The sequence below is a fragment of the Oncorhynchus nerka genome, linkage group LG9a (assembly GCF_034236695.1).
Source record: "Oncorhynchus nerka isolate Pitt River linkage group LG9a, Oner_Uvic_2.0, whole genome shotgun sequence".
NCBI lineage: Eukaryota > Metazoa > Chordata > Actinopteri > Salmoniformes > Salmonidae > Oncorhynchus > Oncorhynchus nerka.
This window is the reverse complement of record NC_088404.1, coordinates 8,005,780-8,077,868: the sequence shown is the minus strand read 5'-3', so window position 1 is coordinate 8,077,868 and position 72,089 is coordinate 8,005,780. Positions and strand designations below refer to the sequence as shown.

General features: G+C 43.6%; 3 protein-coding genes across 3 annotated transcripts in view; 2 read left to right on the top strand and 1 right to left on the bottom strand.

Moving 5' to 3' along the window:
* LOC115124344 (tyrosine-protein kinase CSK-like) overlaps window positions 1-9,239 on the top strand; it is a 34,258-nt gene extending 25,019 nt beyond the window's left edge. The window contains exons 7-11 of the mRNA XM_065022282.1: window positions 2,832-2,922; window positions 3,057-3,130; window positions 3,501-3,696; window positions 7,387-7,473; window positions 8,036-9,239. Of these exons, the coding sequence (XP_064878354.1) occupies window positions 2,832-2,922; window positions 3,057-3,130; window positions 3,501-3,696; window positions 7,387-7,473; window positions 8,036-8,218 (631 nt within the window). The 3' untranslated portion in view covers window positions 8,219-9,239. The remainder of the gene's footprint in view (window positions 1-2,831; window positions 2,923-3,056; window positions 3,131-3,500; window positions 3,697-7,386; window positions 7,474-8,035) is intronic.
* Window positions 9,240-12,732: 3,493 nt separating this feature from the next.
* Window positions 12,733-46,731, bottom strand: LOC115124347 (caprin-1-like). The gene is made up of 18 exons (XM_065022281.1): window positions 46,555-46,731; window positions 45,476-45,649; window positions 40,784-40,846; window positions 40,172-40,258; window positions 39,273-39,520; window positions 38,865-38,947; window positions 32,120-32,299; window positions 31,671-31,723; window positions 31,326-31,403; window positions 29,383-29,547; window positions 23,425-23,709; window positions 23,133-23,336; window positions 22,756-22,866; window positions 19,402-19,536; window positions 15,125-15,269; window positions 14,797-14,967; window positions 14,297-14,406; window positions 12,733-13,839 (listed from the first exon to the last, which is right to left on the bottom strand). Exons 2-18 carry the CDS (start codon window positions 45,647-45,649, stop codon window positions 13,726-13,728), a joined length of 2,406 nt encoding a protein of 801 aa, XP_064878353.1. The 5' UTR covers window positions 46,555-46,731; the 3' UTR covers window positions 12,733-13,725.
* An 11,152-nt stretch (window positions 46,732-57,883) lies between these two features.
* lmo2 (LIM domain only 2 (rhombotin-like 1)) lies at window positions 57,884-61,276 on the top strand. The gene is made up of 3 exons (XM_029653759.2): window positions 57,884-58,551; window positions 59,159-59,374; window positions 59,638-61,276. The coding sequence occupies exons 1-3, from the start codon at window positions 58,511-58,513 to the stop codon at window positions 59,858-59,860; spliced, it is 480 nt and encodes a 159-aa protein (XP_029509619.1). The 5' UTR covers window positions 57,884-58,510; the 3' UTR covers window positions 59,861-61,276.
* Window positions 61,277-72,089: the final 10,813 nt, after the last annotated feature.

Here is a 72,089-nt window from a genome sequence, read left to right as displayed (position 1 = left end):
CGGTCAGTTTCAGAGAGGACCACAACTCTGGTCAGTTTCAGAGCTTTGGGGGAGGACCACAACTCTGGTCAGTTTCAGAGCTTCAGAGAGTTTCAGAGAGGACCACAACTCTGGTCAGTTTCAGAGCTTTGGGGGAGGACCACAACTCTGGTCAGTTTCAGAGCTTCAGAGAGTTTCCCACAACTCTGGTCAGTTTCAGAGCTTTGGGGGAGGACCACAACTCTGGTCAGTTTCAGAGAGGACCACAACTCTGGTCAGTTTCAGAGAGGACCACAACTCTGGTCAGTTTCAGAGCTTTGGGGGAGGACCACAACTCTGGTCAGTTTCAGAGCTTCAGAGAGTTTCAGAGAGGACCACAACTCTGGTCAGTTTCAGAGCTTTGGGGGAGGACCACAACTCTGGTCAGTTTCAGAGAGGACCACAACTCTGGTCAGTTTCAGAGAGGACCAACACTCTGGTCAGTTTCAGAGAGGACCACAACTCTGGTCAGTTTCAGAGCTTTGGGGGAGGACCACAACTCTGGTCAGTTTCAGAGCTTCAGAGAGGACCACAACTCTGGTCAGTTTCAGAGAGGACCACAACTCTGGTCAGTTTCAGAGAGGACCACAACTCTGGTCAGTTTCAGAGCTTTGGGGGAGGACCACAACTCTGGTCAGTTTCAGAGCTTCAGAGAGGACCACAACTCTGGTCAGTTTCAGAGCTTTGAGAGAGGACCACAACTCTGGTCAGTTTCAGAGCTTTGAGAGAGGACCACAACTCTGGTCAGTTTCAGAGCTTTGAGAGAGGACCACAACTCTGGTCAGTTTCAGAGCTTTAAGAGAGGACCACAACCCTGGTCAGTTTCAGAGCCACAACTCTGGGGTTTCAGAGGACCACAACTCCGGTCAGTTTCAGAGAGGACCACAACTCTGGTCAGTTTCAGAGCTTTGGGGGAGGACCACAACTCTGGTCAGTTTCAGAGCTTCAGAGAGTTTCAGAGAGGACCACAACTCTGGTCAGTTTCAGAGCTTTGGGGGAGGACCACAACTCTGGTCAGTTTCAGAGCTTCAGAGAGTTTCAGAGAGGACCACAACTCTGGTCAGTTTCAGAGCTTTGGGGGAGGACCACAACTCTGGTCAGTTTCAGAGAGGACCACAACTCTGGTCAGTTTCAGAGAGGACCACAACTCTGGTCAGTTTCAGAGCTTTGGGGGAGGACCACAACTCTGGTCAGTTTCAGAGCTTCAGAGAGTTTCAGAGAGGACCACAACTCTGGTCAGTTTCAGAGCTTTGGGGGAGGACCACAACTCTGGTCAGTTTCAGAGAGGACCACAACTCTGGTCAGTTTCAGAGAGGACCAACACTCTGGTCAGTTTCAGAGAGGACCACAACTCTGGTCAGTTTCAGAGCTTTGGGGGAGGACCACAACTCTGGTCAGTTTCAGAGCTTCAGAGAGGACCACAACTCTGGTCAGTTTCAGAGAGGACCACAACTCTGGTCAGTTTCAGAGAGGACCACAACTCTGGTCAGTTTCAGAGCTTTGGGGGAGGACCACAACTCTGGTCAGTTTCAGAGCTTCAGAGAGGACCACAACTCTGGTCAGTTTCAGAGCTTTGAGAGAGGACCACAACTCTGGTCAGTTTCAGAGCTTTGAGAGAGGACCACAACTCTGGTCAGTTTCAGAGCTTTAAGAGAGGACCACAACCCTGGTCAGTTTCAGAGAGGACCACAACTCTGGTCAGTTTCAGAGCTTTGAGAGAGGACCACAACTCTGGTCAGTTTCAGAGCTTTGAGAGAGGACCACAACTCTGGTCAGTTTCAGAGCTTTGAGAGAGGACCACAACTCTGGTCAGTTTCAGAGCTTTGAGAGAGGACCACAACTCTGGTCAGTTTCAGAGAGGACCACAACTCTGGTCAGTTTCAGAGAGGACCACAACTCTGGTCAGTTTCAGAGCTTTGGGGGAGGACCACAACTCTGGTCAGTTTCAGAGCTTCAGAGAGTTTCAGAGAGGACCACAACTCTGGTCAGTTTCAGAGCTTTGGGGGAGGACCACAACTCTGGTCAGTTTCAGAGAGGACCACAACTCTGGTCAGTTTCAGAGAGGACCAACACTCTGGTCAGTTTCAGAGAGGACCACAACTCTGGTCAGTTTCAGAGCTTTGGGGGAGGACCACAACTCTGGTCAGTTTCAGAGCTTCAGAGAGGACCACAACTCTGGTCAGTTTCAGAGAGGACCACAACTCTGGTCAGTTTCAGAGATTTGGGGGACCACAACTCTGGTCAGTTTCAGAGCTTTGGGGGAGGACCACAACTCTGGTCAGTTTCAGAGCTTCAGAGCTTTGAGAGAGGACCACAACTCTGGTCAGTTTCAGAGCTTTGAGAGAGGACCACAACTCTGGTCAGTTTCAGAGCTTTAAGAGAGGACCACAACCCTGGTCAGTTTCAGAGAGGACCACAACTCTGGTCAGTTTCAGAGCTTTGAGAGAGGACCACAACTCTGGTCAGTTTCAGAGCTTTGAGAGAGGACCACAACTCTGGTCAGTTTCAGAGCTTTGAGAGAGGACCACAACTCTGGTCAGTTTCAGAGCTTTGAGAGAGGACCACAACTCTGGTCAGTTTCAGAGAGGACCACAACTCTGGTCAGTTTCAGAGAGGACCACAACTCTGGTCAGTTTCAGAGAGGACCACAACTCTGGTCAAGTGTCTAACATCCTTATTGTTTTCTTAGGTCAGTGTTTGTTTGATCTGTGAGGTTCTGGTTGAATAAAACGTGTTGGTTTACTGTGCAGCTATTTAAACAGCTTTTCTAAAATGTTGAACTCTTGCTAATGTGTGTTGGTCCTCTTCTGCAGGCAGCTGAGACACAATAACCTGGTTCAGTTGATAGGTGTCATCGTTGAGGAGACGGGGAGCCTGTTTATTGTCAGCGAGTACATGGCCAAGGTAGGAAGGCTCTTTATGATTCAGTTAAGTTAAAGGGAGTTCATAAATATATATATATATATATAAAAGAAAGAAAAGAAAGAAAGAAAGAAAGAAAGAAAGAAAGAAAGAACTGAAGACTTGTCTTTTTATAGGGCAGTCTAGTGGACTACCTGCGCTCCAGGGGCCGGACAGTGATCTTCGGGGATTGTCTACTCAAGTTCTCACTGTGAGTATGATAATGATTGATCTGTACATCTTCAATAATATTATCAGAAGTCTGTTGACAGTGGCTTAGAGCAGCCAGTTGGAATTGTAACATCGTCAATTTTGGTTAGCATTGTCAGACTCTTTACATGTCGACCCATCACCCCCTCCCCATTGTGACTTGCGTGTGAGGCGATGGAGTATCTCGATGCCAACAACTTGAACAGAGACCAGATGTAAACTGTACATGAAATAATTCAACTAAATGTTGCCTGTGTCCCTCCTCCTCCCCTCCTCCCCCTCCTTCCTCTTCCTCTTCCTCCTCCTCCTCCCCCCCTCCACCTCTTCCTCCTCTTCCTCCTCCTCCCCCTCCACCACCTCCTCCTCCGTAGTGACGTGTGTGAGGCCATGGAGTATCTGGAGGCCAATAACTTTGTCCACAGAGACCTGGCGGCGCGAAACGTTCTGGTGTCTGACGAAAACATCGCCAAGGTCAGCGACTTTGGCCTGACCAAAGAGGCCTCATCCAATCAGGACACGGCCAAACTGCCCATCAAGTGGACCTCACCAGAGGCTCTGAGGGAAAAGGTAGGCTAGAACGAGCTAGCTGGAAATGTTCTTAATGTCGCTGTCGAATGTGATCGTTTTCCATAGCTCAACTGGTTTGTATTTTGTCAAGGAGGGCGGTCACGTTTTAGAGGGGGCCCCGAGTTTGAGCCGTGGTATGGAAAGTTTACCCTGGGTTGTGTTCAGAAAGGGAGGAATCTGTAGATTGTGGCCTGGCAGTGCGCTCTGTTTCCCCAATAGATGGTGCTGTGGCCTGGCGGTGCTCTCTGTGTTTCCAATAGATGGTGCTGTAGCCTGGCGGTGCTCTCTGTGTTTCCAATAGATGGTGCTGTGGCCTGGCGGTGCTCTCTGTGTTTCCAATAGATGGTGCTGTGGCCTGGCGGTGCTCTCTGTGTTTCCAATAGATGGTGCTGTGGCCTGGCGGTGCTCTCTGTGTTTCCAATAGATGGTGCTGTGGCCTGGCGGTGCTCTCTGTGTTTCCAATAGATGGTGCTGTGGCCTGGCAGTGCGCTCTGTTTCCCCAATAGATGGTGCTGTGGCCTGGCGGTGCTCTCTGTGTTTCCAATAGATGGTGCTGTGGCCTGGCGGTGCTCTCTGTGTTTCCAATATATGGTGCTGTGGCCTGGCGGCACGCTCCGTCATCACAGCCACTTCATTCCTTGACGACTTTTGACGTGAAAAATGAGTGCTGCGAAAATGAGAAGTGGACTGAATGTTGTTTTAAAGAAGAATGGACAGCAAAATATTTGTTTTACTAATAATATGCCAAGAAAGTGTTGCCGTTTAACCTCTCTGGGATATTCGGGACGCTAGCGTCCCACCTCAACAACAGCCAGTGAAAGTGCAGGGCGCCAAATTCAAAACAACAGAAATCTCATAATTAAAATTCCTCAAACATACAAGTATTTTACACCATTTTAAAGATACACTTCTCGTTAATCCAGCCACAGTGTCTGATTTCAAAAAGGCTTTACGGCGAAAGCAAACCAAACGATTGTTAGGTCAGAGCCAAGTCACAGAAAAACACAGCCATTTTTCCAGCCAAAGAGAGGAGTCAGAAAAAGCAGAAAGAGAGCTAAATTAATCACTAACCTTTGATGATCTTCATCAGATCACACTCATAGGACTTCATGTTACACAATACATGTATGTTTTGTTCTGTAAAGTTCATATTTATATCCAAAAATCTGAGTTTACATTGGCGCGTTATGTTCAGTAGTTCCAAAACATCCGGTGATTTTACAGAGAGCCACATCAATTTACAGAAATACTCATCATAAATGTTGATGAAAATACACGTGTTATGCATGAAACTTTAGATAAACTTCTCCTTAAAGAATATAATCTCAATTGTCATTTTTCAAGCAAGCATGCTAATAACTACGCTAGCAATCTGTCCTCTCAGGAAAAGGCAAGGAAGGCCTCAACTTGCCACAAATTTTAAAAGCCCCAAAAATACGTTTGCTAAAACGGTGTTCTACTCAAGACTCCGTAGCTAAGGCGAGATACATAGTGGCAGATAAAATCGCAAAGCAAACCTTTTGCTGAAAGGGAGTTTGTGAAAGAGTGTAATGGTCGCGACAGTACAAAGTAGAATTTTGTCCTGAGAGTAAAAAACCAATTGGAGACCATTAGTTTATCACGCAGAACATCACCAGGCGTGTGGGAGTCATAGAGGAGAAGCTAATCTCCCGAGGTTGAAGGAAAAAAAACAGATGGCGTCGATCGTTTTCTACCGGAGGAGACTACTGACATCAGAGACACCGCTCATCTTGACATTTTTGTCAGGAATAAAAATGAGAACTTTGAAATAACGGAGGAACTTATTACGATGGAATCAATCATTGGAACAAACGGAGGCTCTGACTGCTTGGAATTTTTTTAATCTACCTTGGAGCCAACTGACAAACGTATCAACAAATCTAACCGGTAAAACCTACTAAAAAGATGACGAGACAGAGTAAAAGAAAGCCCTAACTCTAAATGAATATTTATTCACTGTATTATTCATCAGGAAGTCCTGTGTAAAAGTGTGTTAAAGCTGTAAAAGTTGTCAACTTTATACGGGCAAAGGGGGCTTAACCATTGTCAGTTCATTCAAATGCTCAATGACAAAGGCAGAGCACCAGGACTTGTTGTACCATTAAAATGTGCGCTGGCTAAGCCTGAGGAAAGTATTTCCACGTGTGTGTGGGAACTGAGAGGGGAGAGCGCTTTACCAAACGTATCAAGGAACATACCTGATGACTTTTCCCGAGTTGAAAGACAGACTGGCTGGGCAACTTTGCTTTCGGTGTGGACGTATTGGGCCATCTGAAAGATGTAAATGTGAAACTGCTGGGAAATTGTGTTCTTGTGCATTGGGACTGTATTCCAACGTGAAAGAAAGCATTCAAGGCCAAACGTACGATGTTCAAGGCCAAACGTACGATGTTCAAGGCCAAACGTACGATGTTCAAGGCCAAACTTATGATTGTTCTCCAGGCAAATGAGCAGCAGGTCTTTTGTTCATGTTTCGACACTGAACACGCCCACATCAGGACATAGTAGGACATAGCTCATCGACATCTAATGTGACACAGTGTTTTAAAAGCAGAAGTACAAAACGGAAACAATAGACCATCAGTTCTACGGCTCACTGAAATGTAACTAAGTTCCCAAACATTATAAAAGCCTTGTTTTTATTCAGGTCCAGATATGTCTGTGAACAAACGTTCTCAGTCATGAATCACAACAAATCCCATCACAGGTCAAATTTAATAAATGACCACTTGTCAGCTGTTTATGAGAATCTCAATAACAAAGATGACCACAGACTTTTTTTTGATTCCCTTTGCCAAGATAGGTGACCCAGACCCATTGTTCACATTTTAAGACTCACATAACCGTGACTGGGGTAGGCAAGGATGATGCTTTTCCATGGTGATGGTGATGCAGTGAGAATTATCCAGCGATGCACTTGGATACAGGTAATAACTAATCAGTCAGATTTGGCCTGAGGTGATTGGATAACTGTAAATATGGCTCCCAACGGAGATGAGAATTGTTCCTTAATATGCTTTCACAGAAACAGACCATTCCAAAGGAAACGGATGTTTCAATCCAATTTTAGAATCTTTTTTTATTATTATTTTTTACACATCTGCTTTTTACATTTTGCATGTCTCCAGTCATATAATATATATATATTTTCAAGTTTGTACTTTACAAGGGTAGAGATGCAGGATCTGTGTATGTGTTTGACGGTGTCTGTGATGATATAAATTATATCAATTTTGTGAAAAATGTGTTCACAACAAAACAAGGGGTAGGTGATGTTCTGAAATGTTCTGCAGGCATATGCACACCTACAGTTCACCAGTTGTTGCTGTGTCGATGTGAAAATGAATAAAGGCTTCACATGTTTTGTCATTATACGTGGCCCTTGAGCCAAAAGGTTTGTCCAACCCCCTGCTCTTGGAACTTGTTTTGATTGGAGGAGATTGGATAGGTGTAAAGCAATATGGTAGCAATTCCATCTAGCCTATCAAGAGGACAAAATGGAGCTACCACCATATTGCTTACACTTACCTAATCCTCTGAGATCTACAGGGAGTGTAGGGCTTAGAGGTCGACTTGAGATTTTAGAATATATTGATGGTATTGTACTGCTGATTGGCACCATTTTAATGATGTACTGTACATGAGCTAAAATGCTGTCTTGATCAACAGAAATTCTCCACCAAGTCAGATGTGTGGAGCTATGGGATCTTGCTGTGGGAGATCTACTCCTTTGGCCGAGTGCCTTACCCCAGAATTGTAAGTATATTTTTGCCTGGACGGATTGGCAGGTGTGTGACAGCTTATACAGTATATATGAATCTAAGCAGTTAAGAGTTGATGTAGTAAATCTGAAATGTGTCCACTCTGATCCTCTATGACTCCCGTGTCCACTCTGATCCCCTATGACTCCCGTGTCCACTCTGATCCTCTATAAATGACTCCCGTGTCCACTCTGATCCTCTGTAAATGACTCCCGTGTCCACTCTGATCCTCTATGACTCCCGTGTCCACTCTGATCCTCTATAAATGACTCCCGTGTCCACTCTGATCCCCTATGACTCCCGTGTCCACTCTGATCCTCTATAAATGACTCCTGTGTCCACTCTGATCCTCTATAAATGACTCCCGTGTCCACTCTGATCCCCTATGACTCCCGTGTCCACTCTGATCCTCTATAAATGACTCCCGTGTCCACTCTGATCCTCTATGACTCCCGTGTCCACTCTGATCCTCTATAAATGACTCCCGTGTCCACTCCCCTCTTCACCTTTTCATTATTTTCCGATTTCCTCATCCCGACCTTCTCCTCCTCCCTCAGCCTCTGAAGGAGGTGGTACCACGCGTAGAGAAGGGCTACAAGATGGACGCCCCGGACGGCTGTCCTGAGGTGGTGTATGAAGTCATGAAGCAGTGCTGGACCCTGGACCCCCTGGTGCGACCCCGCTTCAGAGTCCTCCGGGAGAAACTGCATCATATCCTAGCCAAGGAGCTCTACCTTTGAGAGGATAGGAATAGGAGGAAGGGGAGAGAGGACAAGGGTGGCTCTCCTTTCATTGAGGAAGAGGGGGAGGTAGAGAAATGATGAGAGAGAGGACAGACAAGGATTGCTCTTCTTTTGTGATGGGACCTGCCTTTATCAAGACCTCAGTCAGATCTTCCTTCCTCCCTTTATTTTTCTCCATAAATGAAACAATCCCACCAGATTGTGTTAAAAGTTCACTGCTTTTCTGACTTGATGTTTTATCATTTCTCATTCTGTTGAAATGTTTTTGCCACTTGTTGGCATCCCCCCTCCCCCCCCACCACCTCAGGGTTGCCTGTACTACAGTACAGTAGTGGGTGTGTCTGTCTGGCTGACTACAGTGTGTACCCGGTGTCAAACAAACCAATCCTGTCGTGACGTACTATACTCCTTTCACACTCTCGCACCGTGCTGGCTCAAATATGTTCTTTTTTTTTTTTACATTAGATGTATAACCAGGCCAGTGCAGTAGGTAGAGCTTGGCTCAGTAGTGTGAATCCACCCAGAGCCAGGTATTACACTTCCCATGTCCCTGCGCTCTACCCATACGGGTTAAGAGGGTATTAATCTGTGCCAAAGTGCCTCCAGAATGAACGCAGGACTATCCCCACAGACACGTCACGCCTCTACACGCTTGCCTTTTTTCTTTCTTTCTATTTTTCTATGTTTTATACATTGTCTAATTGTCATTCCACATCCTTCTCTCTTATGGACAAGTGTTCATCTCACATTTACCAAACTGGAAAGCAGGACAAATCCTCCAGGAAAAGAAGTATTTGATGAGCTGTAACATGACAAAGAGCATGAGTACCAGAGGGAAAATACATTATGGAGAAGAAAAAAAAGAATCATTTTGTAACAGATAAATTTAAGGGTCTTGGAATATTCAGAGTAAAATAAATAAAGTTGAGAACGCAAAGGAACTGTGCATGTGGGATGAAAAGCCCTGATTCTAATGTTATTTTTTACTTTGCTGAGATGATTAAATCATTCCACTTAATTGTTTTGAGACTTGTCTTATTTTGTTCTTTGGTGATGTGCGTTTGTGAATATAGTTGTGGAACTATTATTTAGCTTCCGGTGGAATGGGGGACTTGTTTCACGGTTGCAACGTAGTGGTGCAACACGGAAATGAGCACTGAAAACAAAAAGCAAGCATCTGCGCTGAAAAAGTAATCGCGCAGGTTCAAAGATCCTTGAGTACATTTATTTCCCAGTAAAATTTGCATTGGATGAAACTGATGCAGTCTATTGACAGCTGCCGACAGTGCTAAGTAACCAAGTCTACAATATATCTTGTTTTTTGACCTGGCTGAAGATAAAGTTATTTTTGAGAAGTGAAAATAAATAGCCAGCCAGTTCGAGAAGCCGAGACATTTCACTCCCAACAGATTGGTACGCCAACAGCTAGCTTGTTATCCTTTATCTACTCCGGAGTTCCCATCTCAATGGCTTCTCAACCTTCGAGAAACGAATATCTATTTAACACAGAATGACAGCGATCCACACTGGTCCGAAAAGGACACTGGACGAGTACGAAGATTCGACTGATTGTTTCTCTTGATGATAATCGGACAGGAAATCATACTGTTCACCTTTGTATAAAAACACTTTTGTCTGGTCCCCGCAGAGCTTCACAGTCATCCATTATTTAGTAGGTACAGAAGAGTAACATTATCATGGTAAAGGAGATATTGGTTGTCTGTCACTGTAACTATCAAATGTTATAATTGTGATTTTGAACTATCGGGTGTTTATGTCAAACGGTTGTGTTATATTTCAGTCTTCTTTGATGTATATAAAGGTGGTTTTCGTAAATTCAATCTGGAGTGCAGAGTGTGCTCAGATAGCACTCTAAATTCAGAATGTGCTCAGATTGTCCATTTGTAAATTGAGTTTCGCTCTCAGGGCGTTCATAAATTCAGAGCGCACACTGGACGCTTTGACCCCACAATGGCACCCAAGATAACTTAACTGGCAAACATTGGCTCGTTTACTAGCTATTTCCAGACACAAATGAGAGAACCTCACTGACCATTGTACTCGCCCTAGCAGAGCTAGTTAGGCTGTTTTCATGTTATCCAGAGCGTTTGTAAATGTGCTGCTAGCAACAATTTTTAATTACGCTTTTTTTGTGCCGACGTTTACTGAAACCGGTCTCATCAGCTATTCTGCGCTCTGAAATCGGAGTAGATAGCCAGAGTGAATTTACAAACGCACTCAAAATGTAATACATTTCCAATCTGACATGATACAGGTGTCTTTTTTAAGCCCATAACCATGTTTGTGAGGTGTATACTTTGGTTTCTAAGTATATTTATTCATGACTACCAAGAAACACCGTTTGACCCTGATTTAGCCCACTGCAGCAAAAGGTAAACACCATGGACTCCGCGTTGAATACATGGATTTAACCTGCCCTGTTTTAGGTTACCAAAGATGTCATCAGGGAGTTTGCAGCTGATGGAGTGAAGATTTGTTTTGGGATTGGACATCTTGACTAGAGGTCGACCGATTTAATTAGGGCCGATTTCAAGTTTTCGGACACCGATTTGGCAGATAATAAATCTAAAATGTTTACACCTTTATTTAACTAGGCAAGTCAGTTAAGAACAAATGACGGCCTAGGAACAGTGGGTTAACTGCCTTGTTCAGGGGCAGAATGACAGATTTTTACCTTCGGGGATTCAATCTGGCAACCGTACGGTTAACTAGTCCAAGGCTCTAACCACCTGCCTCTCATTGCACTCCACGAGGAGCAGTAAGAAGCCAAGGTAAGTTGCTAGCTAGCATTAAACTTACCTTGTAAAAAAACTATCGATCAATCATAAATCACTAGTTAATTACACATGGTTGATGATATTGCTAGTTTATCTAGTGTGTCCTGCGCATTCGCGAAAAAGGACTGTCGTTGCTCCAACGTGTACCTAACCATCAATGCCTTTCTTAAAATCAGTACACAGGTATATATTTTTAAACCTAAAATGTGTCACTTCTCTTGCAACAGAGTCAGGGTATATGCAGAAGTTTGGGCCGCCTGGCTTGTTGTGAACTGTGTGAAGACTATTTCTCCCTAATAAAGACACCCAAATGGGGAATGATTTAACAAAAGCACAATCGTTGCACGACTGTACCTAACCAGTACCATGCCTTTCTTAAAATCAATACACAGAAGTATTTATTTTTAAACCTGCATATTTAGCTAAAATAAATCCAGTTTAGCAGGCAATATTAGTCAGGTGAAATTGTGTCACTACTCTTGCGTTCTTTGCACGCATAGTCGGTATATGCAACAGTTTGGGCCGCCTGGCTCGTTACGAACTAATTTGCCAGAATTTTACATAATTATAACATAACATTGAAGGTTGTGCAATGTAACAGCCAATATTTAGACTTAGGGTTGCCACCCGTTAGATAAAATACGGAACGGTTCCGTATTTCACTGAAAGAATAAACGTTTTGTTTTCGAAATGATAGTTTCCGGATTCGACCATATTAATGACAAAAGGCTCGTATGTCTGTGTGTTTATTATGTTATAATTAAGTCTATGATTTTATATTTGATAGAGCAGTCTGACTGAGCGATGGTAGGCAGCAAGTTTGCCAGCAGCTCTTCGCAATGCTTGAAGCACAGCGCTGTTTGACTTCAAGCCTATCAACTCTTGAGATTAGACTGGTGTAATTTATTTTCCACGATAATTTGCAAATAAATTCATTAAAAATCCTACAATGTGATTTTCTGGATTTTTTTTTTCCTTCTCATTTTGTCTGTCATAGTTGAAGTGTACCTATGATGAATATGACAGGCCTCTCTCATCTTTAAGTGGGAGAACTTGCAAAATTGGTGGCTGACTAAATACTTTTTGCCCCACTGTATATATACACTGCTCAAAAAAATAAAGGGAACACTAAAATAACACATCCTAGATCTGAATGAATGAAATATTCTTATTAAATACTTTTTTCTTTACATAGTTGAATGTGCTGACAACAAAATCACACAAAAATGATCAATGGAAATCAAATTTATCAACCCACGGAGGTCTGGATTTGGAGTCACACTCAAAATTAAAGTGGATAACCACACTACAGGCTGATCCAACTTTGATGTAATGTCCTTAAAGAAAGTCAAAATGAGGCTCAGTAGTGTGTGTGGCCTCCACGTGCCTGTATGACCTCCCTACAACGCCTGGGCATCCTGATGAGATGGCGGATGGTCTCCTGAGCAGTATATATATATACACACGTCACCCAACATCAATGTGAAATATATACACACACCAGAATTTATTAATGATCGTCAAATCGTGTGTATTGGATACATGTTCTAGTAATCCACACTCTCCACAAAGACATCTCCTGTTTAACTCAAGTCCATCTGCTGCAATCACTTTTCTATGGAGAAGACAATTTAACAAGGAAACCATCTTGTTCGATCCTTGCTGCTCCTGAATCACTCAGCAATAGATGACACTGGACGCAACGACCACAAATCAAGGATAATGCAACATCTTTATTGAAACCCTTCGATGCAACATCAGTTTACAAACTTGAGGAATTGAGAGATTCTTTAAAAAAACAATTAAAAACAAAATACTTTTTTTAGAACCCAGAATCACATTATGTGGGGAAAATAAGAAAAAAGAGAGAGGGGGGGGCAAGAGAACAGAGAAGTACTCCTGGGGGCTCGGACCAGCAGTGACAGAGTATGTGTGTTATTTCATAAAAATGAAAACTTTCAAGTTTACAGGAATATTTGTTTCAAAACAGGGAATGCTTAAAACCATTTGTCGGATTTACAGCTTGGCTTGTATATTCAGACTCCTTTTAAAACAAATATCTTTTTCTTTTAAATGTCAAAGCAGGCATGACTGATCCAAAAGTCAGGATTTTAATTATTATTATTATTATTTTTTAAATCTAATGAGGACCACATGACAAATAAAAAGTGAGGTGGGTGCAAACTGCATTCTGGATATCTTGAATAAGTGTGGCATGTTGTCGCTCAGTCAAAACCTGTCCCAATTCTCTCCTTACACCACCACCACCACCACCACCACCACCACCTTGGACCCTTACATTTCTTTTTTTACAGATCTGTAAGACGCAATATTGTGGAAACTCCACATGCGATTGTTGCATCCTTGTCCCACTCAGGACAACAACAAAAAAAGAGACCTAAATCAGTCTACCACTACACCGGTGTTACGTCTCCAGACGTTTTAAGGCTCAGACAGACCAGTAGCTTTTTCCAGCTGAGAGTACTTAACACCTCTGTTCAGAGTGCTGACTGCAAAACAGATTTTTACACGTAGAGTCGCACGAAAATTTCACCAGCGATCAGGTGGTCGCTGAACAAACAGCAGATCAACATTCAGTACGATGCGTGTGATCCCTTAGATCTGAAAACATTGAAATGTTAGGGCCAGGGCCAAGGACAAGGAGTGAGTTGGAGCCAGCAGTCGGAGTCAGTCAAACAGGCCCGATCAGGACCTGATGGCCTGGGCATTGCCTCCTCGAGACACACCTCTGGGTCCCTGACCCGCACCACGTTTGTAGTTCTGATTCAGCATTTCACGGTCTACCTGATTATAACCGTCCTGAAACGGTGGGGGAAGAGGGACAAAAACATTATTGACAGTTCTTAGAGAGAGTAGTCCTTTATAGATTCCTAACAAATACAATGAGACTATTCAGTAGAATTCAGTAGAATGGCAAGGAGAAGGAACACAAAACCAGTCCACTCTGGGATACCGGCCCACCGCTCGTAACCGCTAGGCAACCTGCCACCCCCTGCTCTTATAGATGCCAAACAGAACATTTGCGACCATCCAAGATCCCTTATGGCAAAGGGAAGGACAACTTTGAGGGCCAACTTCCCAGACACAGATTAAGTCTAGTCTTGAACTACCAAAAAAAAAAAAAAAAAAAAAGCTCCCCCAATTGAAAGTGCTTTTTAGTCCAGAGCTAAATCCGTGTCCGGGAAACTGGTCCTGAGCATGTTAGCTCAACATCCATCCCAAACCTGTGTGAGTGATAAGGTCAAAAGTTATTTACCCCGCGTTGGTAGTTGCCCCCGTTGGAGTAGTCCCGAGGTGTGTTGAACTGGGCCTGTTGGTATCCAGAGTTAGGAGTGTTGGTGAAGCCAGACCGGTAACTGTCACACCCTGGAATGGATCGGTACACTCAAGTTACATGCACTGCCATTTTAAAATATATATATATACATTTAAAAAGTCTCACTTCTCAAACACAATATTATCAACTCCAAAAGCGAACAGAAAGCTGTAGTATATTGAAGATGCTGGGCGGCAGGGTAGCCTAGTGGTTAGAGCGTTGGACTAGTAACCGGAAGGTTGCAAGTTCAAATCCCCGAGCTGACAAGGTACAAATCTGTCGTTCTGCCCAAATCTGTCAGTTAACCCACTATTCCTAGGCCGTCCTTGAAAATAAGAATTTGTTCTTAACTGACTTGCCTGGTTAAATAAAGGTAAAGAAAATACATGCTGTGTGGCCCTGCAGTAGTTAACAGTGACTGTAGAGGACCGATACTGGACCTCTGTAGCCGTTGGCATTACGTGGCCCTCCACGGGTCATGCCTCTGCTGTTGTAGAAAGCCTGGTGACTGGCCCCAGGGCCAAACCCTGTACCCTGCTGGCTGAGCTGCTGCCTCTGGGACAAGTCCTGGCTGGGCAGGGATAGGTCCTGGGAGTGGAAGGCACTAACCACTACAGGAAAAAAATACAAAAATAATGTTTATGTAAAATGGCAATTTTAAGACCAGTCATGAAATATCGTTGTTCACAGTGTCCTTCCAGGATGGTGTATGGCTCCACTCGGTTTTGCTCAGAAGTGGGAAAAGAGCCAAAAACTGCTCTAACTCACCAGACTGCAGCTGTTCTGTCTGCATATCCGTCTGCTGTGATTGGCTGTTGAAGCCCTGTTGGCTGTAGCTGTTCTGGTATTGGCTGGCCTGGGTCAAGGCTTCCGTCTCATTGGCTGGCGGGACAGGGGCGTTGAGGTTGAATACCTGAGGGGAATAAGGCAGCCTGGTGAGTACTGTGGTTCAACCATGAACAATAGGTACTTCCTGAAAAGACTGAGAAAAGGTCAGAGTTAGTCACAATCTGGGACTTGTGTTTTCAGGCCAATCCCTGCCACAAACTAAGGAATGTAATCTGTTGCTACTCAACCTTGTCCAAGTGTAGCTCGTCAAATCAAACTTTGTCACATGCGCCGAACACAAGTACGCCGTGAAATTGGTACTTACAAGCCGTTAACTCTTCTTGAACTGCGCTGTTGGTTAAGAAAATATTTACCAAATAAACTAAAAGTTTAAAAAAATAATAATAACAATAACGAGGCTATATACAGGGGGCACCGGTACCTAGTCAGTGTGCAGGCTATATACAGGGGGCACCGGTACCTAGTCAGTGTGGAGGCTATATACAGGGGCACCGGTACCTAGTCAGTGTGCGAGGCTATATACAGGGGGCACCGGTACCTAGTCAGTGTGGAGGCTATATACAGGGGGCACCGGTACCTAGTCAGTGTGGAGGCTATATACAGGGGGCACCGGTACCTAGTCAGTGTGCAGGCTATATACAGGGGGCACCGGTACCTAGTCAGTGTGCAGGCTATATACAGGGGGCACCGGTACCTAGTCAGTGTGCAGGCTATATACAGGGGGCACCGGTACCTAGTCAGTGTGGAGGCTATATACAGGGGGCACCGGTACCTAGTCAGTGTGCAGGCTATATACAGGGGGCACCGGTACCTAGTCAGTGTGGAGGCTATATACAGGGGGCACCGGTACCTAGTCAGTGTGCAGGCTATATAGGGGGCACTATATCAGTGTGGAGGGGGGGCACCGGTACCTAGTCAGTGTGCAGGCTATATACAGGGGGCACCGGTACCGGTGTGGAGGCTATATACAGTCAGTGTGCAGGCTATATACAGGGGGCACCGTCAGTGTGCAGGCTATATAGTCAGTGTGGAGGCTATATACAGGGGGCACCGGTACCTAGTCAGTGTGCAGGCTATATACAGGGGGCACAGTGTGCGGCTACCACCGGTAGTCAGTGTGCAGGCTATATACAGGGGGCACCGGTACCTAGTCAGTGTGCAGGCTATATACAGGGGGCACCGGTACCTAGTCAGTGTGGAGGCTATATACAGGGGGCACCGGTACCTAGTCAGTGTGGAGGCTATATACAGGGCAGGGGCACGGTACCCGGTACCTTGTCAGTGTGCAGGCTATATACAGGGGGCACCGGTACCTAGTCAGTGTGCAGGCTATATACAGGGGGCACCGGTATATACAGGGGCACCGACCCTAGTCAGTGTGGAGGCTATATACAGGGGGCACCGGTACCTAGTCAGTGTGAGGCTATATACAGGGGGCACCGGTACCTAGTCAGTGTGCAGGCTATATACAGGGGGCACCGGTACCTAGTCAGTGTGCCTATATACAGGGGGCACCGGTCAGTGTGCAGGCTATATACAGGGGGCAGGCTATATACAGGGGCACCTACCTAGTCAGTGTGGAGGCTATATACAGGGGGCACCGGTACCTAGTCAGTGTGCAGGCTATATACAGGGGGCACCGGTACCTAGTCAGTGTGCAGGCTATATACAGGGGGCACCGGTACCTAGTCAGTGTGCAGGCTATATACAGGGGGCACCGGTACCTAGTCAATGTGGAGGCTATATACAGGGGGCACCGGTACCTAGTCAGTGTGCAGGCTATATACAGGGGGCACCGGTACCTAGTCAGTGTGCAGGCTATATACAGGGGGCACCGGTACCTAGTCAGTGTGCAGGCTATATACAGGGGGCACCGGTACCTAGTCAGTGTGCGGGGGTACAGGTTAGTTGAAGTAATTTGTACATGTAGGTAACTGACATTTGCATAGGTAATAAACAGTGAGTAGCAGCAGTGTACAAAATAAAAATGGAGGGAGGGGGGGGTCAATGCTTATTTAAAATTGTATTTTACCTTTATTTAACCAGGTAAGCTAGTTGAGAACAAGTTCTCATTTGCAACTGCGACCTGGCCAAGATAAAGCCAAGATAAAGCAAATTGTAAATTGTCAGAGTGGCCATTTGATGAATTGTTCAGCAGTCTTATGGTTTGGGGGTAGAAACTGTTAATTAAAAGGAGCCTCTTGGTCCTCGACTTGGAACCGCTTGCCGTAGTAGTAGCAGAGAGAACAGTCTATGACTTGGGAGACTGGAGTCATATTTATGGGCTTTCCTCAGACATTATATACAGTTGATGTCTGAAGTTTACATACACCTTAGCCAAATACATTTGAACTCAGTTTCACAATTCCTGACATTTAATCATTGTAAAAAAATCCCTGTTTTAGGTCAGTTAGGATCACCACTTTATTTTAAGAAGGTGAAAATGTCAGAATAATAGTAGAGAGAATGATTTATTTCAGCTTTTATATCTTTTATATCTTTCATTCCCAATGGGTCACAAGTTTAGATACTAATTGAGTGTATTTGGTAGCATTGCTTAACTTGGGTCAAACGTTTCGAGTAGCCTTCCACAAGCTTCCCACAATAAGTTGAGGAATGGGCCAAAATTCTGAGTCAGGTTTGTAGGCCTCCTTGCTAGCACAAGCTTTTTCAGTTCTGGCCACACATTTTCTATAGGATTGAGGCCAGGACTTTGTGATGGCCACTCCAATACCTTGACTTTGTTGTCCTTAAAACTATTTTGCCACAACTTTGGAAGTATGCTTGGGGTCATTGTCCATTTGGAAGAGCCATTTGCAACCAAGCTTTAACTTCCTGACTGATGTCTTGAGATGTTGCTTCGATATATCCACATACATTTCCTTTCTCATGATGCCATCTATTTTGTGAAGTGCACCGGTCCCTCCTGCAGCAAAGCACCCCCCACAACATGATGCTGCCACCCCCGTGCTTCACGGTTGGGATGTTGTTCTTCGGCTTGCAAGTCTCCCCCTTTTCCCTCCAAACATAACGATGGTCATTATGGCCAAACAGTTATATTTTTGTTTCATCAGACCAGAGGACATTTCTCAAAAAGTATGATCTTTGTCCCCATGTGCAGTTGCAAACCATAGTCTGGCTTTTTTTAATGGTGGTTTTGGAGCAGTGGCTTCTTCCTTGCTGAGCAGCCTTTCAGGTTATATCAATATAGTACCTGTTTCCTCCAGCATCTTCACAAGGTCCTTTGCAGTTGTTCTGGCATTGATTCGCACATTTCGCACCACAGTACGTTCATCTCTAGGAGACAGAATGCGTCTCCTTCCTGAGCGGTATGACGGCTGCGTGGTCTCATGGTGTTTATACTTGCATACTATTGTTTGTACAGATGAACGTGGCACCTTCAGGAAATTGGAAATTGCTCCCAAGGATGAACCAGACTTGTGGAGGTCCACAAATTTTTTTCTGAGGTCTTGGCTGATTTCTTTTTATTTTCCCATGTCAAGCAGAGGCACTGAGCTTGAAGGTAGGCCTGGAAATACATCCACAGGTACACCTCCAATTGACTCAAATGATGTCAATGAGCCTATCAGAAGCGTCTAAAGCCATGACATCATTTTCTGGAATTTTCCAAGCTGTTTAAAGGCACAGTCAAATTAGTGTATGTAAAATTCTGACCCAGTGGAATTGTGATACAGTGAATTATAAGTCAACTAATCTGTCTGTAAACAATTGATGGAAAAATTACTTGTGTCATGCACAAAGTAGATATCCTAACCGACTTGCCAAACCTATAGTTTGTTAGCAATACATTTGTGGAGTGGTTGAAAAACGAGTTTTAATGACTCCAACCTAAGTGTATGTAAACTTCTGACTTCAACTGTAGGTCCTGGATGGCGGGAAGCTTAGCCTCAGTGGTATGGCTCAAATCAAACCAATGTTCTTCTCTTAGTTCAGTAACGTTAACATAGGGTGTCAGACCTAGCTTCTTTTCCTAATATCACAGAATGGTTTTGGGTGTAAAAATCCCCCCCCCCCCAAAATAGTAATAAAAAAAGTAGCTTCCTGGTCTCAGAAAAGATGACATGTGAGCCATTGTGTGCGTGTGTCTCCAAGTATCCAAAAGTGTGTGACCTTACTGTGTGTGACCTTACTGTGTGTGACCTTACTGTGTGTGACCTTACTGTGTGTGACCTTACTGTTTGCATGGACTGGAATGGTGCTGCGTTGACATTGATGCCGGAGCTGTGTGGGGGTTTGGGGCCGTTGACAGACTGGAAGACCTCCTGGGTCTGAGAGGAGGAGGCAGGGGGCTGCTCTGACGACAGGGACACCTGGATGGGAAGGAATAATGGCTTTAACATGTATGTCACCAGGGAGAGATGGTGGTTGCCCCCACCTAGCTACACTACGTGACCAACTGTGTGTGGACACCTGCTCGTCAAACATGCCACTCCAAAATCATGGGCGTTAACATGGAGTTGGTAGCCCCGCCTTTGCTGCTATAACAGCCTCCGCTCTGCTGGGAAGGCTTTCCACTAGATGTTGGAACATTGCTGCTATAACAGCCTCCACTCTTCTGGGAAGGCTTTCCACTAGATGTTGGAACATTGCTGCTATAACAGCCTCCACTCTTCTGGGAAGGCTTTCCACTAGATGTAGGAACATTGCTGCTATAACAGCCTCCACTCTTCTGGGAAGGCTTTCCACTAGATGTTGGAACATTGCTGCTATAACAGCCTCCACTCTTCTGGGAAGGCTTTCCACTAGATGTTGGAACATTGTTGCTATAACAGCCTCCACTCTTCTGGGAAGGCTTTCCACTAGATGTTGGAACATTGCTGCGGGGACTTGCTTCAATTCAGCCAGAAGAGCATTAGTGTGGTTGGGCACTGATGTTGGGCGATTAGGCCTGGCTCGCAGAATGGCTTATTTTAGAGCTCAGTAAAAATCGTGTCCTCGGTTGCAACACTCACAACCAAGTTCCGAAGCAACGTTGCTTTCAGAGGCAGTTTGGAGCTTGGTTGTGAGTGTTGCAACCGAGGACACGATTTTCATCACTCTATCGGAGCCACAGGGCCATAATTAGTGTCGATAGAACAGCTTCTATCGTCAAAACGCTGCTAAATAGATGACAACCTGCCTACACAGACGGAGTTGACCCTTGTATTGACCCATGCACACTGACACTCCAACACACACACTTGCTTCCATTCAGCCACGAGATTTAGTGAGGTCGGGCATCGATGTTGAATGATTAGGCCTGGCTCTGTCGGCGTTCCAATTTATTCCCAAAGGTGTTCGGTGCACTTGATTCAGAAGCCCTGTCGGCGAGAGGCGGGTGCACTTGATTCAGAAGCCCTGTCAGGCGAGAGGTGGGTGCACTTGATTCAGAAGCCCTGTCGGGCGAGAGGCGGGTGCACTTGATTCAGAAGCCCTGTCGGGCGAGAGGCGGGTGCACTTGATTCAGAAGCCCTGTCGGCGAGAGGAGGGTGCACTTGATTCAGAAGCCCTGTCGGGCGAGAGGTGGGTGCACTTGATTCAGAAGCCCTGTCGGGCGAGAGGTGGGTGCACTTGATTCAGAAGCCCTGTCGGGCGAGAGGCGGGTGCACTTGATTCAGAAGCCCCGTCGGGCGAGAGGCGGGTGCACTTGATTCAGAAGCCCCGTCGGGCGAGAGGCGGGTGCACTTGATTCAGAAGCCCTGTCGGGCGAGAGGTGGGTGCACTTGATTCAGAAGCCCTGTCGGGCGAGAGGTGGGTGCACTTGATTCAGAAGCCCTGTCGGGGGCGAGAGGTGGGTGCACTTGATTCAGAAGCCCTGTCGGGCGAGAGGTGGGTGCACTTGATTCAGAAGCCCTGTCGGGCGAGAGGTGGGTGCACTTGATTCAGAAGCCCTGTGCGCCAGGTAGCCATTTTGTACTATTTAAATGTGTCTTGAAGAGACCAACTCTGCCTACCCAGCTGACCAGGACCAGCTTTATTCAGCACTGTCAACAGTGCTTCTCCCCACTTCCACAGCTGCAATGAATGAGTAGCCAAGTGTATCGATAGGCCTGCGTTATTGTTAGCAACTCATATCGTCTATTTCCTCGGGTCATAGGAACAACGTTCAGTTGTGCAAGAAGCAAAAATAATGCAATGCGCCTGTAGTGTCGCCATCAGTTGGAAGACTGCCCCCCCCCCTGGTCAGAGGTGTGTTCATTCCACCCATTCTGTTGCAAAAGGTTTCTTAAATGGAATGAAACGGAGAGGGACCTACCCGAACTTGTCCAATAGAAACGCTTGTTTCAGTTGCAAAATGTTTTGCAACTGTTTGGAGGAATGACACCACCCCAGTCTCACCAGAGGAAAGAGGACCGTGAGAGGCCCTCTGCTGCGGTCTTTTGCCAACGTGACTGAACATCAGGTACTATCAGTCCAGTAAAAAAATGTTAAAAAGCTAATTATTTTCAATTTATGCTCAGCTATGCCTCGCAAGTGATACAACTGATCTATTCTGTCATCAAAGCTCGAGTTTTGAAATATAGAATGGTCCGAGAACAACATTGGCAGTCCAGGCATATAGCAAATATGCTGTGAAATTTTTTTTTTTAAACTTACTGCACAAACCTCAAACCTACAAAACAGTTTTTGGTATGTTAATGTTGCATAGCATTTCCTTTTTTAAAAAATATATATATATATTTTTTTTTACATTGGAGCTGTAGATCTCGGCTAGCTTTTTGAATGCAAAAGTGATCTTTCAGAAAAGGATGGTGACCACTGCCTTAGACTAAGGCGAATGATTGAGACTAAAGCTGAAATCAATTAAAAATATATTTTTTCCCCCAAAGGAGGTTCCTGGAACACGGCCTCATCATGGCTCACTAGAGAGAATGAGAGTCACGCCCTAAAAGACAAAACGTGAGAAATCTGCTAGGGTTTGTTTTTCCACACTGGTATTATAATATTGTGTGGAAATTGTGACAGAGAGGGGCACTTTGGATCGACTGCTTAGATCGTGTCGAGACTAAGGCTCTAAATGAACAGCGGTCACTCATATGTTTTGTCTCTTGTTATTCAGGTGGAGTGTGTGTGTGTGTGTGTAGGAATCTTCTAATGATGATCATACTCATTTGGACAAGCTCATCTAGTTGCTACTCTATTGACCTGATGAGCGGGACACCCCTCTGGGAGGGTATGTAAGTGCCACCCACCTTCTTCCTACTCAAGGCTCTGATGAAGACGATTCATGCGGAAACCTATTGTTTGTTTTCAATCGATCAGATTTACTGAAACAGAATGCGACTGTTTTTGTTATTCTCCCGGACAGTCACCAGTTGAATTCTCCTGGGGGTAAGGAATGATTTTGGGATTTTCAAGTCCCTCAGTCGAGCACCCGATCCCCCTTTTTCTTGTTTAAGCTGGGCTGAAGCGTGTTTTTCCACTGTTCAGGAGCCTGTTGGTGCGAGACTCGATGCACCGGTACCACTTGCCGTGCAGAAGCAAAGAGAAAAGCCTATGGCTTTTGGGTGGCTGCAGTCTAACAATATTCCAGGACTTCCTTTATTTACCTGGATGGTGTCGATGGGGTCGGTCTGCGGTCGGGATTCTGCCGCGTGTGACGAGTGGAACATGGGAGGCGGCGTGGAGTAGACCTCGGGCGTGGGGGACACCATGGGGACCTAGGGAGAACAGAGGACTGAGACATCACACTTCTACCACACCTCAGACAGTAGTACTTTCCAACAATCCCTAAAAGGGAAAACGGATTAATCGCCACAAGCGAGTGGTCGACAATAGAGTTACAGACAGAGATATCAAGTAATAAACAAGGTCGCAGTAGGAGAAACAGAGGATCGTATCTGGCCAGGTGGGATGATGATGTTATGGTGCTTTTGGAAAGGACAACCTGCTGTCATGCTGTGGTAAAACCCCTCTGTAAACTCACTTGTGTGGCCTCAGGCTGTACAGAAACAGTGTGTGGTGAGAAGCAGGATTCTGGGTGGGCTGGGGGACAGCCCATCTGAGGCAGGTCTATGTTCTGTGTTGGAGGCTTCATGGGCTGGGCCGATACGATGGCCGGGTCGATGGGCTGGGCCGAAACGATGGCTGGGTCGATGGGCTGGGCCGAAACGATGGCTGGGTCGATGGGCTGGGCCGATGGCGGGTCGATGGGCTGGGCGATCGATGGCCGGTCGATGGGCTGGGCCGATGGCCGGGTCGATGGGCTGGGCCGATACGATGGCTGGGTCGATGGGCTGGGCCGAAACGATGGCTGGGTCGATGGGCTGGGCCGAAACGATGGCTGGGTCGATGGGCTGGGCCGAAACGATGGCTGGGTCGATGGGCTGGGCCGAAACGATGGCTGGGTCGATGAGCTGGGCCGATACGATGGCTGGGTCGATGAGCTGGGCCGATACGATGGCTGGGTCGATGGGCTGGGCCGAAACGATGGCTGGGTCGATGGGCTGGGCCGATACGATGGCTGGGTCGATGGGCTGCCCATCAAACTCCAGCATTGAGTCCTGAGGCAGGAAGCATAAAACAGTTATGGCTGAATATCAAAAATGCTTCCTTGATCATCATGTCCAAGGTCCAAATAGAGAAACCACAGTCAACCAGCTAGGAGCCCAACGCTCTATATCTGTCCCACAGTCAACCAGCTAGCAGCCCAACACTCTATATCTGAACCAGTCAACCAGCTAGGAGCCCAACGCTCTATATCTGTCCCACAGTCAACCAGCTAGCAGCCCAACGCTCTATATCTGTCCCACAGTCAACCAGCTAGGAGCCCAACGCTCTATATCTGAACCAGTCAACCAGCTAGCAGCCCAACGCTCTATATCTGTCCCACAGTCAACCAGCTAGCAGCCCAACGCTCTATATCTGTCCCACAGTCAACCAGCTAGGAGCCCAACGCTCTATATCTGAACCAGTCAACCAGCTAGGAGCCCAACGCTCTATATCTGTCCCACAGTCAACCAGCTAGCAGCCCAACACTCTATATCTGTCCCAGTCAACCAGCTAGCAGCCCAACGCTCTATATCTGAACCACAGTCAACCAGCTAGGAGCCCAACGCTCTATATCTGTCCCACAGTCAACCAGCTAGGAGCCCAACGCTCTATATCTGTCCCACAGTCAACCAGCTAGGAGCCCAACGCTCTATATCTGAACCAGTCAACCAGCTAGGAGCCCAACGCTCTATATCTGAACCAGTCAACCAGCTAGGAGCCCAACGCTCTATATCTGAACCAGTCAACCAGCTAGGAGCCCAACGCTCTATATCTGAACCAGTCAACCAGCTAGGAGCCCAACGCTCTATATCTGAACCAGTCAACCAGCTAGGAGCCCAACGCTCTATACCTGTCCCACAGTCAACCAGCAGGGAGCCCAACGCTCTATATCTGAACCAGTCAACCAGCTAGGAGCCCAACACTCTATATCTGAACCACAGTCAACCAGCTAGGAGCCCAACGCTCTATATCTGAACCAGTCAACCAGCTAGGAGCCCAACGCTCTATATCTGTCCCACAGTCAACCAGCTAGGAGCCCAACGCTCTATATCTGAACCAGTCAACCAGCTAGGAGCCCAACGCTCTATATCTGTCCCACAGTCAACCAGCTAGGAGCCCAACGCTCTATATCTGAACCAGTCAACCAGCTAGGAGCCCAACGCTCTATATCTGTCCCACAGTCAACCAGCTAGGAGCCCAACGCTCTATATCTGTCCCACAGTCAACCAGCTAGGAGCCCAACGCTCTATATCTGAACCAGTCAGTCAACTAGGAGCCCAGCTAGAACCAGAGCCCAAGCCCAATGCTCTATATCTGAACCAGTCAACCAGCTAGGAGCCCAACGCTCTATATCTGAACCAGTCAACCAGCTAGGAGCCCAACGCTCTATATCTGAACCAGTCAACCAGCTAGGAGCCCAATGCTCTATATCTGAACCAGTCAACCAGCTAGGAGCCCAACGCTCTATATCTGTCCCAGTCAACCAGCTAGGAGCCCAACGCTCTATATCTGAACCCAGTCAACCAGCTAGGAGCCCAACGCTCTATATCTGAACCAGTCAACCAGCTAGGAGCCCAACGCTCTATATCTGAACCAGTCAACCAGCTAGGAGCCCAATGCTCTATATCTGTCCCACAGTCAACCAGCTAGGAGCCCAACGCTCTATATCTGAAGTCAACCAGTCATATCCAGCTAGGCAGCCCAACGCTCTATATCTGTCCCACAGTCAACCAGCTAGGAGCCCAACGCTCTATATCTGAACCAGTCAACCAGCTAGCAGCCCAACGCTCTATATCTGAACCAGTCAACCAGCTAGGAGCCCAACGCTCTATATCTGTCCCACAGTCAACCAGCTAGGAGCCCAACGCTCTATATCTGAACCAGTCAACCAGCTAGGAGCACAATGCTCTATATCTGAACCAGTCAACCAGCTAGGAGCCCAACGCTCTATATCTGTCCCACAGTCAACCAGCTAGGAGCCCAACGCTCTATATCTGAACCAGTCAACCAGCTAGGAGCCCAATGCTTCTTATGTGTACTAGGGACGGGCACGAATAAATCGAATATCTGGATATTGGAATGGACATTTGTATTGATTTCTTGAGCCACCCCCCCTTTGTTAAAAAGGCAGTTTATGTCTAAATTATCCTACAAGGATATACCATGACATCTGAAATTCTCAAATTGAATAAAACAAAAACTTTTGAATGTAGTTTTTACAAATACCAATTACAGGTGTTCACCTAACAGAATTTCCACAATAACAGACACAGTTCAATGCAAAACAGAATCAGTTCTATCATGGCGAAAACCACATCTTTTTGCTGGTGTTGTTAGCCAAACCGATGTCTACCTCTGCCATGTGCATTTGAGTCATTCTAAATTTGTCAAGAGTCAATAGAAAAATGTTGACTGTTCAGATATTTGAAAAGAAGTGCTTGTCCATAATCTATACCACAGTTGACCTGCTAGAGAGCAGCTGAGCACTTAACGGAGAGCCTAGAGTTTAGCTCAGCAGGCTAACATTGAAGGCTAACATTGTCCCATCTAACATATCAACAAAAAAAAAATGAGACTGATCGAATTGACGCAACTCTACCATACAAAACATCAATGCTGAAAACGAGTTTTAATGACTCCAACCTAAGGTGTATGTAAACTTCCGACTTCAACTGCAGATATGCACGTCATCTACCTACGCTATATACAGTTGAAGTCGGAAGTTTACATTCACCTTAGGTTGGAGTCATTAAAACTCGTTTTTCAACCACTCTTAAAAACTAAAACTATAGTTTTGGCAAGTCGGTTAGTACATCTACTTTATGCATGACACAAGTATTTTTTTCAACAATTGTTTACAGAGATTATTTCATTTATAAATCACTGTATCACAATTCCAGTGGGTCAGAAGTTTACATACACTAAATTGACAGCCTTTAAACAGCTTGGAAAATTCCAGAAAATGATGTCATGGCTTTAGAAGCTTCTGATAGGCTAATTGACATCATTTGAGTCAATTGGAGGTGTACCTGTGGATGTATTTCAAGGCCTACCTTCAAACTCTGTGCCTCTTTGCTTGACATCATGGGAATATCAAAAGAAATCAGTCAAGACCCCCAGAAAAAAAATTGTAGACCTCCATAAGTCTGGTTCATCCTTGGGAGCAATTTCCAAACGCCTGAAGGACCACGCAGCCGTCCTACCGCTCAAGAAGGCGATGCACTTTGTCTCCTAGAGATTAACGTACTTTTGTGCAAAACGTGCAAATCAATCCCAGAACAACAGCTAAGGACCTTGTGAAGATGCAGGAGGAAACAGGTACAAAAGGATCTATATCCACAGTAAAACGAGTCCTATATCGACATAACCTGAAAGGTCGCTTAGCAAGGAAGAAGCCACTGCTCCAAAACCGCCCTAAAAAAGCCAGACTACGGTTTGCAACTGCACATGGGGACAAAGATCGTACATTTTGGAGAAATGTCCTCTGGTCTGATGAAACTAAAATAGAACTAATAACCATAATGACCATCGTTATGTTTGGAGGAAAAAGGGGGAGGAAAATGATGTGGATATATTGAAGCAACATCTTAAGACATCAGTCAGGAAGTTAAAGCTTGGTCGTAAATGGGTCTTCCAAATGGACAATGACCCCAAGCATACTTCCAAAGTTGTGGCAAAATAGCTTAACTTCTTGAGGGCCGGGGGCAGTATTCGGATGACTGACGTGCCCAAAGTAAACTGCTTGTTACTCAGGGCCTGAAGCTAGGATATGCATAGTATTGGATAGACAACACTGAAGTTTCTAAAATTGTTAAAATAATGTCTGTGAGTAAAACGGTACTGATATGGCAGGTGAAAACACGAGGAGAATCCATTCTTATTTTTTATTTTTTTGAGCTGTCTGCCCATTCAAATCCTTGTTATTGGGAAAATCAAAAGGAAAAAACCTCCCAGATTGCAGTTCCTAGGACTTCCACAAGATGTCAGTCTTTAGAAAGAATTTCAGGCTTGGTTTTTGATAAATGAGCTAGAATTTGGCTCCCATTTTGACTGTAGTGGTGCGCACTTCCTTATTTATCTCCGGAACATACTATTCTCCGTCTTAAATTGTATTGTTTATTTACATATTAGGGTACCTGAGGGTAAGGACAACAAAGTCAAGGTAATGGAGTGGTCATCAAAGCCCTGACCTCAATCCTATAGAACATTTGTGGGCAGAACTGAAAAAGCGTGTGCGAGCAAGGAGGCCTACAAACCTGACTCAGTTACACCAGCTCTGTCAGGAGGAATTGGCCAAAATTCACCCAACTTTTTGTGGGAAGCTTGTGGAAGGCTACCTGAAACGTTTGACCCAAGTTAAACAATTTAAAGGCAATGCTACCAAATACTAATTAAGTGTATGTAAACTTCTGACCCACTGGGAATGTGATGAAAGAAATAAAAGCTGAAATAAATCATTCTCTCTACTATTATTCTGACATTTCACATTCTTTAAATAAAGTGGTGATCCTAACTGACGTAAATTAGGACATTTTTACCAAGATTAAATGTCAGGAATTGTGAAAAACGGAGTTTAAATGTATTTGGCTAAGGTGTATGTAAACTTCCGACTTCAACTGTAGGCAGGCACATCATCTACCTACGTTACACAGGTACGCACGTCATCTACCTACGTTATACAGGTATGCACGTCATCTACCTACGTTATACAGGTATGCACGTCATCTACCTACGTTATACAGGTATGCACATCTACGTCATCTATGTAGGTCCTACGTTATACAGGTATGTAGGTCATACGTCATCTACCTACGTTATACAGGTATGCACGTCATCTACCTACGTTATACAGGTATGCACGTCATCTACCTACGTTATACAGGTATGCACGTCATCTACCTACGTTATACAGGTATGTAGGTCATCTACCTACGTTATACAGGTATGTAGGTCATCTACCTACGTTATACAGGTATGTAGGTCATCTACCTACGTTATACAGGTATGTAGGTCATCTACCTTACGGTTATACAGGTATGTAGGTCATCTACCGTTTACGTTATACAGGTATGTAGGTCATCTACCTACGTTATACAGGTATGTAGGTCATCTACCTCACGTTATACAGGTATGTAGGTCATCTACCTACGTTATATGTAGGTTATGGTATGGGTCATCTACCTACGTTATACAGGTATGTAGGTCATCTACCTACGTTATACAGGTATGTAGGTCATCTACCTACGTTATACAGGTATGTAGGTCATCTACATCTACCTACGTTATGTAGGTCATCTACCTACGTTATACAGGTATGTAGGTCATCTACCTACGTTACACAGGTATGTAGGTCATCTACCTACGTTACACAGGTATGTAGGTCATCTACCTACGTTACACAGGTATGTAGGTCATCTACCTACATTACACAGGTATGTAGGTCATCTACCTACGTTATTATGTAGGTCATCTACCTACGGGTATGTAGGTCATCTACCTACGTTATACAGGTATGTAGGTCATCTACCTACGTTATACAGGTATGTAGGTCATCTACCTACGTTATACAGGTATGTAGGTCATCTACATCTATAAGGCCCCTGCATCTGTCACCAGTCAGAGATAATGCCTGGGCTTTAGCGCTGCGGGAAAACAGTCTTAAATAGAGTTGTTTAAATCCTCACCTGCATGAAGTTGTAAGGGCCCTGCATCTGTGACAAGAGGTTCTGGACCTCCTGCTTCCTGACCACCGAGTCTGCAGGGGGTGTGGTCCTGTTCAGGGATTGGGCCTCTGTGGTGATAGGGGGAGGGGCTGACTGTACAGGCTGTTGCAGGATGGTACTCACCGCCTGAAAAAAAAAAAAAAAAAAAAAAAAAAAAAGGGGGAAAGTATGGTCAGGGGTTGTCATGGAAACCCGGGAGGACCTGGGGTTGAAAATCTTCGGATACTTTCCCGATCTATAAACAAGAACTCTTTAAAAAACAAATGTTAAAGGGCATTATGGGAAGGTGTTTTTAAATGTATTTTTTAGAATGTTGCAACCCTAAACTGGCGCTCTACAACCAGAGTTGGTTACTTTCTAAATGTAATCTAGTAGTTGTAATCAGTTAAACTTTTTATCCAAACTAAAGTAATCGGAATAGTTTCCTTTTAGATTACTTTCCCCTTAAAAAAAAAGGCATTAAAAGACAAACAATATTACCAATTTTTTTGCAGAATAAATCAATGTTGCATTTTACTTTGTGTTGGTAATGTAGACTTCTTCGAACTCATTGCTTTCTCCTACATGTAAATACCATTAAGGCTATATCTTTATATTTAAAAAAATAAGTCTGTCAGATTCAGTCATTTAATTTAATACTCGTGGGGCTTCAAAAATTGGACTAGGAAATAGATTAGGGAAAACATTGTTCGACCCTGAGCATAACCCACAAACCAAGAAATCATTAGCCTAATCTGTCGATTGGGATTTTGTCGTCATGGAGGACTGATTGGGCTTCGAGTTGACAAATAAATGCTGCTCTCGTGGAATGGCATGCTTTGTGCAATAACGAAAAGTGCTATTTGCGTGTGAAAAATGTAATTGTTGTTCCACCACACTTTCTCCCTTATCTCAAACTTTCCAAGTGCCAGTAGTTTTCCCCAGTCACAGCTCATGAAGTACGCTTCATCACCTTCTCACCCCCCCGTCTCCGTGGTCAGGCTTCTCACCTTAACGTTACCTCTTCGTTATCGTTCAGGGGACGTGCTGCTGCAACTAGTAAATTGATCGTCTCTTCAGCCGAGTGCTGCGTTGCATTCTGTTATGTAAACGACTGACTGAGCGTTGGATACAGCAGCCAGTAGTGCGCCAAACGCACATCACTCGTTCGCTTACAGCCAGTAGTGATCTAACCCCCCTCCCCTCCCCTAACATCCAATTTGCGGTCATCCTAACATCCAATTTGCGGTCATCCTAACATCCAATTTGCGGTCATCCTAACATCCAATTTGCGGTCATCCTAACATCCAAGCCGTATATTCAAGTTGGATAATCTGTGGATGCTGACAGCAGTCGCACCATTGGAAGACATATCTTGGACTGTAGTTGACAAAAGCCCATTCCTGCCATTTTCCCGCGATCCAAATGTATTTGGTGTCATCAGTTTCCCCTATAGCTTGTCAGAATCGTTCACCTTTCTTTTCCCCCCCAATGCGGATTTGAATGTCATTTCGAAAACAGAAAGGTGTCAACTTTCGCAAACATCCTTTATGAATTTAAAAAGTGATTTTAGACGTAATTTAGTTGTTTTTTTAAGTATCCGATTACAATGTGTTAGCTGGTAATGTAACTGATGTTGTTTTGTAATCAATGTAACCTCTTACTCCCCGACCCCATCTACAACCTACCTGGTTTGTGTGGAGCATGTTCAATGGATCTTTAACAGATGCTGTCTGTTAATGACCAGATATACATTTTTATTAAATTATGAATGTTTCTATATCAACAAAAAAAAGATACCCATCAGTGTTGTGTGATGGTAGGGAGAGAACCAGTGGACTGTCAGTGAAGAGGACACATTAGAGTCAATACAAAATGGAGGACGAAGGATGAGGTAGTCAGGAACAGGCGAGCAGCATAAATACCTCCGTTTCAGTGGTCCACTCATCTCCTTGCTCCTTGTCGCTGTATGTGGTGTCTAGAATGAATTGTCTGTTAACGAACTGAAAGACAGAAACAAGATGGCCGCCGTCACAAACCAGCCGAGTCATAAGAACTGAAATAGAAGGGTCGTGTTCAGTAGACACTAAACGGAAGAAATTGTCCCGAAATCAGTGAACTTGAGAGGTACCATCTGAATTAAATTTGTCCAATAAGAAGCACTAATTTTAGTTTTCCGTCACAAAATGCTGGGCCATTATTTAATCGTTTTAAGTTTAAGCCAAAACGGAGCTCTAATCAACACGACCCAGGGTAGGAAAGCCTCTCACCTCTGTAGCTTCCACCTCAATGGGCTCTATGTACTCTTCAACTATTTCGCCCTCTGGAAAGAGAAAATAACTTTCAGAACGCAGGACGAAAGCCAATCAATCAATCATCTTTATTGTCCCAATTGGGAAATTTGTGGTGGTAAAATAAAACAACATTTACAACAAACTTAAGCTAACAGCTACATTTTGTATTGCTTACAAATTAACTTTAAAGTGTACTTAAGCTAACTACATTTGTATTGCTTCCAGCTCGATTACAAATTAACCAACTAAAGCGTACTTTCGCTAACATTGGTATTGCTTAGTCATAAAAAAAAAAAAAAGGGAATAAGTGCACATTTGTAAGGATGGTCAAGGAAAGAGACTCATTTAGCTAACATAATATGTATAACTTTGGTCAATTTATAACTCGGTGCACATTTCTAAACGCCAACGTCAAAGATTTTGACCTGGGTCGACGGCCTGCTCCTCGGTCTCCTCCACTACAGCGACGGCCTGCTCCTCGGTCTCCTCCACTAGAGCGACGGCCTGCTCCTCTGTCTCCTCACACACTCCATTCTGGTGAGACTGGGCTTGGTCAAAGTACCCACTTAGCAGCACTCGGTTCAGGCTGTCCTTCAGAGCTTTGTCTGGGTAGGGAGAAGAATTGAGAATACCATCAGAAACACCATCAACAAACATGTCAATTGTACAAAACAATATATATAGCCCTTCGTACATCAGCTGATATCTCAAAGTGCTGCACAGAAACCCAGCCTAAAACCCCAAACAGCAAGCAATGCAGGTGTAGAAGCACCTAGCCGATGTTTTCAACTCGGCTAGGCAGAGACTGCTGATGTCAAAAGGGACCATCTGATACCCCCTTCTCAAACCATCATGCCAACACAAACTGTGATGGAGTCATCAGTAACAATTGAAACTCCATTAAAAAATGTTTTAAAAACACACTACACTATGATGGTGGACAAATCTAACCAGCGAAGCTAACAAGAAACAGAATCGAGCAAATCACAAGTCCAATCTGTTTTCCCAGACAGACAAATCCCCTTTCAAGTAGGACAATAACCTAAAACACAAGGCCAAATCTACACTCGAGTTGCTTACCAAGACGACAGTGAATGTTTCCAAGTGGCCTAGTCTACAGTTGACTTGAAAATCTGTGTCAAGACATGGAACATGGCTGTCCTAGCAATGATCAACAACCAACTTGAAGAATATCAAATAATAAATGAGCAAATATTGTACAGTACAGGTCAACCGATTAGGATTTTTCAATGCTGATACAGATTATTGAAAAAAGGTGAAACTGATTAATCGGCAGGGAGAGAGATATATATATATATACACAATATAATACGAGATATATATATACAATATAATACGAGATATATATATACAATATACAATATAATACGAGATATACTATATACAATATAATACGAGATATATATATATATATACAATATAATACGAGATATATATATACAATATACAATATAATACGAGATATATATATACAATATACAATATAATACGAGATATATATATATATATACAATATAATACGAGATATATATATACAATATAATACGAGATATATATATACAATATAATACGAGATATATATATACAATATACAATATAATACGAGATATACTATATACAATATAATACGAGATATATATATACTATATACAATATAATACGAGATATATATATACAATATAATACGAGATATATATATACAATATAATACGAGATATATATATACAATATAATACGAGATATATATATACAATATACAATATAATACGAGATATATATATACAATATAATACGAGATATATATATACAATATACAATATAATATATACAATATAATACGATATACTATATACAATATAATACGAGATATATATATATATATATATATACTATATACAATATAATACGAGATATATATATACAATATAATACGAGATATATATATACAATATAATACGAGATATATATATACAATATAATACGATATATATATATACAATATAATACGAGATATATATATATACAATATAATACGAGATATATATATATATACAATATAATACGAGATATATATATACAATATAATACGAGATATATATATACAATATAATACGAGATATATATATACAATATAATACGAGATATATATATACAATATAATACAATATAATACGAGATATATATATACAATATAATACGAGATATATATATACAATATAATACGAGATATATATATACAATATAATACGAGATATATATATACAATATAATACGAGATATATATATACAATATAATACGAGATATATATATACAATATAATACGAGATATATATATACAATATAATACGAGATATATATATACAATATAATACGAGATATATATATACTATATACAATATAATACGAGATATATATATACTATATACAATATAATACGAGATATATATACAATATAATACGAGATATATATATACAATATAATACGAGATATATATATACTATATACAATATAATACATAAATAAAATCAATTTAGTCTCAAGTAAATAATGAAACATGTTCAATTTGGTTTAAATAATGGATAAACAAAGTGTTGGAGAAGAAAGTAAAAGTGCAATATGTGCCATGTAAGAAAGCTAACGTTTAAGTTCCTTGCTCAGAACATGAGAACATATGAAAGCTGGTGGTTCCTTTTAACACGAGTCTTCAATATTCCCAGGTAAGAAGTTTTAGGTTGTAGTTATTATAGGACTATTTCTCTCTCTACCATTTGTATTTCATATACCTTTGACTATTGGATGTTCTAACAGGCACTTTAGTATTGCCAGTCTAATCTCAGGAGTTGATTGGCTTGAAGTCATAAACAGCGCTGTGATTCAGGCATTGCTAAGAGCTGCTGTTTGAATGAATGCTTACGAGCCTGCTGTTGCTGCCTACCACCGCTCAGTCAGACTGCTCTATCAAATATAAAATCATAGACTAAATTATAATATAATAAACACACAGAAATACGAGCCTTTGGTCATTAATATGGTCAAATCCAGAAACGATTAATTTAAGAGCTGCTGGCAAACGGAGTAAAGTTTGAATGAATGCTGACGAGCCTGCTGTTGCTGCCTACCACCACTCAGACTGCTCTATCAAATCATAAGACTTCATTATAATATAACAAAACACACAGAAATACGAGCCTGCTGCTACCTACCACCGCTCAGTCAGACTGCTCTATCAAATCCTAAGACTTCATTATAATATAACAAAACACACAGAAATACGAGCCTTTGGTCATTAATATGGTCAAATCCGGAAACAATCATTTCGAAGCAACGCAGGACAAGCTAGTTTAAACTAGTAATATCGTCAACCATGTGTAGTTGACTAGCGATTATGTTAAGATAGATTTTTATATAAGATATGTTTAATGAGAGCTAACATCTTAACATGTCTCCTTGCTGCCTGCACTCACGTAACAGGTGGTCAGCCTGCCACACAGTCTCCCCATGGAGTAACAGGTGGTCAGCCTGCCACACAGTCTCCCCATGGAGTAACAGGTGGTCAGCCTGCCACGCAGTCTCCCCATGGAGTAACAGGTGGTCAGCCTGCCACGCAGTCTCCTCGTGGAGTAACAGGTGGTCAAGCCTGCCACGCAGTCTCCCCATGGAGTAACAGGTGGTCAGCCTGCCACGCAGTCTCCCCATGGAGTAACAGGTGGTCAGCCTGCCACGCAGTCTCCCCATGGAGTAACAGGTGGTCAGCCTGCCACGCAGTCTCCCCATGGAGTAACAGGTGGTCAGCCTGCCACGCAGTCTCCCCATGGAGTAACAGGTGGTCAAGCCTGCCACGCAGTCTCCCCATGGAGTAACAGGTGGTCAAGCCTGCCACGCAGTCTCCCCATGGAGTAACAGGTGGTCAAGCCTGCCACGCAGTCTCCCCATGGAGTAACAGGTGGTCAGCCTGCCACGCAGTCTCCCCATGGAGTAACAGGTGGTCAGCCTGCCACGCAGTCTCCCCATGGAGTAACAGGTGGTCAGCCTGCCACGCAGTCTCCCCATGGAGTAACAGGTGGTCAGCCTGCCACGCAGTCTCCCCATGGAGTAACAGGTGGTCAGCCTGCCACGCAGTCTCCCCATGGAGTAACAGGTGGTCAAGCCTGCCACGCAGTCTCCCCATGGAGTAACAGGTGGTCAGCCTGCCACGCAGTCTCCCCATGGAGTAACAGGTGGTCAGCCTGCCACACAGTCTCCCCATGGAGTAACAGGTGGTCAGCCTGCCACGCAGTCTCCCCATGGAGTAACAGGTGGTCAGCCTGCCACGCAGTCTCCCCATGGAGTAACAGGTGGTCAGCCTGCCACGCAGTCTCCCCATGGGAGTGCAATCTAGTCAGTGTCCAAAATGGCTGATTAGCGATTGTTATCAAAAACTTGAAATTGGCCCTAATTTTTAAAAAATCGGTCGACCTCTTATAGGTGAGAAAAGCTCTTAAAGAGACTTATCCAGAAAGACTCACAGCTGCAACCACTTCCAAAGCTCACCCAGGGGGTTGAATACTTATCGAAATCAGGATATGTTAGTTCCAAAATCATTGTGTGTGTGTGTGTCCCAAGACCTCAGCAATAACAACCCCCCCCCCCAATTAACCCTAACCCAATTTCAAACCACCACTCATATAGCCATGACTACTCATGCTTCTACACCTGCATTGCTTGCTGTTTGGGGTTTTAGGCTGGGTTTCTGTACAGCACTGATGTACGAAGGGCTATATAAATAAATTAGATTTGATTTTGATTTGATTACTCATATAGAATGCACCCTCAAACTACTGTACAAGGCCATGGAAATCACAGAACAGACAGGAACTGGGGTTGCCTTTTAGGTCTCCAAGATATCTCCCTGAAGACAAGACACCTCGGGATATGAAGGAGAAATCTTGTCATCAAATAGTTATGTGACAAGACGGTGGATAGTTACCACTGGCTGTTGAGAGCTGGCAGTATAAAGTCCAAACACACTCACAGAATCCTCTCAGTCTTTTCTGAGTTATAAATCCATTTGCCACAAGATCCTGCCACCTACTGTGTAACTAAAAGACGGCATGTCTTCCTGAATAATTAATGTCTTTCCTGTCTAGAGAACAAATATTAGACAAAGTCATTGGCCAAACTAGCCTGGTGCCAGATGTATTAGATCTGTGGGAACAAGCTATGGCCAAACTAGCCCGGTGCCAGATGTATTAGATCTGTGGGATCAAGCTATGGCCAAACTAGCCTGGTGCCAGATGTATTAGATCTGTGGGAACAAGCTATGGCCAAACTAGCCTGGTGCCAGATGTATTAGATCTGGGGGAACACGCTATGGCCAAACTAGCCTGGTGCCAGATGTATTAGATCTGGGGGAACAAGCTATGGCCAAACTAGCCCGGTGCCAGATGTATTAGATCTGTGGGAACAAGCTATGGCCAAACTAGCCTGGTGCCAGATGTATTAGATCTGGGGGAACAAGCTATGGCCAAACTAGCCTGGTGCCAGATATATTAGATCTGGGGGAACACGCTATGGCCAAACTAGCCTGGTGCCAGATGTATTAGATCTGGGGGAACACCCTATGGCCAAACTAGCCTGGTGCCAGATGTATTAGATCTGGGGGAACACGCTATGGCCAAACTAGCCTGGTGCCAGATGTATTAGATCTGGGGGAACAAGCTATGGCCAAACTAGCCTGGTGCCAGATGTATTAGATCTGGGGGAACACCCTATGGCCAAACTAGCCTGGTGCCAGATGTATTAGATCTGGGGGAACAAGCTATGGCCAAACTAGCCTGGTGCCAGATGTATTAGATCTGGGGAACACGCTATGGCCAAACTAGCCTGGTGCCAGATGTATTAGATCTGGGGGAACAAGCTATGGCCAAACTAGCCTGGTGCCAGATGTATTAGATCTGGGGGAACACGCTATGGCCAAACTAGCCTGGTGCCAGATGTATTAGATCTGGGGGAACACGCTATGGCCAAACTAGCCTGGTGCCAGATGTATTAGATCTGGGGGAACAAGCTATGGCCAAACTAGCCTGGTGCCAGATGTATTAGATCTGGGGGAACACCCTATGGCCAAACTAGCCTGGTGCCAGATGTATTAGATCTGGGGGAACAAGCTATGGCCAAACTAGCCTGGTGCCAGATGTATTAGATCTGGGGGAACACGCTATGGCCAAACTAGCCTGGTGCCAGATGTATTAGATCTGGGGGAACAAGCTATGGCCAAACTAGCCTGGTGCCAGATGTATTAGATCTGGGGAACACGCTATGGCCAAACTAGCCTGGTGCCAGATGTATTAGATCTGGGGAACACCCTATGGCCAAACTAGCCTGGTGCCAGATGTATTAGATCTGGGGGAACACGCTATGGCCAAACTAGCCTGGTGCCAGATGTATTAGATCTGGGGGAACACGCTATGGCCAAACTAGCCTGGTGCCAGATGTATTAGATCTGGGGGAACACGCTATGGCCAAACTAGCCTGGTGCCAGATGTATTAGATCTGGGGGAACACGCTATGGCCAAACTAGCCTGGTGCCAGATGTATTAGATCTGGGGGAACACGCTATGGCCAAACTAGCCTGGTGCCAGATGTATTAGATCTGGGGGAACACCCTATGGCCAAACTAGCCTGGTGCCAGATGTATTAGATCTGGGGGAACACGCTATAGTCAAACTGGAACACCGACCCCCCCCCCAGAAATGCTACTCTACAGCCACTGGCCTCTATTTTTATTATGAAAATAAAATGCTTTTCAGTAGCTTCCATCGATGCAGAGACGACTGCAGAGGGGCCTGATGTAAATCAAGTTAAAGAACATACCAACAAACAAATAAGTATGCTGTAGAACACAAATGGTTGTCAGCTAGAATATAGAATCCTCTCAGCAACATCACTGAACACACCCAGGCAGTTGTTGGTTTAGACATAGAATATAGAATCCTCTCAGCAACATCACTGAACACACCCAGGCAGTTGTTGGTTTAGACTTAGAATATAGAATCCTCTCAGCAACATCACTGAACACACCCAGGCAGTTGTTGGTTTAGACTTAGAATATAGAATCCTCTCAGCAACATCACTGAACACACCCAGGCAGTTGTTGGTTTAGACTTACACGTAGTTCCTGCCACTGCTTTGTCCTTTCCCTCCAACAGATCCATGAGGTGTTGAGAGGCCTCCTCGTACTGGTCAGTAAATCTGCAATGGGAGTGGTAAAGTTGGAACGTGGGGAAAGAAAGGTAATTCCCCCCCTCCCTTACACGCTGCTCAATGCTCCTGCCGTTTTATGGAGTGCAACATTGACACAAATGTCTTGGTCAGGCTTGAGTTGCAACTCCTTCTCAAATCGGGGCGGTCAATAAACAACAAAGGTGAAACCCCAGTTTCTAAACATCCAAGTTGACCATCATGTTCATGGTATGTATTTGACAGATAGCCGAGAAGCTCCTGAAACCCAAGACATGTTATAGGGAAAAAAAAAAAAAAAACGTCCACACATATATATTTTCTCCCACTGTCTAACCTGGTGTTTTGGTCTGGTTCTGGTCCCACTAGTTTATAGAGCTCGTCCAGGGCAGTGAGCTCTGTGTCGGTGAGGAGTGAGGGTGTGGCAACACTGGCAGCCCCCTGTCTCAGCTCCTGCCTCACACCGTCCTCTCCAAGCCTGTCCAGGAGAAACTGGAGCTCTAGGACAGTCTTCAGCCTCTTCTGCTCAGACTCTTCTCTCTGGAGCTGTTCCCGCCGCGCTGCCTTCTTCACCGCCTTCTGGATCTGGAGAGAAATCACATGTCATTGGTCACGTTGGCCCCGAATACGACTGATACAGACTTTACCCTGAAATTCTTGCTTACGAGCCCTTCCCCCAACAACACAAAGTTAATAAGTCGAGGGTTCTGGAATACTTTCTGAACGCACTGTATAGTCTAGTGAGTATGCGCATGGTTCATGCAAGAGAGTCAGTGCAGATAGTTTTGGTACCACTCATTGACTATTTTGTGGTCTGGCTATTTAATCAGTCTTATGGCTTGGGGAGCTGGTTCGTCCGAGAGCCAACTCTCCGGTACCGTTTGCCAGACAGATAGGCAGGCAGGCAGGCAGTCAGACCACAATGTTATGAAAAGATGTTTTTAAATCAGTCTCCTGGTACCTCTAGCGTACAGGAGCTTTGGTGTTAGCCCCATGTCTTTTTGCATTGATATGGCTAACACCAGACCCCCAGCGCCAGAGACCCCCAGCGCCAGAGACCCCCCAGCACCAGAGACCCCCAGCGTTAGAAGAACGCTTTATCATCCATTGCCATTTTCTATTTTAACCTCCAAAAGAAACCCCCCCCAAGGGGCAGGAATCTAGGGTCAGCAGGAATCTAGGGTCAGCCAGAGCAGTGCAGCCTGGAGCAGTTTAGTGGTCAAGCGTCTTGCTTACATCTTGTCCCAGTGACAGGAAGCTCTTCTGTAACTCCCTGGCAAACTCCAGGTTATTAGTCACTTCCTGGTACTTGGTCAGGGCATCCTTCAGAGACAAGAGCAAGAGAGAGAGGGAGAGAGGAAACTGGTTAACACAGAAAGCCTAACATATACTGTTCAAAGTCTTAAAATGCATTGCATCCCTTCTTCCTGCTTCCTTGAAGCACTGAACTGAAGACGGGCTAATTGGTGAAAAGCAATGCGATGGAACGTTGGCAAACACCAATCCAGTGATGTTAGTTGAGGGACTACAGATGACTCATACAGCATGTTGTTGAACGTTAGAAACTGGGGTGGTTCGAGCCCTGAATGCTGATTGGCTGACAGCCGTGGTATATCAGACCACATACCACATGTATGACAAAACATTTAATTCCATGTTCTAATTCCATTGGTAAACAGTTTACAATAGCAATAAGGCACCTCGGGGGTTTGTGATATTTGGCCAATATACTACGGCTAAGGACTGTATTCAGGCACTCCGTGTTGTGTCGTGCCCAAGAACAGCCCTTGGCCGTGGTACATTAAGCCATATACACCCCCCCACCCCCTTATTGGTTAATTGACCCACCAGTTGGTCCTGGTTGAGACGTTCCCCTTTATTCTTCTTCGATTGATAATCGTCCAGCTTGCCCTGTAAGACAGAAAGAACCATTACAACAACAAAAAACACTAAAACCTGCAACAGAGATCCAATGGTAACCTCATCCCCAGGTTCAACTGCTAATCCCATGGTAACGGTACACTAACAAAAATGCAAGGTTTGTTGGACACCTCTGAGCAACACAATACAAGTGTACCTATACAGCTAGTAGGTTAAATGAGATGGACACAAGCTTCTTCAGAACAGCTTTGGCTAACACCACGTGTGTAAACTCTAGTCCAGTGTTTTCCCCCAACTGCGATCCTCCAGAGTACACCCCCCCCCCCCCCCAACAGTACATATGGTTGTTGTAGCCTCCCTGGACCAGCACACCTGACTCAACTAATCATCAAGCCCTCGACAAGTTGAATCAGGTGTTATATGCTGATGAGGGCAGGACTGGAAACACTGCTCTAGTCAGTGCATGCCAACATGAATCAAACATAAATAAATTAAAAACACTTATATGGTGAACACTTGCTAGCTTAAAAATAACGGACTCATCAAATGTGTATTTTGAACTAATGCGTTTCTAGAAACGGCACGTTTGAGCTCGCCTAGCGAACTACTTTGTGACAACACAAAGCCTAGCTAAAAGTGAGAAGTTGATTTTAACTAGACCGGTAATTCGGAGAATGATCATTATCATGTAACAACGGCGCCATATCAACACATCAATGCCAACCAACAAGTTTGCCTGCAAACATTCGCCATGTTATTAAGGCTGTTAGCTAACGTAGCCGCTTTCCACGCGCTCGAAAAATTTGCCAAATTAAATACGCCGCTAAACGTTTGTATGATTCTACACATACAAATAATGCTTCATAATTAATTGTCTGCATCTGCCTAATGTGCTTGCTAACTAGCTTGCTACAGTAGCTAGCTAAAGCAGGGGTTCTCAAACTAGGGTCCACAGCCCTCTACGGGTACTGCAGGGCCTCCGCAATTTGTATTTTCTGGGGGGGGGGGGGGGGGGGGGTTAATATGTGTCCAATATAAAAAGGAAGTTAGAGGTAGTTTCACAAGCCAATGCTAACTAGCGTTAACACAATGACTGGAAGTCTACAAGAACTGTTAGCATGGTAGTTGTTCCTGTTCATCTGACTCTGGGGGAAGTGCATAAGTGGCTTCATTGGCAAAATCTCCTCCTTCAAAATGGAGGACATTACAGTAATTTTTTATATAAAAAGTAATTTGGAAAAACAGTTTGTCTCAACTTAAAAGATAAAGCTCGCAGAAAATTGTTTTTTTTTTATAATACCGTCTGAAAACTATCAAATAAAAGCTAGACAATCGATACAAAGTTGTGTTATTCAGTGCACATGCCCATTGTGTTATGTTTGAGCAGAGAACCCGCATTAGCCATGGCCAAAATGCAGGAAATTAGCTTTAAAACAATAAAAATAAAATTAAAATATTCACCGCCAAGATAGAGTTTACACTTCCTCTTCCAGGTCAAGATAAAACTGCCTCCCATATCAATTAATTAAAAAAAAAAAGTTTATTACTTCTAACATATGATGGGGATTCCTGGGTCGTCGGTTTGCCTGGGCGGGGGGATCCCTTGGCAAGAAGAGTTTGAAACCCCCCTGAGCTAGCTGGCCAGGGACTGCACTTTCATCGTGCAACTGTGAAATGTCGGCGAAGACGACGTGATGATGTTGCAACTAAAGCAGTGAGACCCAGAAAGCAAGACGCTGTGTCTGCAGCAATGATGACTTACTAGGACAGCTGTGTCTATTTTAGAGCACCCTCCTCCTCCCCTCCAAAAAACACAGTTGGAAGGAATTGGATAATGCAATTTGCATTGATTGATTTTTGTCAGAGAGGAAACTGCGGTCATGATCAGCACAATGATGTTGGTACTGAACCTGTGCAGTGGCACATGTGTCAATAGAAAAACCATGCAAGTAGTAACTGTTGTCCATCAAAACAGAAAATGTGTCTGTTCGCAGTCTTTTTTTAAATTCAATAAGTCCCCCGACACACAAGACGCTGGAAGCATTGCCCGGATCAGCCCAAGAGCAGGGGTGTATCACTAGGAACCAAACGAGAAGGGACCTAGCTGAATTTGTCTCAATAGATACTCTCGCAGGCCTGGAATTTTGTGGTTTTAGGGGCAAGACCATTTGGCCTTCAAGAGGTGCCCAGTCTGCCAGGGCACCAAAGCCATCATCTCTGCCAGGGCACCATCCAAAATATCCAATGACCCCCTATTCAAAGTGTAGCTGATAGCCTACTGGGTACAGCCTGTCATGGAGGCACCCAAAAATGTATCCAAATGTATTAATTTTTTAAAAGTGACTTGTCACACACACACACACCACTAAACGCCGGTCATGTTTTACAAATATAATGTAGGATCATGACTAATATTAAACATCTAAAGACGTGAGTCTGTGGACATACTGAAGGCACTAAATCATTCATATAGGAGAGAAGGATCAGTGTCTGTTGCACACTGCAAACTGAGCAGAGGCAGTCAACATTTTGAAAAACCATTTAACCATAAACATAAATGGTTTAAAACCTGGACATTTCTTTATCATTGAGGCTTGTCTTACCATGGTCCGACTATAGGAATGTTAAGTGAATTATTTTATTTATAAAAAAATAAAGAAAAACACTTCCTCATATGCCATTGAAACCAGTATTTCATGTTCTCAACTTTCTTTAGTTGTCCAGCAAACCAAAGACACAACCCTAGTCGTCATTAACCCATGCTAGTTGTTGCATCTTCCTTTCTAAAAAGGACATTTTCATCATATGAAACCGCTCGCATTTGCGGCACGCTTTTGAGAGCATTTGTGCCTATAGCCTACTGCCAGGCGCGCATTTGTGCCTATAGCCTACTGCCATGTGCGCATTTGTGCCTATAGCCTACTGCCATGTGCGCATTTGTGCCTATAGCCTACTGCCATGTGCGCATTTGTGCCTATAGCCTACGGCCATGTGCGCATTTGTGCCTATAGCCTACGGCCAGACGCGCATTTGTGCCTATAGCCTACGGCCAGACGCGCATTTGTGCCTACGGCCAGACGCGCATTTGTGCCTAGCCTACGGCCAGACGCGCATTTGTGCCTATAGCCTACGGCCAGACGCGCATTTGTGCCTATAGCCTACGGCCAGACGCGCATTTGTGCCTATAGCCTACGGCCAGACGCGCATTTGTGCCTATAGCCTACGGCCAGACGCGCATTTGTGCCTATAGCCTACGGCCAGACGCGCATTTGTGCCTATAGCCTACGGCCAGACGCGCATTTGTGCCTATAGCCTACGGCCAGACGCGCATTTGTGCCTATAGCCTACGGCCAGACGCGCATTTGTGCCTATAGCCTACGGCCAGACGCGCATTTGTGCCTATTTGCCTACGGCCAGACGCGCATTTGTGCCTATAGCCTACGGCCAGACGCGCATTTGTGCCTATAGCCTACGGCCAGACGCGCATTTGTGCCTATAGCCTACGGCCAGACGCGCATTTGTGCCTATAGCCTACGGCCAGACGCGCATTTGTGCCTATAGCCTACGGCCAGACGCGCATTTGTGCCTATAGCCTACGGCCAGACGCGCATTTGTGCCTATAGCCTACGGCCAGACGCACATTTGTGCCTATAGCCTACGGCCAGACGCACATTTGTGCCTATAGCCTACTGCCATGCGCGCATTTGCTGCTTTTCTAATGTGAAGAAATAACCTAATAGTTGATCAACATTTTAAGGTTAAACATTCTGATCTGTTGCACCAGTCTCATTGCTTTAAAAAGTTTTATTTTTTTAATAGGGGGTTGTATTAATTGGGGATCTATCATCCCACAACTGTCCCAGAGTTTGTTTGGAATATTTATTTCTCGCACAGAACGACAAGTTGACCAACAGAATAGGTCAACTTTTCTACTATGGGAGATAAGTAGATTGACACAGGCTAGTGCTTCGTTACTCATTTTGTTGGCTGACGAAAAAAGTAAACGTGGACAGTTCATACATCTTCAATATGCGCCTTGGAATTCGATAATGATACGTGTGCCGTTGCATCCCCGGTCCGATGTGCCAATCTTCGCTTGTTGTCTAAGTCTGCAATGGGTGTGAAAAGAACCCAGTCACATGATGGCATTAGCTAATAAGAATTGAGATATCTGAGAAAGCCATGCGAGTGAGGTGCTTCAGAGCGATCGTCAGCCGGGAGAAGGGAATATTAATTATTATATTCAGCCCAAGGGCACAACGGCCACAAGGCATAGATTTTTTTTAGGCTACATTAGGACCACAAAATTCAAGGCCTGAACTCTCATTTCCATTGCAAAACATTTTGAACTAATGATTACACCCCAAGCTAGGTGTGTTGCTCAATGGCAGGCGGTAGCCTAGTGGTTAGAGCGTTGGGTCAGTAACCGAAAGGTTGCTAGATCGAATCCCCGAGCTGACAAGGTGAAAATATGCATTTCTGCCCCTGAACAACGCAGTTAACCCACTGGGTAGGTTATCCATTGTAAATAAGAATTTGTTCGTAACGGACTTGCCTAGCTAGCTAAAAAAAAAAATGGAGGTATCAAAAGGCAGAGGCACTTTTCACCCTCATCACAATTGTGGAAGTTTCATTCCCCCAAAATAAAAGGAGACTTGCCTTTTTCTTCTCCATGTTCCGGACTTTCTTGTCGACGACGCCCAGGACTTGCTTCATTGCCTCGGTCTGGGCCCCAGAGGACTGCCCTCCGCCCAAGGTGATCTGTCCAGGAGCAGATCCCACATCTGGGCTGGCCGACTGCACTGTCCTGTTACCATTCATTGCTGAGGGCATCTGAATAGACAAAGCGAAAGCTACATCAATAAGTTAGTTATGGAGGTGGAGACGAGTAACAATGGATGGATTTTTATAGTTTTCCCAGACACTCATCAAGTTTGCTTTTTAGTCTAGGTCTGGACTTAAATCTGTGTCCAGGAAACCACCCACTCATCTAACAAAATAACTACCGATGTAGCCAAATCGTGGTTAACATAAGAAAGTTCACATAATTTCAGCCATTTCACTTGCCCAGGAGGGAGGAATAAGTATGACCGTTTTAATGCAGCGTTGGATTGGTGCACAATGAGCGTCATGGTGGAATATAAAATCCAAGTTCAACAAGTAGTTACATACACGATCCACTTGATTGAACGGATCCAAGTGTTGCCAGCCAGCTCCGCCGGACCATTTAAAAAAATAATAATAATAAACTAATTAACTTGTTAACCAATTTCAAGAATATTAGTTGACCTAGCTCGCTAACACGTCCAGCTCAAAGTCACCGAGATGATAAGCTAGCTAGCTAACTTTAAATGAGCCGATCATCGCATAAAGCCCGTGTACCAAGAGCCTTATCGTCTATCTGGCCCGTACCGTTAGCTACCTGCTAGCAGATGTTCAACCATGCAGATTGCCCAGCTAACTGACATTAGCTAAATCTAGGCTAAAAAAATACATCACACTTATGATCAAAGGAGAAAATTCAATGTAGATGTAACGTTAGCTAGTTAATAACTAAACGATTTAGCAAATGTGGCTCATTAGCTAGCTATAAATCATCGCTTTAACAAGGAACTTTAGCTGTGATACAGCTACACTGGCCCATAACTCAGCTAGCTAAAGTTAGCATATCATTAGCTAGAATAAGCTATGCTTTCCTTGTCTCATAGGTTCATTTGGCCAGCTTTATATTCCCTTACCTTTATGCTCTATGTATCCACTGGGGGAAGCTTATTCACGAGAGAAATGCAATAGCCAAGGTTGTTTAAAAAATATATATTATTATTTTTTATTGTGTTGCTTTATTTTCTCTTTCAAAAGTGAGGATCCGCCCAGCCGGCCTCACCGACAACTGAGACAGTGTGATTAGTGAAGGAACGCTTTATAAAGAAGAAGGACCCTTTTCGGCTGTCCAACGATATGCCAGACTGAAGGAACCAGACTGATCTGATCTAAACAAATCAACTGGGAGATAAAAACACAATATAGAGACAGCTTGTGAAAGACTGTTATTGCGATGTTGATTAAATATTCAAATGTACATAACAGATAGTAAGTTTTCTAATACGGCCCAAAAAATGTGCATAGCAAATCTTCGCCCCACAAAAATCTGCAAAATCTGCAAAATAACTTGTATTGATTTGTTCAAGCTAAGTGGTGTGTGCGCTCTTGCACTGTACAATGCTCCTACAGTGTCTGTAATCAATGCAGTGATTTAAATTGAAGTTTTTTTAGCCTATTGCTAGCTACATGACATTGTGACATTGTTGAGTCGACAGTTTTGTGTGTTAAGATGTTTGGTGATGAGATCGATGTATCTACTGTAGATCAGCAGGGGGCAGTAATGAGCCATGGACAGTGTTGGGAGTACTGAACAACAGGTCTTTTAATTGACTTTTTGCAGTAGCTTGGTAGTAGTTGAACAAACTAAATAAACATGTTGGTAGTGTTTCAGTAGTTATTTACAATTTTTTTTTGCCATGCAGTGGCTAATTACTGGCTAACTACTGGAACTACACACTACATTTATTGCAAAAAAGAAGAGAAAATATGACAAAACTAGGCAAGAATTTCCTTTCTTTTTCAGCATTAGACTTGCCTAATTCTCACTTGAAACTTAGTTTTTAATAGGCTAAATTACACATTCTGCTAACATCTGACTCCAGATCTGTTCTTTTAATTTTGTATTCTATGACGTTTCAGATTGAGATACGATACTTTTTCACAAAGTACTTTGGATTTAGTAAACTACTTTATCAAAGTAACTTTAGTTAAGTAAACTATATTTTTATTAATGTTAACTTAACTTATTCCAATGTGAAGTAATTGGTAGTTTGGTACTATATTTTCAGAGTAGCTTCCCCAACACTTGCCATGGAAAGTAACTGTACTGTATACCGTAGGCCTATGACTGTCAGATTGGTGACCAAGATTCCTGACCGGTTTTTGCTTTTAAATTGTGCACCATGGCTCACCGGAACTGAGGACCGGCACATCAAATGTTCTACTCTTTTGAGTTCCTGCACCTATTATAGAATATTAGCTCAAACGTATTGTGGAGTTCCTGAACCTTATGTGTATACTACTACTGCTATTACTACTGCATAGTTAAATACAATTAAAATAATGGCCATACACCAGTTACTAAAAGTGATATCAAGTTTATTTGGTCACAAGTACTATTTGGATTATCCAGCTTTTCTTCTATTGGTTTGTTGATTCAAAGGTGTGGATGAATTGAACATTATGCCTCAGCTTTTACATTTTATTTGTATTTCTATTTCACCTTTATTTAACCAGGTAGGCTAGTTGAGAACACCTTTATTTAACCAGGTAGGCTAGTTGAGAACACCTTTATTTAACCAGGTAGGCTAGTTGAGAACACCTTTATTTAACCAGGTAGGCTTAAACACCTTTATTTAACCAGGTAGGCTAGTTGAGAACACCTTTATTTAACCAGGTAGGCTAGTTGAACACCTTTAAGGTAGGCACACCTTTATTTAACCAGGTAGGCTAGTTGAGAACACCTTTATTTAACCAGGTAGGCTTTGAGAACACCTTTATTTAACCAGGTAGGCTAGTTGAGAACACCTTTATTTAACCAGGTAGGCTGAGTTGGTAGGCTAGTTGAGAACACCTTTATTTAACCAGGTAGGCTAGTTGAGAACACCTTTATTTAACCAGGTAGGTTAGTTGAGAACACCTTTATTTAACCAGGTAGGTTGGTTGAGAACACCTTTATTTAACCAGGTAGGCTAGTTGAGAACACCTTTATTTAACCAGGTAGGCTAGTTGAGAACACCTTTATTTAACCAGGTAAGCTAGTTGAGAACAAGTTCTCATTTACAACTGCGACCTGGCCAAGATAAAGCAAAGCAGTGCGACACAAACAACAACACAGAGTTACACATGGAATAAATAAACGTACAGTCAATAACACAATAGAAAAAATATATATACAGTGTGTGCAAATGGCGTGAAATAAAAATAGTAGCAATATGCAAATGAACACTGGATGACAGATGAGCAGAGGTGATGTGCATTGAAACTGGTGTGCAAAAGAGCTGTAAATAAAAAACAATTACAGATACGCTATGTACAGCTGCAGCGATCGGTTAGCTGCTCAGATAGCTGATGTTTACAGTTTGTGAGGGAAATATAAGTCTCCAGCTTCAGCGATTTTTGCCATTTGTTCCAGTCATTGGCAGCAGAACCCAACCATAACATAAATAATTATTGGCATTTCCACAATTTGGAAACATGACAGTTAACTACACAAACAATTCTCCTCCATTTGGAAAAAAAATGGAGATAAAACTATCTCAATGTCTATGGGGTGTTCTCGATTCCCATGAAAATGAACGTCCCTCTGAAATACATTCGGATGTTGTTTCTTCAAGTCAGAGCCTGTATTTAACATCAAACTCTCCAACAGGACAAACTAACCAGAGTCCATAAGAATGTGGAATCAGCCTTCATGAGGTTTTGTTTGGCTTATTCAGGAAGCAGTTAACATGGCCGCGCTGCTCTTTGATTGCACTGGCCCATTGAAAGGCTGTTTTTTTTTAGTGATAATACTGATTATGGGAGGTTCCCTAAGGGAAGCGAAGCTCCCTTTCAACCAGTGACTCATTTCCTCTCCATGGTAACCTGCTCTGTTCCAGTTAGACAGCAGGGCTGTACTGTTTGTCCTCCATTTTCTAAACTACTGTAAAGAGGCGGGGGTAATGTTCAATAAGCAAGAAATACAATGTCTTATTGGACAAGTCCAGGTAGTCCCCTCCTGTTCTAGGATGCTTTCTTCCATTCTATGCATAATTAACACAACCCTGGCTAAAGCTCTGACCTCTGACCTCTGCCCTTATCAGCAGGAGTTTGTCAAACCATCAACTCGATTCTCTCCAGTCTATTTTCTCAAAGTTCACCACGGCAACGGTGTAATAAGGCAGAATAAATCCGATGGATTTTCATCTAAGAGAAGTGAACTAAACTTTAACAAAAATAAAACAATAATGGATTTGCTTCAGATTATAGACAGGAAGCTGTAGCCTGGCTATTGCTGCTCCAGAGTTTGCAGTTTCACCACAGTGTCCAGAGCACTCTCTCTCTCTAGTTACAGGAAATAGGCCTGTGTGTGTGTGTGTGTGTGTGTGTGTGTGTGTGTGTGTGTGTGTGTGTGTGTGTGCGTGTGCGCGTGCGCGTGCGTGTGCGTGTGTGTGTGTGTGTGGACAGTCTGTGATGGATGACCACGGTGTCTTGCCAGTTGATGTATGCTTTAAATAGAAGAAAACAAGGAGTCTACATGTGTCCAACTAGCTTTCTCTGCCCTTAACCTTGTTCTGAACACCTCCAAAACAAAGGTCATCTGGTTTGGTAAGAAGAATGCCCCTCTTCCCACAGGTGTGATTACTACCTCTGAGGGTTTAGAGCTTGAGGTAGTCACCTCATACAAGTCCTTGGGAGTATGGCTAGACGGAACACTGTCCTTTTCTCAGCACATATACAAGCTGCAGGCTAAAGTTAAATCTAGTCTTGGTTTCCTCTATCGTTCCTCTTTCACCCCAGCTGCCAAACTAACCCCGATGAGTCCTTTTGCCTTTTGGTAGGCCGTCGTTGTAAATAAGAATTTGTTAACCAACTGTCTTGCCTAGTCAAATAAAGGTTAAATAAAAGGTTCTGTGTGGGGCGTAGTCCATGTGGTGACCTAGCCTGGCCCCAGATCTGTTTGTGCTGTCTTGCCAACTCCTATAACACAGTGACCATAGGAGTTGGGAAGAGAGCACAATCAGATCTGGAGCCAGGCTAGTTGTGACCGACTAAAATCCCCAACTTTCGTACCGATCAATGAGCTTGACCTAATCTCCATAGTTCACTATATGATTACAGAGAGTTACAAGTGGTATCAACGACAAATAGTTTTACTGTTCGCTTAATAGCCCCGACCCATTATATTTTCCACTTGCCTTGAAATTCCACCCAACAGCCTTCAACCCCATAATGTTCTCTCTCTCTCAACGCCAAACAGCACAAAACAGGAAGCCAGATATGAGTGACACCATTTCCCAAAAGGTCATCTAGCAAAGATCATTAACTGTTTGTTTCCCATTTTCTGCTGTTAGACACCAAAAGCCTCGGCCGGTGAATAACAGTCCTGTATACTAGATCATATCCAGTCAACAGGGTTGACTGTCTTTAAGTTCAGATAGCTTGGTAGCCAGATCTGTTTCTGCGTTACCATGTAGTTACAGTATATTATAACATGTTGTCATGTTACCATGTAGTTCCAGTATATTATAACATGTTACCATGTAGTTACAGTATATTATAACATGTTACCATGTAGTTACAGTATATTATAACATGTTACCATGTAGTTACAGTGTATTATAACATGTTACCATGTAGTTACAGTATATTATAACATGTTACCATGTAGTTAGAGTATATTATAACATGTTGTCATGTAGTTACAGTATATTATAACATGTTGTCATGTTACCATGTAGTTACAGTATATTATAACATGTTACCATGTAGTTACAGTGTATTATAACATGTTGTCATGTTACCATGTAGTTACAGTATATTATAACATGTTACCATGTAGTTACAGTGTATTATAATGTGTTGTCATGTTACCATGTAGTTACAGTATATTATAACATGTTACCATGTAGTTATAGTATATTATAACATGTTACCATGTAGTTATAGTATATTATAACATGTTACCATGTAGTTACAGTATATTATAACATGTTACCATGTAGTTACAGTATATTATAACATGTTACCATGTAGTTACAGTATATTATAACATGTTACCATGTAGTTACAGTATATTATAACATGTTACTATGTAGTTACAGTATATTATAACATGTTGTCATGTTACCATGTAGTTACAGTATATTATAACATGTTACCATGGTAATATAATGTGTTACCATGTAGTTACAGTATATTATAACATGTTACCATGTAGTTACCATGTAGTTATAGTATGTTATAACATGTTACCATGTAGTTACAGTATATTATAACATGTTACCATGTAGTTATAGTATATTATAACATGTTACCATGTAGTTACAGTATATTATAACATGTTACCATGTAGTTATAGTATATTATAACATGTTACTATGTAGTTACAGTATATTATAACATGTTACCATGTAGTTACAGTATATTATAACATGTTACCATGTAGTTACAGTATATTATAACATGTTACCATGGTAATATAATGTGTTACCATGTAGTTACAGTATATTATAACATGTTACCATGGTAATATAATGTGTTACCATGTAGTTACAGTACATTATAACATGTTGTCATGTAGTTACAGTATATTATAACATGTTACCATGTAGTTACAGTATATTATAACTTGTTGTCATGTAGTTACAGTATATTATAACATGTTACCATGTAGTTATAGTATATTATAACATGTTACTATGTAGTTACAGTATATTATAACATGTTACCATGTAGTTACAGTATATTATAACATGTTACCATGTAGTTACATTATATTATAACATGTTACCATGTAGTTACAGTATATTATAACATGTTGTCATGTTACCATGTAGTTACAGTACATCATAACATGTTACCATGTAGTTACAGTATATTATAACATGTTACCATGTAGTTACAGTATATTATAACATGTTGTCATGTTACCATGTAGTTACAGTATATTATAACATGTTACCATGTAGTTACAGTATATTATAACATGTTACCATGTAGTTACAGTATATTATAACATGTTACCATGTAGTTATAGTATATTATAACATGTTACCATGTAGTTACAGTATATTATAACATGTTACTATGTAGTTACAGTATATTATAACATGTTACCATGTAGTTACAGTATATTATAACATGTTACCATGTAGTTACAGTATATTATAACATCTTACCATGTAGTTACAGTATATTATAACATGTTACCATGTAGTTACAGTATATTATAACATGTTACTATGTAGTTACAGTATATTATAACATGTTACCATGTAGTTACAGTGTATTATAATGTGTTGTCATGTTACCATGTAGTTACAGTATATTATAATGTGTTACCATGTAGTTACAGTATATTATAACATGTTGTCATGTTACCATGTAGTTACAGTATATTATAACGTGTTACCATGTAGTTACAGTATATTATAACATGTTGTCATGTAGTTACAGTGTATTATAACATGTTACCATGTAGTTACAGTATATTATAACATGTTACCATGTAGTTACAGTATATTATAACATGTTACTATGTAGTTACAGTATATTTTAACATGTTACCATGTAGTTACAGTATATTATAACATGTTACCATGTAGTTACAGTATATTATAACATGTTACCATGTAGTTATAGTATATTATAACATGTTACCATGTAGTTACAGTATATTATAACATGTTACTATGTAGTTACAGTATATTATAACATGTTACCATGTAGTTACAGTATATTATAACATGTTACCATGTAGTTACAGTATATTATAACATGTTACCATGTAGTTACAGTATATTATAACATGTTACCATGTAGTTACAGTATATTATAACATGTTACTATGTAGTTACAGTATATTATAACATGTTACCATGTAGTTACAGTGTATTATAATGTGTTGTCATGTTACCATGTAGTTACAGTATATTATAATGTGTTACCATGTAGTTACAGTATATTATAACATGTTGTCATGTTACCATGTAGTTACAGTATATTGTAAGGTGTTGTCACGTTACCATGGTAATATAACGTGTTGTCATGTAGTTACAGTATATTATAACATGTTACCATGTAGTTACAGTATATTATAACATGTTACCATGTAGTTACAGTATATTGTAACGTGTTGTCACGTTACCATGGTAATATAATGTGTTGTCATGTAGTTACAGTATATTATAACATGTTACCATGTAGTTACAGTATATTATAACGTGTTACCATGTAGTTACAGTATATTGTAAGGTATTGTCACGTTACCATGGTAATATAATGTGTTGTCATGTAGTTACAGTATATTATAACATGTTACCATGTAGTTACAGTATATTATAACATGTTACCATGTAGTTACAGTATACTGTAAGGTGTTGTCACGTTACCATGGTAATATAACGTGTTGTCATGTAGTTACAGTCATGTTACCATGTAGTTAGTTACAGTATATTATAACATGTTACCATGTAGTTACAGTATATTATAACATGTTACCATGTAGTTACAGTATATTATAACATGTTACCATGTAGTTACAGTATATTGTAACGTGTTGTCACGTTACCATGGTAATATAACGTGTTGTCATGTCATACACCATTTGTTTTAGAAGCAGCAAAGGAAACCCTAGAGGACTAATGGATTCCTTCCCACCTATTGAACTGAGAACACAGAACAACAAACCAGGGTTGTGGTCGTTAAAGTTGCATTCTGCAGTTGTGACATCCATTTATGGACATATAAAACAATGATAGTATGTACCCAATGATTATTGAAGAATATCACTTACAAATGCCTCAAAGTAAATGCAAACAATTATGGTATAACCTCAAAACATGATATAATGGATGGTCAGTCCTTGCATCTATAGCTCTGTTTTTAAATTTGAGAGTGGTTACATTTCTCCAGCGCCATCCCTCAGCCTTTTACCGAAACCGTGACGGGGACGCACTTTGTTACTGTTTCAACTGCTGATTCCCACTTTTAGCACCAAAATGGACTGAAACATTTAGGGACTATCTAGACTTGCACAGTAAGAAAGGCTCACTTTCTGTTTCCTGTTGCGTGCCCTAATGTACAGACCTCAATTTTCTCAAGTGCTCTATCAGCCTCGTCAGCCACCTATCAGTTTGAGCCAACTGCAGTCAGACAGCGGAGTCAGTGGGGCGATTGAGAGTAAGCAGTAGTAAAAGTAGGCCTGACCCCTCCCAGGAAAGACTCAGCTCTTCTTCTGTGATGTAAAATTGCGCAACTAAGATCTACTCTGCAAAAACAAATGTATGACAGATTTATTGAGTTATTTTAGATTAATTCAGACTATTTTGAGGAAGTGCATACTGGCTACGGCGTCTCAAAATGGACAAGCAGTACTATTGCCACTTTTTTTGTCTTGTTTATCAAACAAAGGTTTTTAAGGGAGTATGCGAGCACACTCGTTCGGTTCGCTAGGCACCAGCCGAACTGAAGCATGCTGACACCTTTAGTTATTGCGCATCCTTCTAGGCCTGCCCTGTCAAATCCACAGGAAATGGTGAATGGTTTTAAGTACTGGATTCATCTTCACAGCAGCACCAACTGTTGGGGATATGCTGACTGCGTTGTCTCAAAGTCTTTGGATTTAGGCTTAGATTTAGGCTTAGATTTAGGCTTAGACTTAGGCTTAGATTTAGGCTTAGACTTTGGCTATAGCCCTTGGACGACTGGACTACAGTCTTAGACAAAGGTATTTTAAATGTATTCATCAACTGTCCCCATAGGAGAACACTTTTTGGTTCTAGGTCAAAACCCGTTTTTGTTCCAGGTAGAACCATTTTGGGTTCCATGTAGAACCTTCTGTGGAAAGGGTTCTACGTGGAACTCAAATGGTTCTACTTGGAACCAAAAGGGTTCTCCCTGGATCAACAAAGGTTCTCCTATGGGGACAGCCGATTAACCTTCTTAAGTTCTAGAGAGCACCTTTTTGTGTGCCACTGTATATGATGAAGCTTGTGTTGTTGGTTTCTCTGGATAAGGGCATCATGATTCCCCTTTTCCACCAAAGGCTCCATGAGCACCAACATGTAAAGTTAATAGGAGCACATCAAATTGGGTTTTGGGTTTCAAAGAAATCTTCATTCAGAGCAGATATTTAACCGTAAAAAAGAAAGAAAGTAGTCTCATAAAAAGCTGAGGTAGATTTGACCGTATTTCCATTACCAAAGTTTGCATCTGCACAGTTCTTCCACGAAATCTGTTTTTGGACACTTTTCTGAGGAAATTGTTAAAAGTAGTCCTGTGTGTAGAGTTGTATGGTTTGTTAAACTTTTAACTCAATGATTTTTGTTTGACATACAATTTAAAGTGAAAAAAACGTAGTCAAGGTGTAACTCCAAAGTCTATTGTCGTAGACATCATAAGTTCTTCTCCAAATCACTTGTCATCAGATAAGATAAAACCCTATTTCAAATAAAGGTTCCAAGATTCCTGTCTAACCAAATGTCTTGGTTGGTGTTCTAGAACTCATTAGCCTCTTAAGATTCCTGTCTAACCAAATGTCTTGGTTGGTGTTCTAGAACTCATTAGCCTCTTAAGATTCCTGTCTAACCAAATGTCTTGGTTGGTGTTCTAGAACTCATTAGCCTCTTAAGATTCCTGTCTAACCAAATGTATTGGTTGGTGTTCTAGAACTCATTAACTGTGAATTGTGTTCTGCTCCGTGATCATGTAACTCTGAATAGTCATCTCTCTGTCTCTCAAAGCTGTTCTGCATTAGATCTCCACTAGACATAGCTGTGCTCCGGGGCCTTCTCAGCTCTGCTTCTGTCTCTGTGTGGCCACTGGGCCTACACAACAAAACCCACAACACAACCTAACAGGCAGAATCTAGCCACAGGCTGTGATCGTCCTACATTTAACCAAGCATCTGCCTGGGGAGGAGTACACTCGGCCTAGCCTGACTGCCAGCTCGAGTGGCATGACAATGAGTGACAATGAGTTGGCATGATGGCACAAACAGACTGGCACTCTCAGGCTGTATTCGGTCCACCCACCATCAGCAGTAATGTAACAGTGGAAATTGGGGTTGATGATGATTGATTATTAATGCCTGACAAGTGTGTATAAACCGGGTGTTGCAGTAGGCAAGGTGCTTTATCTCTCAGCTCAGTCCAACTGCTGTGTGTGTCTCCCTCCCTCTCTCCCTCTAACAGCCAGCCTGGGACCCTGGCAGCAGATAAGAGGAAGGCTCCCCGAGGACGTTGGTTGAGGATGGGTGTAAGAACACAGATTATACAGAGAGAGATAGGGAGTCTTTCTGCTGGTTAAATAAACCTTCTTTTTTTTTACATGAGACTTGTAGATCCCTTTTCAGACTGTAATGATATATATGCATGTTAACCAAGTCCAATGCTCCTATAACGCAAATGTTACTCGTCCAATGTGATGTCATAAAACTGCTGAGAAAAGGCACTGTCCAAAAGAACACATAACATGGCACATTTCAACATGCTTTTCAATAAAAGGCAATAGACGCATCAAGGCTCATGATAATCTAACCTGGGGTTTTCCACCAGGAGCTGCTGTACCCAGAGCAATGTATTTATGTTATGTTTTAATGATAATCTAACCTGGGGTTTTCCACCAGGAGCTGCTGTACCCAGAGCAATGTATTTATGTTATGTTTTAATGATAATCTAACCTGGGGTTTTCCACCAGGAGCTGCTGTACCCAGAGCAATGTATTTATGTTATGTTTTAATGATAATCTAACCTGGGGTTTTCCACCAGGAGCTGCTGTACCCAGAGCAATGTATTTATGTTATGTTTTAATGATAATCCAACCTGGGGTTTTCCACCAGGAGCTGCTGTACCCAGAGCAAATGTATTTCTGTTATGTTTTAATGATAATCCAACCTGGGGTTTTCCACCAGGAGCTGCTGTACCCAGAGCAATGTATTTCTGTTATGATTGCTCCTAATTGTATTTTGACTGTTGGGTAATTGACCTATTAGGAATGAAACAAACAATAAATAAACAGGCACTAATAAGACTACCACATAGTGCAGTGAGAATGTTTCACACAAATAAGATAAAATGCTTTTATTTATCTCACTTGTGTTGCCATTTAGACATATAGACACCACTTGAACTCGAGGCAACACTTCGTGACCCCAAGTTCTGTCACGACTTACTTCTTCAATCATGCATGAAGGAGTTGAGCTCTCGAGCTCTGCTCTGGGCTGGTTATCTGTCGCTTTAAGAGCGATTTCCCCCCATTGTCAAGGAGTCGTGAGCAGGAAGGGTGAAACGAAACCAGAGACCAGAGACCGAGCTCGGGGGCCGGAGCTGGTAGTTCAAAGCACGACGCAGCCGCTCAATAACGGAACCGCGGTAACGTTCATTCTCAGGACAGAGCGCGTCTGGAGAAGAAGGGAATATAAATAAGAATTGAAGAGCAAGGGGAGACTCAGTCAAGCAACCTTTGCTGATTTGAATTCTTCTAGGATTTGAAGACATATACACAGTCGCAATGGAATAAAAAAAAATGCACTTATGAAAGACGAAGGCTACACCGAATTTCACCGCGGTTTCTCAATTGCCTGAGGAAATATACAGAATAGCCTCCATCATTGAAAATGCGTCACATGTCAGGATGATCTTCGTTGGACACAGACTGCTGGTGGAAATTATGTCATATAAAATGAAGGCAAATTCCGCGCGCAACTGACGTCTAGGGTGACATTATATCAGAGCAGGTGCAGTGTGTGTCCCTTCGACATTTACCGTTATACGCGTGTTCTGAAGATTTAACTGTGAACGTGGTGTGGGCCTGCCAGGCTGATCACAGAGAAGAGAAGCGGGAACATCTTGATTGATATCAACCTGAGAAATAAAACATACTGGGAAAATGTCATCTGCAATTGAAAGGAAGACGATGGAGGCTAACGAGTAAGTGACGTACCAGTCGGCTGTTTCCTTGAAATATAATATAATAGGCTATAGTAGATTCAAGGACCTTCAATGTTGACTTGATACTGCTGTAGAATGTCTTATTACGCAAATTACAATAGTTGCTTGGAAATAAACAAACGCAATAGACCAGTGGCAGTTTCCAAAGTCTCTTCAGAGTTCAATCCAATTCAAATACAAAATCATGAAAAAACCAATTGAAAAAGGAAGCACCAATAAATGGGAAAGGAATCATTATAAAGAAAAATATAAGTCTATTTAAAAGGCTGCTGAATGTCGTGACCCTTTTGTCAGTACATATTTTGGCTGTATGAACAGGTCACAGGGATTATGTGCTGCACTCACTGGTATATAGGTCAATGGCTCCATCCTGTGGGTTAAACTAATAATAATATGTGCATATTACATGGTAGAACACACACACACACACACACACACACACACACACACACACACACACACACACACACACACACACACACACACACACACACACACACACACACACACACACACACACAGCCTACTTATTATGGACTTGTATTCTTCCATGTCCTCATCTGTCTCTTGTCGTCGTTCCCCCTAGGGAGCCGGTGGACGAGGTGTTACAGATGGCCCCGTCCCTCCTGAACTGTGGGGGTTGCCAGCAGAGCATCGGGGACAGGTTCTTCCTGAAAGCCATAGAGAAGTACTGGCATGAGGACTGTCTGAGCTGTGACCTGTGTGGCTGCAGACTGGGAGAGGTGGGACGAAGACTCTACTACAAACTGGGACGTAAGCTCTGTCGCAGAGACTACCTCAGGTTAGACACTTTACAGTTGACATTTACCATATGCACTCAACCCAAAAACAGAGTTAGATATTTTGCTGTTGGGCACCCCCAAGAGTCAATAAGTAATTGAAATCCTGCCCATATGACGCTTACATATAAATTATTTTAAATGTTTCCAAAATTCATACAAATATGACAAAATATGAATGAGTCAATAGCATGTCAACTCTTTATAATGTTTTATTAATGCTTATCCATGGAAGTTATACACCTTCATCTCCCTTCCCTCCCAGGCTGTTTGGACAGGACGGGCTGTGCGCTAGCTGTGAGAGGAGAATCAGAGCGTTTGAGATGACCATGCGTGTGAGGGACAAGGTCTACCACCTGGAGTGTTTTAAATGCGCGGCCTGCCAGAAACACTTCTGTGTCGGGGACCGTTACTTGCTCATCAACTCAGACATTGTGTGTGAGCAGGACATCTTTGAGTGGACCAAACTCAACAACAACATGGTTTAGCAGATTCATGAACATTCTAGACCATTCTACAACACTTTAGAACACCTCAAAAACATGGTGTAGAACACTGTAGAACATTCTACAACACTCCAGAGCACCTCAAAAACATGGTGTAGAAAACTCTAGAATATTGTAGAACACAACGATGAGATGGTTTTGATTGTGATTCTCTCTATTTGGGGATCAACAGCATGATAAAATATCTCCAGATGTACAGCAAGATAATAGATCTCCATTTTGGGATCAACAGCATGATAAAATATCTCCAGATGTACAGCAAGATAATAGATCTCAAACTTTCGGACAAAGGTCGCCACATACAGGCTCTCTTGTACCTCTCAAATCTGTTAGATGTTTGAAGAGAGTTGTTTCACCATTGATCTGTACTGGAGGCTAAATGAAGGCTCGATCCACCAGCGAATGGAGAACTGGTTCATTATCTTGGGTTCCACCCTTTCAATGCAAAAAAAAAGGAAAATGTAATAATGCAATAATCTATGTGCTCATTGCAGAAATGTCAATATTTCTTGCATCATACAGTGTAATAGAGATTTGCTCATTGAGCTAAATGATGAGCGATGTCACTGGAATTTGTTGTAGTCCAACACTGTTATTTCACCTCTAGAGAAATATGTATTATGACATTTGTTATGAATATATATAAAGTGTTATGTCCAAAAAGGTCTGGTCCATTCCGAAGTAAAACATTCATGAAGTAAAGGTCTGGTCCATTCCGGAGTAAAACATTCATAAAGTAAAGGTCTGGTCCATTCCGAAGTAAAACATTCATAATGTAAAGGTCTGGTCCATTCCGGAGTAAAACATTCATAATGTAAAGGTCTGGTCCATTCCGGAGTAAAACATTCATAAAGTAAAGGTCTGGTCCATTCCGGAGTAAAACATTCATAAAGTAAAGGTCTGGTCCATTCCGGAGTAAAACATTCATAAAAAGGTCTGGTCCATTCCGGAGTAAAACATTCATGAAGTAAAGGTCTGGTCCATTCCGGAGTAAAACATCCATAAAGTAAAGGTCTGGTCCATTCCGGAGTAAAACATTCATAAAGTAAAGGTCTGGTCCATTCCGGAGTAAAACATTCATAAAGTAAAGGTCTGGTCCATTCCGCAGTAAAACATTCATAAAGTAAAGGTCTGGTCCATTCCGCAGTAAAACATTCATAAAGTAAAGGTCTGGTCCATTCCGGAGTAAAACATTCATGAAGTAAAGGTCTGTTTTGGGAGTCCGCATGCGCCCCCTAGTGGCCAAGTTCAAAAGACAAGTTTCCAATGTTTATTTGTTTTGTTCTTGTAACTTTTCTTTTGTTTCAATATGGCTCAAAAACTTTGGGATATTTGTTATATATATATATATATATCTGTTTAATTAAACCCTTATTAAAATATGTTACATTTAGTAGACCACGGATCCTCTCTTTTCAGAGGATACATTTTACATTCGTTGGCTGGAGCAAAGATACATTTTACATTCGTTGGCTGGAGCAAAGATACATTTTACATTCGTTGGCTGGAGCAAAGATACATTTTACATTCGTTGGCTGGAGCAAAGATACATTTTACATTCGTTGGCTGGAGCAAAGATACATTTTACATTCGTTGGCTGGAGCAAAGATACATTTTACATTCGTTGGCTGGAGCAAAGATACATTTTACATTCGTTGGCTGGAGCAAAGATACATTTTACATTCGTTGGCTGGAGCAAAGATACATTTTACATTCGTTGGCTGGAGCAAAGATACATTTTACATTCGTTGGCTGGAGCAAAGATACATTTTACATTCGTTGGCTGGAGCAAAGATACATTTTACATTCGTACATTTTACATTCGGCTGGAGCAAAGATACATTTTACATTCGTTGGCTGGAGCAAAGATACATTTTACATTCGTTGGCTGGAGCAAAGATACATTTTACATTCGTTGGCTGGAGCAAAGATACATTTTACATTCGTTGGCTGGAGCAAAGATACATTTTACATTCGTTGGCTGGAGCAAAGATACATTTTACAAAGATACATTTTACGTTGGCTGGAGCAAAGATACATTTTACATTCGTTGGCTGGAGCAAAGATACATTTTACATTCGTTGGCTGGAGCAAAGATACATTTTACATTCGTTGGCTGGAGCAAAGATACATTTTACATTCGTGGCTGGAGCAAAGATACATTTTACATTCGTTGGCTGGAGCAAAGATACATTTTACATTCGTTGGCTGGAGCAAAGATACATTTTACATTCGTTGGCTGGAGCAAAGATACATTTTACATTCGTTGGCTGGAGCAAAGATACATTTTACATTCGTTGGCTGGAGCAAAGATACATTTTACATTCGTTGGCTGGAGCAAAGATACATTTTAATTCGATACATTTTTTTGGAGCAAAGATACATTTTACATTCGTTGGCTGGAGAATACATTTTACATTTTTGGAGCAAAGATACATTTTATTTACAAAGATACATACAAGACCAAAAGTATGTGGACACCTGCTTGTCGAACATCTCATTCCAAAATCATGGGCATTTAATATGGAGTTGTTCCCACCTTCGCTGCTATAACAGCCTCCACTCTTCTGGGAAGGATTTCCACTAGATGTTGGTACATTGCTGCAGGGACTTGCTTCCATTCAGCCACAAGAGCATTAGTGAGGTCGGGCACTGATGTTGGGCGATTAGGCCTGGCTGGCAGTTGGCATTCCAATTCATCCCAAAGGTATTCGATGGGGTTGAGGTCAGGGCTCTGTGCAGGCTAGTCAAGTTCTTCCACACCGATCTCAACAAACCATTTCTGTATAGACCTCGCTTTGTGCACGGGGGGCATTGTCATGCTGAAACAGGAAAGGGCATTACCCAAACTGTTGCAGCAAAGTTGGGAGCACAGAATCATCTAGAATGTAACTGTACTGTTAAGATTTCCCTCCACTGGTATTAAGGTGCCTAGCCCGAACTATGAAAAACAACCCCAGACAATTATTCCTCCTAAACTAAACTTTAGAGTTGACACTATGCATTCGGGCAGGTAGCGTTCTCCTAGCAAACCCAGATTCAAACCCAGATTCATCAAACCCAGATTCATCCGTCGGACTGCCTGGTGCTGAAGCGTGATTCAGGGGCAACACACTGCAGCTATATAGGACTTCCTGTAGGGACTACACACTGCAGCTATATAGGACTTCCTGTAGGGACAACACACTGCAGCTATATAGGACTTCCTGTAGGGACTACACACTGCAGCTATATAGGACTTCCTGTAGGGACAACACACTGCAGCTATATAGGACTTCCTGTAGGGACAACACACTGCAGCTATATAGGACTTCCTGTAGGGACTACACACTGCAGCTATATAGGACTTCCTGTAGGGACAACACACTGCAGCTATATAGGACTTCCTGTAGGGACTACACACTGCAGCTATATAGGACTTCCTGTAGGGACAACACACTGCAGCTATATAGGACTTCCTGTAGGGACAACACACTGCAGCTATATAGGACTTCCTGTAGGGACAACACACTGCAGCTATATAGGACTTCCTGTAGGGACAACACACTGCAGCTATATAGGACTTCCTGTAGGGACTACACACTGCAGCTATATAGGACTTCCTGTAGGGACAACACACTGCAGCTATATAGGACTTCCTGTAGGGACAACACACTGCAGCTATATAGGACTTCCTGTAGGGACAACACACTGCAGCTATATAGGACTTCCTGTAGGGACAACACACTGCAGCTATATAGGACTTCCTGTAGGGACAACACACTGCAGCTATATAGGACTTCCTGTAGGGACTACACACTGCAGCTATATAGGACTTCCTGTAGGGACAACACACTGCAGCTATATAGGACTTCCTGTAGGGACAACACACTGCAGCTATATAGGACTTCCTGTAGGGACAACACACTGCAGCTATATAGGACTTCCTGTAGGGACTACACACTGCAGCTATATAGGACTTCCTGTAGGGACAACACACTGCAGCTATATAGGACTTCCTGTAGGGACTACACACTGCAGCTATATAGGACTTCCTGTAGGGACAACACACTGCAGCTATATAGGACTTCCTGTAGGGACAACACACTGCAGCTATATAGGACTTCCTGTAGGGACTACACACTGCAGCTATATAGGACTTCCTGTAGGGACAACACACTGCAGCTATATAGGACTTCCTGTAGGGACTACACACTGCAGCTATATAGGACTTCCTGTAGGGGCAACACACTGCAGCTATATAGGACTTCCTGTAGGGACAACACACTGCAGCTATATAGGACTTCCTGTAGGGACAACACACTGCAGCTATATAGGACTTCCTGTAGGGACAACACACTGCAGCTATATAGGACTTCCTGTAGGGACAACACACTGCAGCTATATAGGACTTCCTGTAGGGGCAACACACTGCAGCTATATAGGACTTCCTGTAGGGACAACACACTGCAGCTATATAGGACTTCCTGTAGGGACAACACACTGCAGCTATATAGGACTTCCTGTAGGGACTACACACTGCAGCTATATAGGACTTCCTGTAGGTGCAACACACTGCAGCTATATAGGACTTCCTGTAGGGACTACACACTGCAGCTATATAGGACTTCCTGTAGGGACTACACACTGCAGCTATATAGGACTTCCTGTAGGGACTACACACTGCAGCTATATAGGACTTCCTGTAGGGACTACACACTGCAGCTATATAGGACTTCCTGTAGGTGCAACACACTGCAGCTATATAGGACTTCCTGTAGGGACTACACACTGCAGCTATATAGGACTTCCTGTAGGGACAACACACTGCAGCTATATAGGACTTCCTGTAGGTGCAACACACTGCAGCTATATAGGACTTCCTGTAGGGACTACACACTGCAGCTATATAGGACTTCCTGTAGGGACAACACACTGCAGCTATATAGGACTTCCTGTAGGTGCAACACACTGCAGCTATATAGGACTTCCTGTAGGGACAACACACTGCAGCTATATAGCACTTCCTGTAGGGACAACACACTGCAGCTATATAGGACTTCCTGTAGGGACAACACACTGCAGCTATATAGGACTTCCTGTAGGGACAACACACTGCAGCTATATAGGACTTCCTGTAGGGACAACACACTGCAGCTATATAGGACTTCCTGTAGGGACAACACACTGCAGCTATATAGGACTTCCTGTAGGGACAACACACTGCAGCTATATAGGACTTCCTGTAGGGACAACACACTGCAGCTATATAGGACTTCCTGTAGGGACAACACACTGTAGCGATATAGCACTTCCTGATGGGGAAACACACTGTAGCGATATAGCACTTCCTGATGGGGAAACACACTGTAGCGATATAGCACTTCCTGTAAGTGCAACACACTGTAGCGATATAGCACTTCCTGATGGGGAAACACACTGTAGCGATATAGCACTTCCTGATGGGGAAACACACTGTAGCGATATAGCACTTCCTGTAGGGACAACACACTGTAGCGATATAGCACTTCCTGTAGGGACAACACACTGTAGCGATATAGCACTTCCTGATGGGGAAACACACTGTAGCGATATAGCACTTCCTGTAGGGGCAACACACTGTAGCGATATAGCACTTCCTGATGGGGAAACACACTGTAGCGATATAGCACTTCCTGATGGGGAAACACACTGTAGCGATATAGCACTTCCTGATGGGGAAACACACTGTAGCGATATAGCACTTCCTGATGGGGAAACACACTGTAGCGATATAGCACTTCCTGTAAGTGCAACACACTGTAGCGATATAGCACTTCCTGTAATTGCAACACACTGTTGCTATTTTTCTGTTCCTGTATCTAAACCACACCAGAAGAGGTCACCAGAGGACTATGTGTTACATTCCAACTGCACTTTCCACATATATAACTATACTACCACTGGATCTGACAAGTCATTGGTGGATTCTTTCAGTTTATGATATTTTCAGCCTACATATTGAGAGTCAGATACCTTCAGCCTACATATTGAGAGTCTGATACTGTACCTTCAGCCTACATATTGAGAGTCAGAAACCTTCAGCCTACATATTGAGAGTCAGATACTTTCAGCCTACATATTGAGAGTCAGATGCTTTCAGCCTACATATTGAGAGTCAGATAACTTCAGCCTACATATTGAGAGTCAGATGCCTTCAGCCTACATATTGAGAGTCTGATACTGTACCTTCAGCCCACATATTGAGAGTCAGATGCCTTCAGCCTACATATTGAGAGTCTGATACTGTACCTTCAGCCCACATATTGAGAGTCTGATACTGTACCTTCAGCCCACATATTGAGAGTCTGATACTGTACCTTCAGCCTACATATTGAGAGTCTGATACTGTACCTTCAGCCCACATATTGAGAGTCTGATACTGTACCTTCAGCCTACATATTGAGAGTCTGATACTGTACCTTCAGCCCACATATTGAGAGTCAGATGCCTTCAGCCCACATATTGAGAGTCAGATGCCTTCAGCCTACATATTGAGAGTCTGATACTGTACCTTCAGCTTACATATTGAGAGTCTGATACTGTACCTTCAGCCCACATATTGAGAGTCAGATGCCTTCAGCCTACATATTGAGAGTCTGATACTGTACCTTCAGCCTACATATTGAGAGTCAGATACCTTCAGCCTACATATTGAGAGTCAGATACCTTCAGCCTACATATTGAGAGTCAGATACCTTCAGCCTACATATTGAGAGTCAGATACCTTCAGCCTACATATTGAGAGTCTGATACTGTACCTTCAGGCTACATATTGAGAGTCAGATACCTTCAGCCTACATATTGAGAGTCAGATGCCTTCAGCCTACATATTGAGAGTCAGATACCTTCAGCCTACATATTGAGAGTCAGATACTTTCAGCCTACATATTGAGAGTCAGAAACCTTCAGCCTACATATTGAGAGTCAGATACTTTCAGCCTACATATTGAGAGTCAGATACCTTCAGCCTACATATTGAGAGTCAGATACTTTCAGCCTACATATTGAGAGTCAGATACCTTCAGCCTACATATTGAGAGTCAGATACCTTCAGCCTACATATTGAGAGTCAGATACCTTCAGCCTACATATTGAGAGTCAGAAACCTTCAGCCTACATATTGAGAGTCAGAAACCTTCAGCCTACATATTGAGAGTCTGATACCTTCAGCCTACATATTGAGAGTCAGATACCTTCAGCCTACATATTGAGAGTCAGATACTGTACCTTCAGCCCACATATTGAGAGTCAGAAACCTTCAGCCTACATATTGAGAGTCTGATACTGTACCTTCAGCCTACATATTGAGAGTCTGATACTTTCAGCCTACATATTGAGAGTCAGATACCTTCAGCCTACATATTGAGAGTCAGATACTGTACCTTCAGCCCACATATTGAGAGTCAGAAACCTTCAGCCTACATATTGAGAGTCTGATACTGTACCTTCAGCCTACATATTGAGAGTCAGATACCTTCAGCCTACATATTGAGAGTCTGATACTTTCAGCCTACATATTGAGAGTCAGTCTGCACGATCAGAAAGGGGGGGAATGAAATGCAAAACAGAGAAATACGTGGCTGATGACGATAATGAGGACATGATGTTGTTCCTTTGTGTGTCTGTGTGTGACTGTGTGTCTGTGTGAGTGTGTGTAACAGTATAGCTATACTGTTATGTGTGTGTGTGTGTGTGTGTGTGTGTGTGTGTGTGTGTGTGTGTGTGTGTGAGTGAGTGTGTGTAACAGTATAGCTATACTGTTACGTGTGTGTGTGTGTGTGTGTCTATGTGAGTGTGTGTGTGTGTGTGAGTGTGTAACAGTATAGCTATACTGTTACGTGTGTGTGTGTGTGTGTGTGTGTGTGTGTGTGTGTGTGTGTAAAGCTGGTACCCATCATCGTGATAATGTTGCTCTTCTTCATGTCATCCAGCTCCCAGAATATAGCCCATAAGGCGTACACACACGCACGCACGCACGCACGCACGCACGCACGCACGCACGCACGCACGCACGCACGCACGCACGCACGCACGCACACACACACACACACACACACACACACACACACACACACACACACACACACACACACACAGGGATGTGTTGGGTGGAGGGGCTGAATATGTTATATTAGGGATGTGTTGGGTGGAGGGGCTAAATATGTTATAAGGGGGTGGGAGTAGGAGGGGGATGAGGAGGAGGGGAGGAGGGGGAGGAGGAGGAGGAGGAGGAGGGGAGGGGGGGAGGAGGAGGAGGACAGGGGGAGGAGGGGGAGGAGGAGGAGGGGAGGAGGGGGAGGAGGAGGAGGAGGAGGAGGGGAGGAGGAGGAGGGGAGGAGGAGGAGGAGGAGGAGGGGAGACAAAGGGAGTACAGCAGTAAGTAAACCCAGTTATGTGAACATACTGTGAGATCTGTATGAGTGCGTTTGTGTTGTGTTCCAACATGACTGATACTTCTTCATTTCTCCCCTAAGCAGCAGACCTGATCCTCTGTACCCTAGGGGCCTGATCTTCTGTACCCTAGGGGCCTGATCCTCTGTACCCTAGGGACCTGATCCTCTGTACCCTAGGGACCTGATCCTCTGTACCCTAGGGGCCTGATCCTCTGTACCCTAGGGACCTGATCCTCTGTACCCTAGGGACCTGATCCTCTGTACCCTAGGGACCTGATCCTCTGTACCCTAGGGGCCTGATCTTCTGTACCCTAGAGGCTTGATCCTCTGTACCCTAGGGACCTGATTTTCTGTACCCTACGGACCTGATCCTCTGTACCCTAGGGACCTGATCCTCTGTACCCTAGGGACCTGATCCTCTGTACCCTAGGGGCCTGATCTTCTGTACCCTAGGGGCCTGATCCTCTGTACCCTAGGGGCCTGATACTCTGTACCCTAGGGGCCTGATCCTCTGTACCCTAGGGGCCTGATCTTCTGTACCCTAGAGGCTTGATCCTCTGTACCCTAGGGACCTGATTTTCTGTACCCTAGGGGCCTGATCCTCTGTACCCTAGGGACCTGATCCTCTGTACCCTAGGGGCCTGATCCTCTGTACCCCAGGGACCTGATCCTCTGTACCCTAGGGACCTGATCCTCTGTACCCTAGGGACCTGATCCTCTGTACCCTAGGGGCCTGATCCTCTGTACCCCAGGGGCCTGATCCTCTGTACCCTAGGGACCTGATCCCTGCTGGAGGGAATTCATTGGGTTTAATGAAGAGAATGGAAACAAAGAGATGCCGCCAGTCCCTGGTCCCTTCACGACGTCCAGTAGATCAGAAACCCACAGAACAGAGCCTCACAGGACCTGGCAACCAACAAGCTGGTCTGGTCTGGCCTGGTTCAGGCCTGGTTCAGGCCTTGTCTTGCCTGGTCTGGTCTGCTTTCCATTCCCTTCTTCTCCTCTTGCTCTCCTCCAGTGCAGCGCCCTCCAGCCTGAGCTTCTCCAGAGAGCAGCCCTGACTCACTCACATGCATGCACGAACTCACACACACACACACACACACACACACACACACACACACACACACACACACACACACACACACACACACACACACACACACACACACACACACACACACACACACACACACACACACACACTCAATAAAGGCGTTCTGTTCCTCTTGTGTCATCCCTAGCAGCTGCACACAAGGCTGGGAGTGTAATGCTGTGTTCTGTGTTTGTGTGCAGAGGAGGGTCTGTTTCGTCTCTCAGTGCCTATGTCACAGCATTGCCCAAAGGGTATACCTAAAAACAACCAGCTGTGCTCATGGAAACCAAGGAGCCTTACCGAGGATGAAACCACAGTGTGTTGCAGCTTGTTTTTGTCCAACGGAGCAGAGGGGTGAGGTCTCACCCATTGCGTGAAACCCCAATTATCCTGGATCATGCAACTGTGAGGTGGTGTTATGTTCACTGTGTCCAGTAGATGGCGTGTGTGTTCTGATGGATGCCTATGGTCTCCTGGGCTCCTGGTCTGATATGAGGCCAAGCCAACAGAGAGCCAGCATCAAGCCAGCAGAGAGCCAACAGAGAGCCAGGAAGCACAATAATTAGGCCCAGTTAGCAGAGACCCAGCCAGCACAGAAATTAGGCACAATCAGCAGAGAGCCAACAGAGAGCCAGGCAGTACAGTAATGAGGCCCAGCCACCAGGGAGACAGGCAGTATGGTAATGAGGCCCAGCCACCAGGGAGCCAGCCATCAGGGAGACAGGCAGTATGGTTTTGAGGCACAGCCAGCCCAGCCAACAGGCAGCCAGGCAGTACAGTAATGAGGCCCAGCCACCAGGGAGACAGGCAGTATAGTAATGAGGCCCAGCCACCAGGGAGCCAGCCACCAGGGAGCCAGGCAGTATGGTAATGAGGCCCAGCCACCAGGGAGACAGGCAGTATGGTAATGAGGCCCAGCCACCAGGGAGCCAGGCAGTATAGTAATGAGGCCCAGCCACCAGGGAGCCAGCCACCAGGGAGCCAGGCAGTATGGTAATGAGGCCCAGCCACCAGGGAGACAGGCAGTATGGTAATGAGGCCCAGCCACCAGGGAGCCAGCCACCAGGGAGACAGGCAGTATGGTTTTGAGGCACAGCCAGCCCAGTTAGCAGGGAGCCAGGCAGTACATTAATGAGGCCCAGTCAGTAGGGTGCCAGACAGTAGAGTAATGAGTCCCAGCCAGCAGGGAGCCAGGCAGTACAGTAATGAGGCCCAGACAGTAGAGTAATAATCATTACTATCATTCGATCCATCACTACACACATTCACACATGTGTTCTAGACAACTGTGAAAAGGAGGGGAGGAAGACATAATAGCTGAAAGAAGAAAGGACAGATTACAGGAAAGAGAGAATGAGAATGAAAGGTTAGGTGGAGAGAGAGAGAGAGATAGGGAGAGAGATAAATAGAGTAAGATGGTAAAAATGAAAAGGTGAGGGAGTGGGAGAGAGAGAAGAAAAGAGTCTGGGGAGGAAGACAGTTGGGTCATGTAGTCTGTTGGGGCCCAGTAAGAAGACAGTTGGGTCATGTAGTCTGTTGGGGCCCAGTAAGAAGACAGTTGGGTCATGTAGTCTGTTGGGGCCCAGTAAGAAGACAGTTGGGTCCTGTAGTCTGTTGGGGCCCAGTAAGAAGACAGTTGGGTCCTGTAGTCTGTTGGGGCCCAGTAAGAAGACAGTTGGGTTCATGTAGTCTGTTGGGGCCCAGTAAGGAGACAGCTGGGTCATGTAGTCTGTTGGGGCCCAGTAAGAAGACAGTTGGGTCATGTAGTCTGTTGGGGCCTAGTAAGGAGACAGTTGGGTCCTGTAGTCTGTTGGGGCCCAGTAAGAAGGCAGTTGGGTCCTGTAGTCTGTTGGGGCCCAGTAAGAAGACAGTTGGGTCCTGTAGTCTGTTGGGGCCCAGTAAGAAGACAGTTGGGTCATGTAGTCTGTGGGGGCCTAGTAAGAAGACAGTTGGGTCATGTAGTCTGTTGGGGCCTAGTAAGAAGCCAGTTGGGTCCTGTAGTCTGTTGGGGCCCAGTAAGAAGACAGTTGGGTCCTGTAGTCTGTTGGGGCCCAGTAAGAAGACACTTGGGTCCTGTAGTCTGTTGGGGCCCAGTAAGGAGACAGTTGGGTCCTGTAGTCTGTTGGGGCCCAGTAAGAAGACAGTTGGGTCATGTAGTCTGTTGGGGCCCAGTAAGAAGACAGTTGGGTCCTGTAGTCTGTTGGGGCCCAGTAAGAAGGCAGTTGGGTCCTGTAGTCTGTTGGGGCCTAGTAAGGTGACAGTTGGGTCCTGTAGTCTGTTGGGGCCCAGTAAGAAGACAGTTGGGTCCTGTAGTCTGTTGGGGCCCAGTAAGAAGACACTTGGGTCCTGTAGTCTGTTGGGGCCCAGTAAGGAGACAGCTGGGTCATGTAGTCTGTTGGGGCCCAGTAAGAAGACAGTTGGGTCCTGTAGTCTGTTGGGGCCCAGTAAGGAGACAGCTGGGTCATGTAGTCTGTTGGGGCCCAGTAAGAAGACAGTTGGGTCCTGTAGTCTGTTGGGGCCCAGTAAGGAGACAGCTGGGTCCTGTAGGCTGTTGGGGCCTAGTAAGGTGACAGTTGGGTCCTGTAGTCTGTTGGGGTCCAGTAAGGTGACAGTTGGGTCCTGTAGTCTGTTGGGGCCCAGTAAGAAGACAGTTGGGTCCTGTAGTCTGTTGGGGCCCAGTAAGAAGACACTTGGGTCCTGT

Coding starts and splice junctions, on each gene's coding strand:
- LOC115124347 (XM_065022281.1), bottom strand. CDS start 45,649: ATGCCCTCAGCAATGAATGGTAACAGGACAGTGCAGTCGGCCAGCCCA. Junction 40,259..40,783: donor GTCTCAACCAGGACCAACTG/GTGGGTCAATTA, acceptor TTGTCTCTGAAG/GATGCCCTGACCAAGTACCA. Junction 14,968..15,124: donor GACAGAACAGCTGCAGTCTG/GTGAGTTAGAGC, acceptor TTTTTCCTGTAG/TGGTTAGTGCCTTCCACTCC.
- lmo2 (XM_029653759.2), top strand. CDS start 58,511: ATGTCATCTGCAATTGAAAGGAAGACGATGGAGGCTAACGA. Junction 58,552..59,158: donor AAGACGATGGAGGCTAACGA/GTAAGTGACGTA, acceptor CGTTCCCCCTAG/GGAGCCGGTGGACGAGGTGT. Junction 59,375..59,637: donor TGTCGCAGAGACTACCTCAG/GTTAGACACTTT, acceptor CTTCCCTCCCAG/GCTGTTTGGACAGGACGGGC.